Here is a 72,089-nt window from a genome sequence, read left to right as displayed (position 1 = left end):
GAGAGATTTATGGCATTAAGCAAAAAGAAACTGAAGATTTGTATGATTATTGGGAAAGATTTAATAGATTGTGCACAAGTTGTCCTCAACATGACATTTCAGAAAAATCACTCATAGAATCCTTCTATGAAGGTTTACTACCATCCAAAAGGAAACTCATTGATGTAGCATGTAGAGGTTCAATTGAAGATAGCACACCTCAAGCAATTAGAGAGTTGATTTCAAGACTTGCAGTAGCATCTACACAATATGGAGATGAAAAGCAACTGCAAAAAGGAGTCAATGAGGTAAGTACATCTGTTCTCACTTCTCAAATTTTTGAACTAACCTCTGCTACGAAAAGTCTTGTTATAGGTCAAGTTCAACAAGCACATGCATTTGAAGGATTCTATGGATAGCCAAGAGGCGGCCGAAAGTCCCTCCAGAGCCGAAAGTCATGCACCTTCGGCGGCACTTTCGGCGGCCGAAGGTTCCCTCCAGAGACGAAACTCATGCATGTTCGGCGGCACCTTCGGCGGCCGAAACTCTCTTTCAGAGCCGAAAGTCCTCTTTCGGGGGCAGGGTTTGGCAGCTGATACATGCTACCACAGGCAGGTTCTGTAATACCCGGCTAGCGTCCGGCGTCAGAATTCCTGTAGTCCGGTGGAATTTCTGATGTCGGAAGTCTCTAGAAGGGTAAGGGCTATGTGTTCTATGTTTTATCTGCATTTTAATGTTTTAAAGTGGTTTAAAGTGTTTAAAGATATGAGGTTTTGCAAGAAAAGCACCAAGGCAGAAAAGCCAAGGTTCGGCCGCCAAAGGTGACTTTCGGCCGCCGAACGTGCATGGCATTCGGGTTCTCATTCGGCCGCCGTAGTTGGTCTGGCCACCCAACTATAAAAGGCCCTAGGTCGGTCAAATGGATAAGATAGTCTTTCCATTTGCACGAGCTGAGGTGAGACTTGATCTTCCTTGAGTGATTTATGTGTTTTCTCAAATCTTTCATGGTTTTAATGGATTTTCATGTGGTTTTGAAGTTTTTGAGCAAAAGAGCAAGTTTGGAAACTTGGAGAGTTTGAGAGAGGATTTCTTCATATCTCCACGTAGGGATCGTTCAATCTCTTGTTTGGAAGAGGTAAGTGAAGATCCTGAACTTCCTTTCTTGATTTTTGAAGGTTTTATGGTTGTTTCATGGGTAGTATGCATGAGTAGGTTTAGATGAGGTTTATGGTGATTTTTGGTGTTCAGCATGTTAAGTGTTGTTTGCTATATTTGTTTGGAGGTGTGAGGAGAGGTTTAGACCTCTTTATGCATGTTATATGGTATATGCTAGTTGGGAGTAGTTGCTATGCATGATGGATAGGTTTTGGGTAAAGTTTGCATGAAGCAGAGCAGGGTTCTGCCCAACGGGCAAAACCAGGTTCGTCCGCCGAAGGAAGGTTCGGCCGCCGAACCCCTTGTGGAGGCAGTTTCGGCTGCTAAAGCTTGCCCCCGAACATTTGGACTTTCGTCTCTGAAGGCAAGGTTCGACCGCCGAATGTGCCGCAGAAGGTTGAGTTTCGTCTCTGGACGAGACTTTCGGCTGCCGAAGGTGCCGCCGAACATGCATGAGTTTCGTCTCTGGAGGGGAGTTTCGGCCACCGAACCTGCCGCCGAAAGTGCCCTGTCCAGCTTTCTTTTGTATGTTTTATGTGATTGTTCTATGATGTTTTAGAGGGTTTTTGGGGAGTTTCTTAGAGATGTTCTTAAGTTAGTTTGGTCCCTCATTTCAGTCCACCTGTGTAGGAACGGACCAGAGGAACCAAGGAGTTCAGCAGTGAGCACTGTTTCAGAACCTGCAGAGTCAGTACAAAGTCAGCTAGAGGTGAGTGGAACTGAACTAAAGCTTTTCATAGAAGCACTCAAACATTTTTAGCATGTTTCATGCATCATTTATGCCATGTTTATAGTATTGCATTAGTGAGCACGAAGATGTTGCATTAATCAGTGCATGTACAGATCGGGCGTAGCTTGGATTCATTAGCCCCCTAAATGAAGACCTGAGGAGCCCTGAAAGGGCCGGGCACACGGTACCATAGGGTGCTGAATGAAGACCTGAGGAGCTCCTTCGCGGGCCGGGCAATGTGGGGGAATTTTGAATTAGTCCGTCTGAGATTATGTGATTTACTTGTGTTGTGATGCATTCCATGAGATCATATTTTATAACATGTTTGATCTGTACTACTCACTGGGCTAGTATAGCTCACCCTCTCCCTTCACCCCCAGTTTTGCAGGTTCAGAGTCCAGAAGTGTTAGCAGGGTACAGAGAAAGAGAAGAGCTATGTAATAGTTTAGTGGACATGTATTTATTCACGAGATAGGGTTTCATGTACAGTGTATAGCATGGTGCTTGTTCCTAAGAGTGGTAATCCTTGTATACATGATCGTTTTATGGCAATGTTTTCTGTTCTGTTATATGTATGCAAAACCAGGCTTAACAAAATATGAGTTTAGCCCACCTAGAGCAAAGATGAGAGCTCTAGTAGGGGTTCACAGTATAGAGATGATGTATGCACAGGTTAAGCCTTGGAACAGAGGAAAGTTTTAAATTTTTACAGAAAATGTATGATCATGTATGGGATGTCACAGGTACACAGAGTTCACAGCAGGCTTACTACGGGTCCCGGCGGCCTTAAGCCGATCCGGATCTTAGTGCCGGTAGCAGTTCGGTTTCCGGACTGTTACAGATTGGTATCAGAGCCCTAGGTTCATATGGTCGGACCTATATAGAGAGAGAGTCGGGCTTATAGAGGTCATAGATGGTCAAGCATCATAGGAAAGCATGTCCATTAGGATAGGATGTCAGTCCTGTCTATCTGATGTGTGAAATGCCATGATGTATGCATGTGCTGTAGATGTTGCTAATGTGCTATGTTATGTGTGTTGTGTTCCAGAGCGTAAAGATGCGAGGAACTCGTCGATCCGCGAGATTGACTGGAGTCCCACCAGGAAGTGAGGGTACAGCTGCTCGTCCTCCTGCATTGCCAAGGGAAAGATCTCACAGGTCAAGCAGGGAAGGAACGTCACGAGACCCTAGAAGGTCTTCTGACGAGAGCAGAAGAGGAGTAGATAGAGGGGGAAGATCAGAGGAAGAGAGAGAGGCTATGGAGGTTGGTCAGAGCAGAGACGAAAGTATAGGTATAGGAAGGTCTGAAGAAGGTATGGGAGAGTCCCAAGGAGGCGCACAGGCCTCGGGGTTTAGCTATCCACCCTTTCCACAGGGCTCGGGGTATCCGATGGGAGGTACGTCGGATTTCTTCAGTTTTGCCCCATATCCACCTTATATGCCCTATATGCCTTATCCTTCTTTTTATCCACCATATCACATGTATCCAACCCCACCTTCTCATACAAGTTCAGCTCAACCTGAACCCAGAGAAACAGTACCTCCACCACCACCAGAACCTGTAGCCCCTGTTGTTGAAGCACAGCAGCCTAATTCATCAGGGGGACATAAGGTGAAGATGACTGAGTACTTAAAGTTGGATGCTCCTAAATTCAATACAGGAGATGATCCCTTTAAGTACCTGAGTGCAGTCAGAATGATAACCAGTGAGTTAGGAGCTGATGAGAGCAGGGCCATTGAAATGGCAGGGTTCACATTAAAGTGCAAGAAAGCCAGAGAATGGTTCAAGAACTATGTGGACCCTAGAATAGACAGCATGACTTGGGAAGAGTTCGCCAATGAGTTCGCAGGGTGGGCCTTTCCTGACAGTTCCAGAGAGATGAAGGTTGTTGAGTTCGAACAGCTGAGACAGACAGAGAAGATGAGCGTCGATGAGTATACAGATAAGTTCCTGGAATTGTTACCATACGTCGGTCAGGCGTATGATACGGATCAGAAGAAGGCAAGGAGATATGCCACAAGGCTTCACCCCAGGTATTTCTCCTTGATTCTTCCAGCAGAGAAAGAGAGTTTCCACTCCATTGTGGATGCAGCTAGAAAAATGGAGGCGAGTGCCATCATACAGGGAACAGAAAAGCAGCAGGTGGCACAGTCTTCGGGTTCTAAGACCCCCAGTGCAGCAGTTTCTGGCAGCAGAAAAGGAGAGAAGTTTAAGGCCAAGAGAGGCAAGTTCTGGAGTAGGATTAAGTCAGGACTGGGAATGGGAAGCGGCTCCAGCTCTGGCACAGGCAGTTCAGTATGTCAGAAATGTGGGAAACCACACAGAGGAGTTTGTCTAATGGGATCTACAGCCTGCTATAGATGTGGGCAAGAGGGACATATTGCACGAGCGTGTCCCCAGGCGACCTTTATGGCACCATCCCAGCAGATGACCTCAGGCAGTGTAGCACAGCCAGCAGCTTCAGCCGTACCACAGAGCAGTGGCAGAGGTAGAGGAAGAGGGTCAGCCTCTTCATCAGGGATGGGTTCCCGAGGTGCAGGTCCGTCAGCCCCAGCACGGATTTTCACCATGACGCAACAGGAGGCAGATACATCGAACACAGTGGTGTCAGGCAATCTCCTCATTGGGTGTTTAGTATTCAAAATCCCACAACAACCCATTTATGGTTAATTTATTTTGATCAACAAACCATTAAAACTGTCACCAAGTTTCCAAATTGGTTTTTTATATGGTGGCAATCTAGAGGTATTACTGAAGATATTTTATCCCAGGAATTACTTCATATATATCAATATTTCAAAACTAATTATAGACCACCCCAGAATGAAAAGTATATACCACATTTGATGTATTTTTGTATAAACTTCTTTTTACTTTGGGTATATCAATGGTATTTTGATCTTCAGTATGTGACAGAATTAAATATCCCTGTTATAGTAAAGAAGCACAAGATAAAATGGTGGGGATCTTTCAGAAACCCGACCACGGAAGAAACAGTAAAACAATGGATCATTAAAAAGGCCCAATTTCCTGAAACCTCATATGCTGATAAATTGACAATGCAAGGAGAGCCCACATTTGGAGCCCAAAAGGCTCAATGCCAGACCATGTTAGCCGCAGCTAAAACACCTGAAGAATATAAGTTGATTTGTCAGAAAATGTTCAATCAGCTTAGTTCGGGAGCATCAGTAAAACTGGAAGACAAACAATCTTCCAGCAGGAAATCATCAGTAAAATCCTCCAGTAAATCAAAAATAAAAAAGAAAGTTGGCAGAAGAAAGACTAAAAAGCAGTCAAGCTCAGAGGCGGAGTCGACAGCGTCATCCTCCGGTAAAAACTCGACATCTTCACACTATGACAGTAATGAAGACGATTGCTATGGAGTTCTACCGCCAGTAAAAATCCGAAGTAAAACAGGCAAAGGAAAAGGTAAAAAGACAGCAAAAGTAAAAAAGGAAAAGGAAGAAAAATTAAAACGGAAGAGTAAGAAAAAGAAGGACACCTCATCGTCCTCGTCAGACTCAGAGTAAAGAATGGCATCAGAATTTCGGTGGAAAAGAGTAAAAGACAAAGAAGTGGCAGACAGACTATTTATCAACAGTAAAAAGTATTAGACAAAGTGGCAGACAAGGCACTATTCATGAACAGTAAAATCCGCGTGAACCAACAGTAAGGTTCTCGTGAATCAACAGTAAAAGCTCAGAATTTTCTATATAAGGGAGCCTCTCCCCTTGTGAAGGCACACACTTGTAACCCCATTCTCTCTATATTCTCTCTTCACTTCTTCTCTGTAAACTTCCTCTAAAAACATTCTCAGAAGTTTTGTAAAGTTTGAAGTGTTATTTAAATATAGTAAGTTTTATTTCTGTATTAATTATTTCTGCTACTTGTATAAGCCCGTGTTAACGGCACCTTTCTTTTCTCCCCCCACAATCTGACTTAACTCTGGGGATCCCAGGTTAAGGTTGCAGGAGCCCAAGCCTTTAAAATTTTTTAAAATTTGTTATTTAGGTATGCTCTGTGGTTGCGGCTCAGGCTGATCTTCCACATCAGAAATTTGTTTGATAAATTTAGTTACTTTCGTGGTATAAAGGCTGGAAAACCAGACCTCTTCAATCCGACAATTGTTGTGCCGTAGAAGAAACCTGGGTTACAACGCCACGTACTGTCGAAAGCTTAAAATAATAATCATCATTTGGTAAACTGTAACGACCCGAAAATCGGACCGCTACCGGCGCTAGGATCCGGGTCGACTTAAGGCCGCCGGGACCCGTAGCAAGCCTGACATATAACCTGAAAACCTGTATAATCCCATACATGATCACAACATGCATAAAAATTTTAAAACTTTTCTTTCATTCATTTCTCATACACCAACTCAACCTGAATATACATGTACATAGACATGATCATAATCATGATCCCTCTGTGGGATCTCATCAATGCCCCAACGGGCGATACAACATAAGATGAGTTGGCTTAAACATAAACATTATAAAACATTTCTATAAATCATGTATCAAAGGGATTACAATACTCATAGGGTCAAGCACATCTATAACCTCAATAAACCTCATTACATAACATACTGTAATCTCTTACATTACATCATCATACATTTGTCATGTCCACAAACTAACTATTACATACACTCTTCATATCTCTGGCTAACCTTCTGATCTACCCTGTACCTGCACATCTGGGGTTAGGGGAGAGGGGTGAGCTACAAAGCCCAGTGAGCAGAATAGTATAAAACCATATATTAAAATTTCATGCTTTCATGGAATGCAACACATCACAACAAATCACATCTCGGATGGTATTGTCACCTATAGTCCTCTACATAGGTCCAACTGTGCCGGGACGTAGAATGGGTCAACCGGTCTTTCTCTTATCATAACATATCATATGGACCAACTGTGCCAGGGACGTAGAATGGGTACAACCTGGACTTTCTCTTACATCGTGCCAGGGACGTAGAATGGGTACAACCTGGACTTCCATACCATAACATGCCATAACATCAATCATATCATATGAGGACTAAAGGATCATCCAATAACCAATCCACATCAACATTAACATCATAAATGCAATGCAACATATTCGTGAATACTAATGCAAGCAACCTATTATATCTCATGGTATTCATGATGCATGGGTCATGCTCAAAATTCATATTTCATTTATTTTACAACTTAAGGTTTATTCCACTCACCTCTGGCTAGCTCTGACAAACTCGGTAGCCGCTGGCTCACTGCTGGGGTCCTCGGTTCCTCGGGTCCGAACCTACACAGGTGGACTCCAATGAGGGACCAAACATACATAAACATAGCTCTAATATACTCCCCAAAAACCCCCTAAAACATCATGAATCAATCACATAACAACATGCAAGAAATGGCTGGACAGGGCACTTTCGGCGGCAGGTTCGGCGGCCGAAAGTCCCTCCAGAGCCGAAAGTCAGGCAGGTTCGGCGGCACCTTCGGCGGCCGAAACTCCCAGACAGAGACGAAACTCATGCATGTTCGGCGGCACCTTCGGCGGCCGAAAGTCCCAGACAGAGACGAAAGTCTCCCTTCGGGGGCAACTTCGGCAGCCGAAAGGCCTGCCTCACCAGCCATGTTCGGCGGCCGAAAGTGCCTTCGGCTGCCGAACCTGGTTTCTGCCGAAGGGCAGAAACTTGGCTCCCAAATGCATTTTCGCCTCCAAACTCACCAATCATGCATATACCTCAGTTAAAACATGCATACAAGTTCCTAGGGGCCTCAAAACATCAAATACCCCAACTACAACACTTCAAACACACAAAAACAACATACATTGTCCAAGATATCAAGATTAACCCATAACTCCACATATAACCTAACATGCATCTCTACCCATAAAATAACTTAATGCTTGTTTAAAACACATAATAAGGGTGGATCCGAGCTTACCTCTTGAAGAAACGAGAGGAAAGGCGATCCTAGTTTGGAGATGGAGAGATTGAGCTCTTTGAACCTCCAAGTACCCAAAACTTGCTCTTTACTCACAGATCTTCAAAACAGAAGTTAAAACCCGTGAAAACCATGGAAGATCTAAGGAAAACACTCAAGATCGAGGGAGAGGTGGCGGAGACTCACCTTGGCCAACAACGGGGGAGAAAAAGCTCGCCCGTGCGGACCTAAGGGACCCTTTTATAGGTGGCTGGCCAGGCCACGTTCGGGGGCCGAATGTGCCTCCGCATGCATGCCATGTTCGGCGGCCGAACTTGACTTTCGGCGGCCGAACCTGAACTTCCCTCGCTCATGCTTTCGGGGGCCTAACGTGCCTCCAAAACGCATGCATGTTCGGCGGCCGAACTTGACTTTCGGCGGCCGAACCTGGGTTTTCCTCCAAAGACTTTTCATGCAAAAACGCATTTAAAAACATACTTTAAAACATTAAACATGAAAACATTTTTATAAAACATGATTCTACCCTTCTAGAGGTCTCCGACATCCGAGATTCCACCGGACGGTAGGAATTCCGATACCGGAGTCTAGCCGGGTATTACATTCTCCCCCCCTTAAGAACATTCGTCCCCGAATGTACCTCAACTAGCACATATAGCATGGCAAAACAACACAACATATATAAGCACATAAACACATAGGGATCTAACCTTAGAAGAGATGAGGGTACTGCTGGAGCATAGACTCCCGTGTCTCCCAAGTGCATTCTTCCAAGTTGTGGTGATTCCATAGGACTTTCACCATCGGGATTTCCTTGTTTCTTAACTTTCTGATCTGGGTGTCTATGATCCGTACTGGCTGTTCAACATAGGTGAGATCCTCTTGGACCTCCACATCAGGCTCACTAAGAACCTTACTCGGATCTGACACAAACTTCCTCAACATTGAAACATGGAAAACCGGATGGATTCTCTCCATCGAAGCAGGTAAATCCAGCTTGTACGACACATTCCCAATCCTTTGCAAGATTTCAAAGGGTCCGATGTATCGTGGGGCTAGTTTACCTTTCTTCCCGAAGCGAACCACTCCCTTCATTGGAGACACCTTAAGCAATACCAGATCCCCCTCCTGAAACTCTAACTGTCTCCTGCGGACGTCTGCATAGCTCTTCTGTCTGCTTGCAGCAGTCTTGATTCTCTCTCTGATTATGGGTACCACCCTGCTGGTGATCTCTACTAGCTCAGGCCCTGCCAAGGCCTTTTCTCCAACTTCCTCCCAGCAAACAGGTGATCTGCACTTCCTCCCGTATAAAGCTTCATATGGAGCCATCCCGATGCTAGCATGATGGCTGTTATTGTAGGCAAACTCCACCAAAGGTAGATGCTGCCTCCAAGAACCGCCAAAGTCCAGCACACACATTCTGAGCATATCTTCTATGGTCTGGATGGTCCTTTCTGACTGTCCATCAGTCTGGGGGTGGAAGGCAGTACTGAAATCCAACCTAGTACCCATGGCATTCTGCAGACTCCGCCAAAACCTGGAGGTGAACTGGGGCCCTCTATCTGACACTATCGAAACAGGAACCCCATGCAACCTGACGATCTCATCCACATATACCTGCGCCAACTTGTCCACAGAGTAGCCACTCCTGACAGGGATGAAGTGAGCAGATTTGGTGAGTCTGTCCACAATCACCCATATGGAGTCCAATCGGTTGGACGTCGCCGGTAACCCCACTACGAAGTCCATAGCTATATTCTCCCATTTCCACTCTGGAATAGGTAGCGGGTTAAGCATTCCAGCCGGCTTCTGATGTTCCAGCTTCACCCTCTGACATACTTCGCAGGCGGACACAAACTGTGCCACTTCTTTCTTCATCGCTGGCCACCAATAAACTTTCTTTAGATCTTGATACATCTTGGTGGCTCCGGGGTGAATGCTGTATCTTGCATTATGAGCCTCTCTCATAATGTCTCCCTTTAGCCCAATGTCATCTGGTACACATAGTCTGCTCCCATAGCGGAGGATCCCCTTACTGTCGAATCTGAACTCACTATCATTGCCTGACTGAACAGTCCTGGCAATCTTCACTAACTCCGGGTCCTCATGCTGTTTCTGAGCCACCTGCTCTAGAAACACGGGTGCCACTCTCATCTGGGCCACCAAGGCACCTGTACCAGACAACTCCATCTGTAGACCTCCCTCAATGAGCTTGTAGAACTCCTTCACCACTGGCCTCCTCTCTGCCGATATGTGGGATAAACTACCGAGTGATTTCCGGCTTAAGGCGTCTGCCACAACATTCGCCTTACCCGGATGGTACTGAATCTTGCAATCATAGTCACTCAGCAGCTCCACCCATCTCCTCTGTCTCAAATTCAAATCCCTCTGACTCAAGATGTACTGCAGGCTCTTATGATCTGTAAAGATCTCACATTTCACCCCATAGAGGTAATGCCTCCACATCTTGAGTGCAAAGATTACTGCTGCCATCTCAAGGTCGTGTGTGGGGTAATTCAACTCATGCTTCTTCAGCTGCCTAGAAGCATAAGCAATCACCTTCTCATTCTGCATCAGTACACAACCCAGTCCCACACGGGACGCATCACAAAAGACTGTAAAGTCCTCTCCACTAGATGGCAGAGCTAACACTGGTGCTGAAGTCAACTTCTTCTTAAGCTCTTCGAAACTCTCCTCGCACTGGTCGGTCCACAGAAACTTCTGACTCTTCCTGGTTAGTCTGGTTAGAGGAGCTGCTATCTTTGAGAAGTCCTGAACAAATCTCCTGTAGTAACCTGCCAAACCCAAGAAACTTCTAATCTCTGTCACTGAAGTGGGTCTAGGCCAGTTAGCCACAGTTTCTGTCTTCTTGGGATCTACCTCAATACCATTCTCTGACACTACATGCCCCAAGAACGAAATGCTCCTCAGCCAGAACTCACATTTAGAGAACTTAGCATACAAGCCATGTTCCCTCAAAGTCTGTAAGACCAACCGCAGATGATGGGCATGCTCCTCTGCATTCCTGGAATACACTAAGATATCATCTATGAAGACAATAACAAAGTGATCCAGGTATTGACTGAATACTCTGTTCATGAGATCCATGAATGCTGCAGGGGCGTTGGTTAACCCGAACGGCATTACAAGGAACTCAAAATGCCCATATCTGGTCCTGAAGGCTGTCTTCGGCACATCCTCATCCCTTATCCTTAGCTGATGGTACCCCGATCTTAGATCTATTTTGGAGAAACAACCTGCTCCGGCTAGCTGGTCGAATAGATCATCGATCCTTGGCAATGGGTACCTATTCTTGGTAGTGACTTTGTTCAACTGCCTGTAGTCGATACAAAGTCTAAGGGATCCATCCTTCTTCCTCACAAACAAGACCGGAGCACCCCAAGGTGAGGTACTCTGTCGGATGAAACCCTTTTCTACCAGCTCCTGCAATTGCTCTTTTAACTCCTTTAACTCTGCTGGGGCCATCCTGTAGGGAGGGATAGAGATCGGTCTAGCTCCAGGTACCAACTCTATCTCGAACTCTATCTCCCTAGCAGGTGGTAAACCTGGAAGTTCATCAGGAAAGACATCCTGAAACTCTCTGACAACTGGCACCGAGGCTGGCTCCCTGACCTGACTGTCTAGCTCTCTCACATGAGCTAAGTACCCCTGACATCCCTTCCTAAGCAACCTACGAGCCTGAAGAGCTGATATCAGACCTCTAGGTGTGCCCCTCTTGTCTCCTCTGAAGACGACCTCTGACCCGTTCTGATCTCTGAACCTGACTACCTTGTCCCTGCAGTCCAAGGTAGCACTATGGGTAGATAGCCAATCCATCCCTAGAATGACGTCAAAGTCTGTCAAATCTAGAACCACAAGGTCGGCGGAGAGGCATCTTCCCTCAACAAAAACTGGACTGTACTGGCAGACTGACACTGCCACTGACGGGTCACACTTGGGTCCACTGACCCATAGGGGACACTCTAACCCAGAGACTATCAGACCCAACCTCTCAACGGCTCTCGGAGCAATAAATGAATGAGATGCACCCGGGTCCATTAATGCATACACATCAGAACACCCAATGACGAGATTACCTGACACCACGGTGTTGGATGTGTTAGCCTCCTGCTGTGCCATGGTGAAGATCCTGGCTGGAGCTGATGGACCTTCACCTCGGGAACCAGAAGAAGAGGCTGCCCCTCTCCCTCTACCTCTGCCACTGCCCTGAGTTGTGGCTGGAACTGCTGGCTGTGCCACACTACCAGAAGCTGTCTGCTGGGGCTGGCCCATAAAAGGTGCTCTAGGACAATCCCGAGCCATGTGTCCCTCCTGTCCACATCTGAAACATGTGTTAGTCCCAGCTCGACACACTCCCCTGTGCGGTCTTCCACATCTCTGACATTCTGTACCATCTGAGCCTGAGCTCGAGCCACCGCCGAATCCCAAACCGGATTTCAACTTGTTCCAAAACTTATTCTTCTTCGACTTTCTGGTGGTGTTATCCCACCTCTTCTTGCCTGAACTCTGAGAAGAGAACCCTGGTCCTCCTCTGCCTGGGGTCTTAACCCCTGAAGACTGGGTCACTGACTGCTTCACTGACCCCTCAACTATAGCACTTGCCTCCATTCTTCGAGCCATATCCACCACAGTGTGGAAACTTTCTCTCTCAGCTGACTGAACCAATGAGGAGTACCTGGAATGCAGCTTCATAACATATTTCTTGGCTTTCTTCGTATCTGAATCTAGAGCTTGCCCTGAAAAAGGCAATAGCTCCAAGAATTTATCCGTGAACTCCTCTACACTCATGTGCTCTGACTGCCTCAGTTGCTCAAATTCAATCATTTTCAGTTCTCTAGAACTGTCCGGAAAAGCCCATCCAGCGAACTCATTCGCAAATTCTTCCCACGTCATACCGTCTAGTCTCGGGTCCACATAACACTTGAACCATTCCCGTGCCTTCTTGCACTTTAAAGTGAACCCTGCCATCTGAATGGCTCTACTGTCACTTGCCCCTAGCTCATCAGTTATCGTCTTCACCACTCTCAGATACTCAAAGGGGTCATCCCCTGACTTGTATTTGGGAGCATCTAACTTGAGGTAGTCTGTCATCTTTACCTTGCTCCCATCAACTGAGCTAGGTCTAGGAGGTTGAGTAACTGGGGCTGCTGGTTCTGTAGGTGGTGGAGGTGGAGGTGCAGCATTCCCCGAGGTGGGGTTTGCTGGGTTTGGATAGAAGGGTGAGGGTGGATAAGCTGGGTACTGTGTGTAGGGTGGATAGAAAGGTGGATAAGGCATGTAGGTAGGGTAGGGGTGAAAGCTGGAGTAATCCGATGTACCTCCCGTCGGATACCCTGAACCCTGTGGGAAGGGTGGATAATGGGGTGGAAAACCATACCCCGAGGCCTGAACGCCTCCCTGAGACTCCCCTGTCCCTTCTTCCTGCATGCTCACATCCAGGTTCCCATCCCTCCTCTGATCCTCTTCCATAACCTCCCTCACATCTGAAGAACTTCCTCCTCTATCAGTCCCCCTTCTGCTAGCATCAAAAGACCTTCTAGGGTCCCTTGACACTCTTTCTCTGTTGGCTCTACAAGACATTGCCCTAGGCAATGTAGGAGGACGGGCGCTCGTGCCCTCATCCTCAGGGGGCACTCCAGTCAACCGTGCAGATCGACGAGTTCCTCTCATCCTGTTTTCTGAAAAACAGTACACATCATACAAACATTAACATCATATGGTTCATGTGGGCACACATGAACCCTCATCACATACATCACATAGTAAATCATATCATTAATGCACATGCATAAAGTCATGGCATTTCACATCATCATGCAAGACAGGACTCAACATCCTATCCTAGTGGACATGACTTTCCTATTGTGCTTGACCTTCTATAATATCTATGAGCCCGACACTCTAGGTCCGACCATATGAACCTAGGGCTCTGATACCATTCTGTAACGACCCGAAAATCGGACCGCTACCGGCGCTAGGATCCGGGTCGACTTAAGGCCGCCGGGACCCGTAGCAAGCCTGACATATAACCTGAAAACCTGTATAATCCCATACATGATCACAACATGCATAAAAATTTTAAAACTTTTCTTTCATTCATTTCTCATACACCAACTCAACCTGAATATACATGTACATAGACATGATCATAATCATGATCCCTCTGTGGGATCTCATCAATGCCCCAACGGGCGATACAACATAAGATGAGTTGGCTTAAACATAAACATTATAAAACATTTCTATAAATCATGTATCAAAGGGATTACAATACTCATAGGGTCAAGCACATCTATAACCTCAATAAACCTCATTACATAACATACTGTAATCTCTTACATTACATCATCATACATTTGTCATGTCCACAAACTAACTATTACATACACTCTTCATATCTCTGGCTAACCTTCTGATCTACCCTGTACCTGCACATCTGGGGTTAGGGGAGAGGGGTGAGCTACAAAGCCCAGTGAGCAGAATAGTATAAAACCATATATTAAAATTTCATGCTTTCATGGAATGCAACACATCACAACAAATCACATCTCGGATGGTATTGTCACCTATAGTCCTCTACATAGGTCCAACTGTGCCGGGACGTAGAATGGGTCAACCGGTCTTTCTCTTATCATAACATATCATATGGACCAACTGTGCCAGGGACGTAGAATGGGTACAACCTGGACTTTCTCTTACATCGTGCCAGGGACGTAGAATGGGTACAACCTGGACTTCCATACCATAACATGCCATAACATCAATCATATCATATGAGGACTAAAGGATCATCCAATAACCAATCCACATCAACATTAACATCATAAATGCAATGCAACATATTCGTGAATACTAATGCAAGCAACCTATTATATCTCATGGTATTCATGATGCATGGGTCATGCTCAAAATTCATATTTCATTTATTTTACAACTTAAGGTTTATTCCACTCACCTCTGGCTAGCTCTGACAAACTCGGTAGCCGCTGGCTCACTGCTGGGGTCCTCGGTTCCTCGGGTCCGAACCTACACAGGTGGACTCCAATGAGGGACCAAACATACATAAACATAGCTCTAATATACTCCCCAAAAACCCCCTAAAACATCATGAATCAATCACATAACAACATGCAAGAAATGGCTGGACAGGGCACTTTCGGCGGCAGGTTCGGCGGCCGAAAGTCCCTCCAGAGCCGAAAGTCAGGCAGGTTCGGCGGCACCTTCGGCGGCCGAAACTCCCAGACAGAGACGAAACTCATGCATGTTCGGCGGCACCTTCGGCGGCCGAAAGTCCCAGACAGAGACGAAAGTCTCCCTTCGGGGGCAACTTCGGCAGCCGAAAGGCCTGCCTCACCAGCCATGTTCGGCGGCCGAAAGTGCCTTCGGCTGCCGAACCTGGTTTCTGCCGAAGGGCAGAAACTTGGCTCCCAAATGCATTTTCGCCTCCAAACTCACCAATCATGCATATACCTCAGTTAAAACATGCATACAAGTTCCTAGGGGCCTCAAAACATCAAATACCCCAACTACAACACTTCAAACACACAAAAACAACATACATTGTCCAAGATATCAAGATTAACCCATAACTCCACATATAACCTAACATGCATCTCTACCCATAAAATAACTTAATGCTTGTTTAAAACACATAATAAGGGTGGATCCGAGCTTACCTCTTGAAGAAACGAGAGGAAAGGCGATCCTAGTTTGGAGATGGAGAGATTGAGCTCTTTGAACCTCCAAGTACCCAAAACTTGCTCTTTACTCACAGATCTTCAAAACAGAAGTTAAAACCCGTGAAAACCATGGAAGATCTAAGGAAAACACTCAAGATCGAGGGAGAGGTGGCGGAGACTCACCTTGGCCAACAACGGGGGAGAAAAAGCTCGCCCGTGCGGACCTAAGGGACCCTTTTATAGGTGGCTGGCCAGGCCACGTTCGGGGGCCGAATGTGCCTCCGCATGCATGCCATGTTCGGCGGCCGAACTTGACTTTCGGCGGCCGAACCTGAACTTCCCTCGCTCATGCTTTCGGGGGCCTAACGTGCCTCCAAAACGCATGCATGTTCGGCGGCCGAACTTGACTTTCGGCGGCCGAACCTGGGTTTTCCTCCAAAGACTTTTCATGCAAAAACGCATTTAAAAACATACTTTAAAACATTAAACATGAAAACATTTTTATAAAACATGATTCTACCCTTCTAGAGGTCTCCGACATCCGAGATTCCACCGGACGGTAGGAATTCCGATACCGGAGTCTAGCCGGGTATTACATAAACGGTCCATACATTTGGTAAACGGTCCATACATTTGGTAAACGGTTTATACATTTTGTTGGTATATATATATATATATATATATATATTCCTTTACACCATTTTGAATTTGTAAAATTCAGAGCGGACTATTATTTATTTTATATTAAAAAAATTGATTGAATCAAATTTAATTTAGAGATTTAATTTAATTTTTTATTTATTTCAGTTCAATTGATTTAATTCGATTTAATTTTTAATTTTAAAATTTTGATCTTTTGAATTCAATTTAATTTTAATAAAAAAATAAAAAAAATAAAATCGAATCGATTAGTAATAATAGTATATTATTTTTAATAATATAGAGATTATATTATTAATGTCAAAATATTTTAATTAAATTTTAAAATATTAAAAATAGGGTGTAAAAAATAAAAAATTTATTACAAATTTAAATCAATTAAACTGAATCATATCAGTTCGATTAAATTTGATTTTTAATTAAAATCGATTCAATTCGATTTTCATAAATACCAAATTTTTTTATTTTTTATTTATTTGATTTGATTCGATTTTAAACTGAATCGACTGAATGGTCGATCCTAATAAAACCTATATTTATATACATATACTTTAATATTTTTATTTATTAGATATTTCAATTTTAATTATAATTTAATAAATACTTAAATTTTTAAAATTATTATTTAAAAAAGTCTATTTTTAATTACAACTTTAAAATTACATATTTAAAAAATTATTTTTAAATACAATTTTAAAACTATAACTTTAATTTTAAATTAAAAAAATTACTTCTAAATGTAATTTTAAAATTATGGATTTGATAAAATTATATTTAAAAATATTTTTTAAAAATTCAAAATTTATTAAATAACGATAAAAATTGAAGAATTTAACAAAAATAAACACTAAAATATAACTATACAAATATACATTTAACCATTTGAAATTAATCTAATCTATTAAATAATAGAATTAAAATTATAATCTATTAAATATTTAAATTTATAAAAAAATCATAATAATTAAACAAAAATTAATTATACTTTATTTGTAGTTTTCGAAATAACCAACCAAATCGAATTAATTTAAAAATTCATTTTGATTTATAATATTTCTTTTCAATTTTAATTTTAAAAAATTCTATATTTTAATTTAATTTAATTTTAATAAAAAAATCGAATCAAACTGATTAGTTATTAATAATATATCATTTTAATAATTTAGAGATATTATACCATAACTAAAATTAAAATATTTTAATTAAATCATAAAATAATTAAAATAAAATATAAAAAATAAAAAAAATATTAAAATATTTAGTCGATCAATTCAAACTAAATCAAATAGATCAAACCAATTTGATTCAGATTATTTTTTTTTTAATTTAATTCGATTCAATTTTTATATTTTCAATTTATTTGATCCATGAATTAAATACCCTAAATACTATTGATAACTTGTTTAAACGAGTAATGTCAATTATTATTGAATGTACTACAAGTTACATTCGACAAGTTTATATTGATTTGCCCTATACTTTTTATAAAATAATAAAATTACACTCAAATAATTTTATCGATTTATAAAAATTTATAATACTTAAAGAATTTCAATCTCAATTTTCGATCAGTTATTGTACGAGTTCTGATAACTGTTGGGTTTTATTATCTCAACACGAGGTCAGGTCCGCGAGAGCAGTATCAATCCGAGGCCCACGAAACTTCTCTGATGGACCGGATTGGTTTCTCCAGCTCTAACTCAATCTCACCAAGTGGATTGGATCACTAATAAACTCCAATCTGCTCCCTACGAGTTCGGCTCTGAAAAGTGACACAGCAGGCTCAGTCACCTCGCAGTCTTATCCGTACGCATGTCGGAAAAATTAAATGATCGTCTGACACTGGACAGACGTCTGACGTTTTCGTACATATGAACCTTTATAACAGATACAGATGTAATTTATCAAATATTTATTTAAAAAATATCAATAATTTGTTAACATAATTAATTTGTTAAATTAATTATGTTAAGAAAATAAATATTTTTTCATATTCTTAATAATGTTCTGTTTGTTACACAGAAAAATATTTATAAGAAAATATTTTTAAATTTTTTTTATGTATGATGTAGTCAAGAAAACTGATTAATATTTTTTTTTAACTTTCACTTTTTATTTGAAATAAAAAATTTCACAACAGGTTAATTTAATTTAATATTTTTATTTTTTTTGAAATGAAATAATTCATTTTTTAACTTACAAAATTTTTATTTAAAAAAAAATAAATCAAGCATAATTTTTACAAAAAGTCATTTATATTTTTTTAAAATTTTTATAAAATTAATCATGCCAAATTAAAAGTTAACTAAAATGACTTTCATATTTTTAAAAGAAAAAATATCATTTTTATTAAAAAATATAAAATCATTTTCTAAACTTTAGAAATTTTATTAATATAAGTGCATATAAATATATTAATATCGTTTATTTTTTAATATTATAATCAAATAATAGAAATAAATTATTTTTTAAAAAATATTTTCTCATAGCAATATTATTTTATAAATATAAATTATATTTTCGCAAATAAATAAAAATTAAGATAAAAATAATTATTATTTTATAAAATTTTAGAGCATAATTAAATAAAAGTTAAAATATAATTAATAATAATTTATTATTTTAAGAAATTTAAATTATATTCGATAAACTCATAAGATGATAACTTTGTTAATAATATAGATGTGAGCCCTGTCATGAAGGAAAAAATTGTAGGTTTCATACTAATATGAGTGGAAAATCACACATTTTAATTTTTTTTCTCCTTCTATTGAAATAAAAAATTTTTATAAAAATTTAATTTAATTTAATTTTTTATTTATAATAGAATAATTTTTTAAGTTATAAATTTTGCATTGTAAAAGAAAGAAAACTGTCTATCTCTAATTGCAACTAGGGGTAAATTGAATTTATATAAAATTAAGGGTTAAAAATATAAATTAAGGGATTAAAAAGAAATGTAGAGTCACAATGAAATTTATAGAGGTATAATTATCTCAAGTCTACTGAATATGAGATTTCTAACTCCATTATTAATTTTTTTTTTGGGTAAAATTAAAAAATTTTTTATAATTTTAGAGCAAAATCTCTACTCTTTACAATATTTTCTTTTCACCAAAGCAATCATTTTGTTCAAAAATACCCACTATAATAAATTTACTCAATAACCTTTACTCAATCTCAAATTATACAATAATTATAATTCAAAATTATTTTTTAAAAAATTAATGTTATGACTTAAAATTCAAAGAGAAAAAGAGTGTGAAAAGTTTAATTTTAATAAATATGTATTTAATGATAATTGTGAATTTTTTCAAATAAAAAATATATTATATAAGCAGTTGATAATACATTAAATATAAATAAATCCATTTGTAATGAAATAGTTGTTATTTTGTATTTAGAAAAATTTAAGTTCGGCATCCTAATATTAAAATTCGACCACCAAATTTTTAAAAGTGAAAATATTATTTATCGAAAATAAACTTTTAGCGGCCTAAAATTTTAATATTAACGGCCAAAAATTGAAAGTTTTACTTTTTTATTTTCAGCGGCCTAACATTAATTTTAGGAGATATACAAATATTTAATTAAATTTTTAAAAAATTATAAAAGTCCGATTTTCAATCTGTTTGAATTCTTATAACCTATATTTTTAAGATATATTTTAGAAATTTCAAAAACACTCTATTTAAAAAATTCTATTTTAATTCCTCAAAAAGTTATGGAGTACAAATTTAAATTACAAATTTTCAATTTTTATTCTATTTGAACTTTTGTAATTTATAATTTAAAATGTCTCATTTGATAGAAAAGTATCTTAAAAAATACTCTATATGTTATATTTTATTTTGATTTTAAAAATAATTTTTTAAAAATTGACCATATTTATAAGTTATATAATTTGAAATATAAACTTGCGCCGACATAATTAATTAATTAAAATTCACGATGCATAAACTAAAATTTATATTTTGATCTCTTTCTTATAGTATAATTTCAATATTGGCAATTCCATTTATTTATATTAAAGACTTACAAATTCATAAAAAAAATTTGTAAAGATAATTAGTAGTACACTAATTATTTATTAGTTATTAAAATAAAAATTAAAACACTTAAGTCCAACAGAAACTATATATTATTTTATAATCATTCATTTGAATTCAGAAAACATGAATCATATCAAACAGAAAATTAAAAGATATGACTTCCTTATTTTTAAAAGAAAATATTATTTTTATTTAAAAGAAAGATAGAATCATTTTTTTATTAATAATATGTAAAAAAATATTTTACAAATATAAATTATTTTTTGTAAATAAATAAAAGTTAAGATAAATATAATTTTATAATTTTATAAAATTTTAATATACAATCAATAAAATTTAAAATAATTATTATTTTATAAAAATTTAAAATAAAAATCGAATGCGAGCCATGAATGAAGAAAAGTGAGTTTTATGCTAATATGAGTGAAAATCACATATTCTAAATTTTAAAATTAAGAATTTTATAAGAATTAAATTAAATTTATTTATATTTTAATAATTATCTTATTTGATAGAAAATAATTTAATTCTTTTTAATTTAAAAAATTTGTATTTAAAAAATTAAAATTTTACATTATTTAAAAAAAATTAATTTGAAATTTTGTAGAAAATGAATTATGCTAAATGACTGTTAAAAATTTTCGGATTAATTTTAATTTTAGGGTTTCAACAACCCCATGGGAGAATCCCTGGGCTCTTACTGATAGAATAGAATGATTGGGCCTATTTTGTTCTGTGTTTAATTACTGTCGGTTCTTTTCCTTGGGTGGGCTCCATTATACTTTAAGCCCTCGCTGGCTCATCTGGAGTTTATTGTCAGAACAGGTCGCATTAATTATATTCATTTATTTAATATAAAAAATTTATTATTTAATTTCTAATTATTATTATTATTAATAAATTAATCTTTTAATTTTAATAATTTTTTTAAAATATTTTTATTTTTTCAATTCATTAAATTTTATTTATTTTTATCGTTAAAAATATATTAAGCAACTAAATTACTCTTTCTTTTTTATTTTTTTTTTCATTTATCATGAAAGCCTCAATGCAATAATAACCTTTAGCTTTTAATCACTCCAATTCCATCAAATACTATCCTAATTTACTCTCTTCTCCCCCTTAAAAAATCCCCCATTCGATACCTCATAGTCCTCATCCATTGCCTTAATAAACTTGTCCATATTTTCCACCAAGGTTTCACTCACAATCACCAAAACCTAAGCACTTAATCGAACAATAACATTTTTCGATTTTGTCACTTTCATTAGACTCGAAAAATCGAGTTGAATCGAAAATAAATGTTCAGATTTATTGAAATGTACGGTTCGAGATAAGAGGCCACATGACTTATTATAACAGAAGTTAAGAAGGTCGATTAAAGGGAGGTTAGAGAGGATGATGAAATAATTGTTGCTGTATGTATAAACTTCGATAAGCATTTGAATCAGGAGCTGAGTGTATTTATAATCGACGATGGTAATATGAGTCTGGCATTAATAGACGGAGAGAGACGAAAACTATTTTAAAATGGAGGATCTAGGATCGGGATAAATTAAGATTTGAAGAAAGAGGGTGAGAATGGTAGACATAGATTTGAACAGTGAGAGAGTCGTTGAGTTGGTTATTCATTAATGATGGTAATATTTATAGATTAAATAATAAATTTCTCTTTAGTATAATATTATATAATAAGAAAACTGTGCATTATTTAATTATAACTAAATAACTAAATTAAAGTGTTGAGATTCAGTTATTTCAATAGAGGTATATGTATTCAATGCAATTATCGATTAATAATTTTTTAAAAAATTTTGATTTTTTATTATCATTAAATTTACCTTTGATTTGATAAAATAACTAACAGAAATAATTGAATTTTTATTAAATAATATTTAATTTTTTTTAAATTTAAATTCGGTTAATATTTTAAAAATTAGTAATATTTTAGTTTCATTTGATTAACTTCTGTTAACCGAATGCCATTCTTAATAATATACTTACGTATTAAAATGAAGTTGGTTACACGGGATGGATTTGAAAAATTATTTCATTATGCTAATATAGCACATAAAGTCAATAGTTTTAAAACAAGTCATTGCAAAACTATTCACTAATCCTTTACCAACATTAAATAAAAATTAAATTTATTAATTTTTTATTTTTTTATTAATTATATAGTATCTTCATTCATTTAAAATAAAATTTTAAATTATCTTTTAAAGTAACATTAATTTTAATTTTTTAATATACTCTTATTAAGTTTTAGGTCATTTAATAATAATATGTCAAAAAAAAAAAAACATTAACCATCTAAATGGTATTTTAAACAAATTATTATAATTTTTCTAAAAAAATTAAGACTATTGATAATCGCTGGATTTCTCCATTCCATTACGAGGCCGGACCGATAGTAGAAACCCACAACTAGAAGGCTTCTAAGCCCCCGAATAAGCAAGACCCAACCCGTTCATCCTCCTGATCGGACTCCTATTTAAGTCACTCAATCAGACCGACCCGACCCATTTCAGCCTTAAAGCCAGCCCTTTTCTAGGTTCCGGTCCTTTTCCCTCAAACCCGGTCACAAGAAGAAAAGACTACGGGTCCAGTCATTTCGCAGCTCTGTCCACCCATGCGCCGAAGGGAATTAAATGCTTGCCTGACACAGGGAGGGTTCTGGGGTTATCCATACGTACGGACTTGCACTAAAAAGTATGTAGTCCTATAGCGGAAAGACTATCTTGCGTGAGGGGGAAGAAAGAGGATAAAAGGAAGGAAACACCCTCCTTTAAGGCTAAGTTCTTTCTAAGTTCACAAAACCCTAATAAAATCCTAATTTTTTGGATCTCAGATTATCGGCTATTAATTAATTTTATTATTAAATATATAAATTTTAAATGATAAATATTATGAGACAGAAATAATAATAAATAAATATTAAAAAAATAATAATAAATATCAAAATTTCTATACACTATATATATATAAGTTGATTTGATCATCAAATCAATAAATGATTAAAATTTTATATTAATATATAAATTTATTATATTTTAAATATTTTATTTTTAATTTTAAATTATATTGAATGGCCGTATATGTAGAATTTTCCATAATAAATCATCTTAAAATTGGTGGGTTGGTGCATTGCCTCGTTGGTACTTCATAGCCTTGAACGGTTTGCTAATTTTAAGCGTCAAGGGGAGCAGCAGCAACGTCAGCGCCACCTTCACCCTTGAAATGAGAGATATGAACAAACTTCTCACCAACCACCGGGTAGGACCCACGCATGCATGACGGCTGCGGCGGGTCCAGGGTGCGCTCCACCATGCGCTCTACAAATCTTATCTACTGGTTACTATAATTGGGCTGGCACATATTTGGTGTAAGCTTAAATGTTTACTTTACTCCATTTTTTGAAAAAACGAAAAAAAAAAAAAAAAAAAGACTTTGCTCCATTTTATGTCACCATCTCGCCAACTCTCCAACCTTTTTATTTAAAAAAAATTATAAGAAATTTAAGATAATGTTTGATGCATGAAAATGAATTTAATAATTATTAAATTAAATATTTTAATAAATTAAATATTTTAATAAATTTTGTGTGAAAATTATTAAATTATATAATAAATATATAAATTTTTGTAAAATAAAATTAGATTTTAAAAGATTTTGTGGCTATTAAAAATTTAATGGTAGTTAGAAAATTTTATTTATAAAACTTTTTTATTATTATAAATTTAATATTAAATTCAAATGTTATTATATTATTTCAAAATTTTTATAATAGTTTATAACGAATATTTTTTTCACTATAAATAATTTATATTTTTACAAAGAAAATTACTTATATTTTTCTATTAAGAAAATTATTTATATTTTTCTACTTTATTTCTTTTTTCCCTATATTTCCTATTGGATTATAAATTAAAAATAAATTTTTATTATTTTAATTCTTAAAATTAAAATTTTAAAAAAATCTGTTTAATTCTAATAAATTGCAGAATAAATCCTTGATATCGTATCCAACACTACTCATATTTATTATTCTATTCTATTTTTTCTAACAATTTTAAGAATTTAACCTTCAATGGTGGAGAGAGAATTTTATTGAAAGAAAATAATTAAAATTCTACTTCAGAATCTCGATTATTAAAAATTTTTATGGTTAAAAATTAGTGGTTGACAATGAAATCGTGAGTTTATTATTATCAATATTATTATTATTATTTCGTTTTTTACCTTCCATCACTCTACGAAAACGAATAGATATAAATCAAATATTAAATTTATGGATTCAATTTAAAAATAAATTAAAAAAATATGCAAAATCAAGTTTTTTCTCATTTTGGTCTTAGAGCACTGAGTTTTATTTTTCAAAAAATATGCTAAAAAAATATGCTAAATCAAGTTTTTTCTCATTTTGGTTTTAGAGCACTGAGTTACAAGATACTGTAATTAATAATATTTTTATATATTTTTCAACTAATTAGTATAAATTAAAATGACTATTTCTCAAGGTTATTTACCAACCTTTTTGGCCCTTTAAAATTGATTATTTTTTATTTTTGATTTATTATTTTTTTATTATTTATTATACATACTTAAACTACATTTTCACGAAACGAAAGAATAGATTTTGTTGTTTAATTTTTTTTTTTTAACTTACTAGACTCTATAATTGCTTTTATAAATAATATTTATTTTAATTATAGGCTTAAATTTATTTATTATTTTTACTTTTATTCGGTAAGAATATTATAAAAAGAATAGAAGTATAAATTTATATATATATATATATATAAAATAAAAAAATAAATGAAAAATCACTTGAATTATGAAAAAGATAATAAATTTATCTAAATTATTTAAAAGTGTGGGAGCTTATTTTTAAAACTATGTTTTTTTATTAAAATAAAAAAATTTATATTGAATAAGGACATATGAGTGTCCTTATCACTATTTTTTTTATTTTTTATTTTTAGTCTTATGGTTATTCCTATTAGTTCTAAAATACCAAACCATATTTTTGGTTAATTGATATATCTCTTTAACTAGGAATTCATGAACTAAATAAATAAATTTTGCAGTCTTATCTTTTTATGACTTGTTAAACATTATAATTGGCTTTTCTGATGCTATTATTTTGAAAAATAGACTATTTGTATTTATTTATTTTTATTTTTATTCATAATAGCATTAAGAGTACTATAATAGAAGAAAAATAAAATACATATTTTTAATTGATAGCCTCCTATGAATTATAAAAAAAAATTATAAGTTTGAGCTAAAATATTTAAAAGTATGTGATATTTTGCTAAAATTATGTCTTCTCATCCTTAAAAAAAAATTAAATTTAATTGCTTTTATTTCATTATATAAAACTTTATTCACCAATTAGATTTTTATTTTTTAGAGATTTGATAAAAAAAAAATTATATGGTACAATTTGAGAAAAAAATAAAATAAAATTTATAAAATTTTTGAATTTTTATATGTTTTGAAACGAGCACATAAACAGACATAAATAGTAACGTGAGAAATTTGATCAAGTTTTGATTAGGTTCATTATTTTTTCTATTGGAATTAATAAGTATATGTTTATAAAGTTTATAAATAATGAATGGATAGTTACTTGTAACACGTAGTCATATACTTATATTTAATACAAATATAGCATATATAAATTTGATATAAAATATATAAAGGGAGCAAATGTGAGTTGGGTTTTAAAATTGGAATGATAGTATAATTATATCGTAAGAGTATTAATATTGAGTTTTTTTCTACAAAAGTTTAGACATTTCAATGTCAAACTAGTGAATACCCATATAATGCTAATTCTCAAAAAAGAATAGAGATGATATTATTGCTAAATTTAGATATACATATATTGTTAGAAGATTGTTGCATTTAATGAATTTTTCAGACTTGATATAACTTATGCTATATAAATCGAGCAAATTTACATATAATCTAATCATGATCATTGAGCTACTTTAGTTAAATTTAAGAATTAATTTTATAGTAGATATCTCACTGTATTTAAAGAATATAGTGATATTAATTGAAATTTAAATTCAAATGAGATAAAATCTACCCGTGATTATGTATTTAATTGGTGGTGCAATTACTTAGAAATTAATTATTATTATCAAAAGTACCATGGAGTTAGAGTTTATTGCTCTTAAATTAGATGACAACGAGACTTGAGACTTAAATGGCTAAGAAAATTTTTAGTAAATATTATGTTGAGAATAAAATCAATATCATTTGTATTTTGTAATTGCCAAACGACAATAGCTATTGTAAAGAATAAAATTTTCAATATTAAAAGTAGACATATTTGTTTGTTAAGAAATATAATTATATCCATTAATTATATAAAAGCCAATGTGAATTTGTAAAATATCAAGGGGAATGGGATTTGAGCCAATCTGAAATTAACAGTGATAAGAACCCAATTTTTGTGATTGGATATCCCTAAAAAAGATTTATATGGATAATAACAAATCACTTGTTAGTTCTGCTAGTACTATTCAACATTGTCCCTTGTGAGAACTGCTAGACTGTCTTAATAAGAGAATGAGATAAAAACTCCTAATGATATTCATATTCCTTATGGTTAGGTGTATAAATTGCAGTATATATCATCTGTATAATTGTGTAGTGAAGAGAACTCATGAACTATGAAGCATGTGCATGGCCTACTAGTACAAAACAATGTTGACAACAAAATCTACATTGTGTTATAAGATTGATGGAATATTAATACACAAAAAAGAGTTTTTGGTTCATAGAAACAAAAGTTTTACTAATTACTCCATATCTTAAGTCTTATTAATATATGTTTGGCTCGTAGTCCAAAAGATACCAAATTTAAAATATATATACTGAATTTTTAAATCCAACAATGAAAAATCTTTTGAAATATGTAGAAAATTATTGTAAAATAAATTTATATTTCAAAAAATTTTAAGGTCGTTGAAAATTTATTTGTGAGATTTTTTTGCTATTATAGGTTTAATATTTAAATATAATATTAAATATGACCGTTATAATTTTATTATATTATCTTAAAATTTTTATAATAGTTTATACGGACTATTTTTTTCACTATAAATAGTCTGTATCTTTATAGAGAAAGTCACTCATATTTTTCTACTTTATTTCTTCCGGTCTCTATACTTTCTGTTTAGTTATAAATTAAAGATAATTTTTTGTTATTCTAATCCTGAAAATTAAAATTTCAGAAAAACATATTTAATTTTGAGAAATTGCAAAATAAATCCTGAAGGACAGTATCCAATACAACTCAGATTTTATTATTTTATTCTATTTTCTCAAACACAAATATCTTCGTATAAATTTAAATTTTCCATAAACTAACTCATAAATTTATGATAGATATGCATGTCCAATTTTTTTTTTCATAGAATGATTCATTTCATAAAAAAATTATTCAAATGAATTTTAACAAAATTATATATGCTTTATTTTATTTTTTTTGAAGTCAATATGCTTTATTTTATTTAAAAATAACGTTTTATAATAAGAAATAATTTCTTCTATCTTAAATAAAAAAATTTAATAGAAAATAAATGAATTAAATTAAATTTTTGTAAACTGTTTAATTTCAAATAAGTGGTTTAAAAAATCAGCCATATTCATTAAAATCATCGAGTTTGAGGCTTAAGCATTATTAATGGTATTAATTAAATATAAATTAAAAAAGTAAAAAATATATTTACATCATTTAATTTTATAAAAAAAGTCTGATATCTTGAATTTTAGATATGTACTACGACATAAATAAATTATTTAAAAATAAAACTAATATGATCTAATAAACAGTTTAAATATTTTAAAATATTTTTAAAGCTATAAATAAGTTTTAATTTCAAAGGTTATATATTGAATATTATTATTATTACATTATTAATTAGTTTAAGCAATAGTTATTAATTAGTTTAAGCAATAGTATTTGTTTTTTCTTAATTCAACATAAAAACTATAAAGCCCAAAAAATAAAGTATATACAGGTCTAAACTTTTTACAAAATAGAACTTAGTTCAAACGGATCTCTATATTTAGAAAAAGAGATCCATAAGTAAAAAGACCTAAAGATCCGCTAAAGTCACCCTAATCCGAACCATATTCGATTAAAACACCTAAGCACACACCAGATTTGAAAGAATCGGCTACTGTAATTAGTGGCTACATCGGCAGTAAAAAAATCTCCCTATACAAACGGTTAAAAGTCGACTTTAAAAAAAATTCATTAAATATTAAGGAGTAAAACAAACGACTACAAATTTAGAGATTCTATATTAGAATATAGGAGTTAGAAAAATCTCTCTATACAAATAGTTAAAAGTCAGCTTTAAAAAAAAAACTCATAAACAAATCAGTCCAAAATAGAGAGAAATTATAAGCACAATGCCACGAGAGAAGACCTATCTAATAACGGTGACACTAGAGGCGGTTCAACTCTTCAATAGTCTCTTCTCACCTTTTTAAACCTCGAAAAGCCATGTGAATTACTATCAGTAGTCTCAATGCTCTTTTTCACCATTGTTGTATGAGGGCTAATGATGGAACAAATTATGAAGGCTTCTAAATAATCTGAATAGATTCCAATAAAAACAACCACACAACACTATAAAATAAAAATAGAAAGAGAATAAAAAATGAAGTCAAAGATTTCTAAAGAACGAACCAAAACCTTATATTTATAATCCTACTTGATGGCAGGGAAGAGAACTCACGTCGGCCTGAAGGTAAAAAAAAAGAACTTTCAAAAAAAAAATCTCTCTATATGGATTTAGACTTTATAGATATAGGTTAATATATTTATACTTCACATAACCTTTTTTTTATTAAAATTAAAATTATTTTAATTATGTTTGAATATGGTCTAAGACGTCTTTTCAATTTATATTACTGTAATTTTTTTATAAAATTCAATGATATAAAATATATTTTGATAAAAAAAAATACTAAATTACGTGGATTGTCATCAATACCATTAAATGGTATTTTTAGATACAACGTGCCAGCATTCCCTTATCCACTTCAGAGTTAATATGTATAGCCCTCATTTCCAAATCAGACCACATGTACCCATTAATGACTCATCCCTATATGCTCAAATGCAACATTTAAATCATACCAATCTCATCACAATCTTATCCAAATTTGGTTATATACTATGGAGCCTTTTTTTTCTATTGATCTTTTCTCTCTATACCCGTCTTTACTCAAAATTTTAGTTTCACAATTCAGTTTTTATCTAAATTTCGAAATAAATGGGTCTCTAGATGCAATAGTTCGTTAGTGCTCATTTCAGATTCTTGACTTATCACATGAGTCCGAATTTCATATTTTCGTATGTTTTAATTTTAAGTGAAAGGTTTTTTATTGTTCGCAGAAATTTTTTTTTATTTTTAATTATTTTTAGACGAAAGGCTGTTTGCTTATAAAAGGGACATAAGTTTCTTCTCCCTTATCAATGTTAATTGTTTGATAAAAAATAACCTTTTATTATCCACTCACATAATCTTTAAATATTAATATTTTGAATTGGCTAAAACATTAAACACTGATATAAAAATTATTGCCAAACAAAGTCTTAAAAATAAAATAGTTTTAACAGGATTTACCCATAGAAAATTTATTAGTGTCGATGAGATTTTTAAAGTTTATAAAATGATTTTTTTTTTAAAATTTTTTATTTGAGCAAAAAATATATTTTATTTATCAAATGTTGTAAATGACTCAAATTTAAAAAATAAAAAATATTTTTCTAAAAAGCGGAGATTTAAAAAATAAAAGTGTTCACATTTTATTAAAAAATTATAAGACTTTGAAAAAAAATATAAATAAACTATTAAGAAAAGCCTAATCACATAAGTAATTCAATTTTTTTTATATTTTTTCAATTTATTATAAATATTTAAATCATAATATAGTTTTTAAAATTTTATAAACTTGTAAAAATTTGATCTAAAATTTTATTTATGTAATTTTAAAAATATATAATTACACTTTATTTTCCGGTGGATCCAATCTTATTATTATCATAAATTATTTAGATACTTCATTTTGATATACATGATAATTCTTTATTTGAAATTAAGAATTTTTAAAAATTTTCAATCAGCTGATTTTTTTTAATAATTCTCTTAAATAATTGTAAAATTCTATTTTTTTTAGTTTAAAAAATATTTATTTTAAAAGAATTTTAATTACTATATAATTTTACAATAATTCATTTAATTTTTTTTAGAAAGTGAATCATGAGAGATTAGTGAAATTGGAAAATAAAATACAACCTTCACATTCCTTTGTTTGGAAAATAAAGAATGAAAAAAATAAAGTTTATTTATTTTCTATCTAACTTAGTGGAAAAATAAAATTAAACTTGATGACCGCTGGATTTCTCCACCCCAGAATAGGGGCTTGACCCCAGCCTAAGGCCCATGACACAGAGGCCCACGTACTTGATACCCCCCAACAAGCCTGGCTCATCCCATCTTCCGGGCCAGGCTCGACCAAGCTTCCTCAATCAGTCCAGCCTGATCCCTGACCAGCAGACCCCTCTCAGGCCCAGCGTCCAGCCCAACTCTCAGCCCAGCCCGGGGTCCAGCACAGTACTCACCAGACAGCCTGGCAGATCCGCTCGAACGTACGTATGAGGAGAATCAGAGGCCGTTACGCATGTAACAGGCAGCTGATACCCTAGTACACCCGAATCTGTATGACAGAGACGCGTGGCCCAATCCTGGAGAGACCTTTACACGTCACCAACAAGCAAGACAATGTATAAAAGAGGAGTCCCCTCCTCAGAAAGTTTAAGCCTGATTCAGTAATACAAAACCCTTGTAAAACTCTATTCTATTGGATCTCAGATCATCAATTGGCGCCGTCTGTGGGAAACGAAGGAGATCTTTTCATCACCGGAGTTTTCACTTTCAAAACCCACTGAGATCCACAATGGCAAACCACCAAGAAAGTAACCTTAATATTCCAAATGACTTAAGCTCCGCCCAAGAGGGGCAGCAGTTCTCTTTTTCTAGCCCTACGACGTTAAATAACCAAACACCCATCTCTCTTAATCCCTCGCCAGGCTTGGCAGGGAATACTCCCACCATGACCCTGTCTAACCAAGACATTCAAACCATGGCTCTCCAGCTACAAACCACTGCTCACTGGTTGGGGCAGATAATGCAACAAAGGGGACTTGGCACCCCAGTAAACGCACTCCCAGTAGTGGAGGAACCCAGAACCGATGAACCCCGACCCACCTCTATCCGCCTCCAAACTAACAACCACGATGCCGGAGAAGAGGAAGAACCGGAGGCCCGAATCCATGGGAGAAGGGCAAGAGAGATGATAGAAAATGAAGAGGTGGATGACTATTCTGCTGAAACAACCAGGGAAACGAGAACTGAAACAGAGGAGGAAGAATGTAGTTTGGGCAAAAGATCCAACCCAGAAGACGAGAAAATGAACCAAAAACTGAAAAGGTTGAAGGAGCAGCTTCTAGCCGAGCTAGGTAAGAAAGATCAGAGTCAAACCTCCTTGCCTACTTCTTCTCCCTTCTCAAAGGTAATGCAGCAGGAGACCGTTCCCAAAAAGTTTATGATGCCGCCGATGGCGGCCTATAATGGGGCTGGAAACCCGAGAGAACATGTCATGAACTATAAGACCTTCATGGAGTTGCAAACTCTGTCAGATGCTCTGATGTGCAAGGTGTTCCCAACAACGCTCTCGGGGCCAGCGAGGGCATGGTTCAACAGCCTGGAGGCCGGAAGCATTAAAAGTTTTGGAGACCTTGCCCTCCGCTTCATTAGCCGGTTCGTAGCCGGGGTGCCAGCAGATAGGAAGACAAGCTATCTGGAAACAGTTAGGCAAAAGGCTGGTGAATCTCTCAGAGAGTACGTCGCCCGTTTCAATACGGAAGCCCTGCAAATTCCCGAGCTCGACGAAGGAAGGGCGGTAGAGGCCATGCAAAAGGGAACAACCTCTGCCGAGTTCTTTGGTTCTTTAAGCAGGAAACCTCCGACCTCACTGGCCGAGTTGATGAAGAGGGCGGAAAAATACATAAGGCAGGATGACGCCTTAGTAACGAGTAGATTTGCCAAAGGGGTGGCAGGAAAAGAGAAAGCCCCGGAGGAAGGAAGGCTGGAGAAACACGAGAAGAAGCGTGGGAAGAGGCCTGAGCCATATAAGCAGGCCTGGGAAAGAAGGGATCAAAGGCCCCCCCCTCCTCCCAGGGCTCATGAACCACGAGTGCTCCCCCCTTGGGTTCCTGAGAAGCCTACTCCCCTCAATGCTTCCAGAGCCGAAGTGCTCATGGCAGTCCAGGATAAGGAGTTCCTCCAGTGGCCTAAACCCATGAGGTCGGAAGCAGATCAGAGGAATCCTGACAAGTATTGCCAGTACCACCGGACACACGGCCACGATACAAATAACTATTTTCAGTTAATCACGGAGATTGAAAGATTGATAAAAAGGGGGCATCTCAAAAATTTTGTGAAGAAACCGGAGGGGCAGAGGCCTCCGCCCAGTCCGGCAGCCCAGATGCCCAGGAGAACCGGAGCTGGACCAGTGAATGATGGGTCTAGTGGGACTATTAATATGATTGTTGGAGGAACTGGAGGACGGATGAGCCGTCGAGGAAAGAAGAGAAACCGGGAAGGAGAGATCAGCAATGGCGAGATCATGCAGATCGTTGAACACTCACCCATGGCCATCGTTTTCTCTTCAGAAGATGCACAGGGCATTCAGATGCCCCATGATGATGCGCTTGTTATTGAAGCAGTCATTCATAATTTTCGGGTGAAGAAGGTTCTGGTGGATGATGGGAGTAAGGTCAATCTATTGCCGTATCGGGTTTTTCAGCAGATGGGAATCCCAGAGGAACAGTTGGTTCGGGACCAGTCACCCATCAAAGGGATCGGAGGAGCACCGGTATTTGTGGAAGGAAAGGTGAAGCTGGCCCTTACCTTGGGAGAAGCACCCAGAGCTCGCACCCATCATGAGGTGTTTTTGGTGGTTAAACTCCCACTGAGTTACAATGCGATTTTAGGGAGGCCGGCGTTGTTTAGCTTTGAAGCTGTCACCAGCATCAGGTATTTGGCACTCAAGTTTCCAACGGAAGAAGGAGTGGGAATGGTTCGGGGTAGCCAGGAAGAAGCAAGGGCGGTATACTTGGCCACAGTAACAGAACCAAGCTCAACTGGAGAAGCGCTCGACTCAGAAGTTCTGGAGGTCAGAGATGAAACAAAAGAAGCCCGGACAGAGCCAGTTGAAGAATTGGAAACTTTCCCCTTATCAGAAGCAGATGCAAGTAAGATTTTCAGTCTCAACGCCAACCTCACCAAAGAACAAAAAGGTAAAGTCATGACTCTGATCCGAGGTCACGCGTCGACCTTCGCATGGAAGCCCTCAGACATGCCAGGAATTGACCCCAAAGTGATGACACACCGATTGAATGTCCTCCCCGAGGCCAGACCAGTGAAGCAAAAGAAGAGAGTAGTAGGAAGAGAAAAACAGCAGGCCACCCGGGAGGAAGTGCAGAAGTTAGAAGAAGCAGGCTTTATTAGGGAAGTGATGTACCCACAATGGTTGGCAAATCCTGTGTTAGTCAAAAAAGCCAATGGCAAATACAGGATGTGCATAGATTTCACCGACCTAAATAAAGCCTGCCCCAAAGATTGTTACCCCCTCCCCGATATTAATAAAATGGTCGATTCAACGGCCGGCTTTGATTATATGTCTTCTTTGGATGCTATGTCTGGTTATCACCAAATCCCAATGGAGAAGTCGGATGAGGAGAAAACCTCATTTATAACTGAAGACGGGACTTACTGCTACAAAGCTATGCCTTTCGGATTAAGAAACGCCGGGGCAACTTACCAACGATTAATGAATAAAATCTTTAAGAACCAAATTGGCAGGAATGTAGAAGTGTATGTGGATGACATGGTGGTTAAAAGTTCAACTTTTCAACAACACATAGCAGATCTAAGGGAGATATTTGGGGTATTAGATCAATACAGAATGAAGTTAAACCCAGCAAAATGTGCCTTTTTCATCAGGGGAGGAAAGTTCTTGGGATACATGGTGAGTGGAAGGGGCATTGAGCCTAACCCGGAGAAAGTAGAAGCCATATTGAATATGTCAGAGCCGACCTGCATAAGGGACGTCCAGAGATTAACCGGGAGAGTGGTGGCGCTTAACCGATTTATGTCAAGGTCGGCAGAAAAGTGTTTGCCATTCTTCAAAAAATTGAGGAAGGTCCCGAATTTTGAATGGACAGAAGACTGCCAAAAAGCCTTCGCAGAGCTTAAGGAATACCTCAGCTCGCCTCACGTGCTCAGCAGCCCCGTAAAAGGGGAAGAACTCCTGATATATTTGGCAGCCTCAGAGCAAGCAGTCAGCGCAGTACTAGTAAGAGTGGAAGAAGGGGAGCAGAAACCTGTTTTCTACATCAACAAGGTACTTAGAGACACTGAGATCAGGTACTCGAACATTGAAAAATTGGCTTATGCCTTGTTGTTAGCAGTCAGGAAATTCAAAGTTTATCTGGAGGGCCACCAAGGAGTTGTGATGACGAACCAACCCTTAAAGAAGGTCCTACGTAGGCCGGAAACTTCAGGACGGATGTTAGCATGGTCCGTGGAAATCAGCCCCTACTGTCTGGAATACCGACCTCGAACAGCAATAAAATCTCAAGCGCTGGCTGACTTCATAGCAGAATGCTCATTCAACGAGGAGAAGGAAGAATCATCCTCGGAGATGCCTAGAGAGGAAGGAGAGCGAGAGCTCTCCCAAGAATTTAGTTGGAAGCTATATGTAGACGGAGCATCAGGATCTGAGGGCAGCGGCGCAGGGATAATGCTTAAGGGGCCGGAGGGTTTCAAAGTATGTTATGCTTTACGGTTAGAATTCAAGGCTTCTAACAATATGGCCGAGTACGAGGCCTTGGTGAATGGGATGCTGGTAGCCTCGGAAGTAGGGGTAACCGACCTCGAAGTAAATAGTGACTCTCAACTGGTGATCAACCAGGTAACGGGGGTATATCAAGCCAGAGACCCCATCATGCAGAACTATCTTGATAAAGTAAAAGCCATAGAAGCCGAGTTCGCAGAACGGGGAGTTATTATCAGATTTCGAAGAATACCCCGGGATGAAAATGAGGAGGCAGATCTGCTTAGTCGATTGACCAAAGAAGAATTAGAGCAGCTCCCTGACGAAGTATACATACAGCATATCCGCACACCTGCTTTCAAGAAGACAAACACAGTACTACAGGTGGACCGGAGCCCAACTTGGATGAGCCCCTATCTGAAATATTTGGAGAAGGGCGAACTCCCTGAAGATAAAGACGAAGCCAGAAAGATAGCAGCTCGAGCTGCCAATTACCAAGTAATAAGGGGAACTTTATACAGAAAGGGGAAGTCCAGCCCATGGCTCCGGTGTATAAGTCCGGAAGAAGCTGCAAGGGTAATGGAGGAAATACATAGAGGCCTATGTGGGGCCCACGAGGGAGCAGAGACATTAGCTAACAAAATATTCAGGCAAGGATACTACTGGCCCACTGTTAAGAAAGAAGCAGAAGAGTTTGTCCGAAGGTGCGACGTATGTCAGAGATTTGCTAATGCCATCAGGACCCCTGCCACTCCTCAGGCAAGCATATCCAGTCCATGGCCTTTCTCGCAATGGGGAATTGACATCCTGGGCCCTTTCCCCAAGACTACGGGGCAAAGAAAATTTGTAGTGGTAGCTGTGGAATACTTCTCGAAATGGCCAGAGGCAGAAGCAATAGCAACAATCACAGCCAGAAAGATGATAGATTTCGTATGGGGGCATATCATCTGCAGATTTGGCATACCCAGAGTACTTATCTCAGACAACGGCAGACAATTTGACTGCAACACTTTCAAAACCTTCACGACGAACGTGGGTATATGGCATAAGTTCTCCTCCGTGGCCCATCCTCAGACCAATGGTCAAACGGAAGTCACTAACAGAGCAATCCTCCAAGGATTAAAAAAGCGGCTGGATGGTGCAAAGGAAAATTGGGCAGAAGAACTCAATAGTATCCTATGGGCACTCTGAACTACTCCCAGAGCACCCACTAAGGAAACACCGTTCGCACTCGCTTACGGTACAGAGGCCGTAGTTCCGGTTGAATTACAGATCCCCACTCATCGAGTTCAATTTCTCAGTGAAGACACTAATGGGGAAAAGTTAAGAAGCAACCTGGATGCTCTTGAAGAAGTTAGGGAAGAAGCGCAAGTCCGAACTGCTGCTTATCAACAACGAGCGGCAAGATATTATAATCAAAAGGTCAGAGAAAGAAGCTTAAAGGTGGGAGACCTGACTTTAAGAAACTTGGAAGCTACAGGAAAAAGAGCAGCCGCAGGCAAGCTAGCACCGACCTGGGAAGGTCCATTCAAGGTGACAAAAGTGGTCAAGCCCGGGGTATACCGAATTGAAGATATGCAAGGAAACCCCGAGCCCCACGCCTGGAACATCCAGCACTTAAAAAGGTACTTCCCTTGAAATATATGTAAAGAAAAATATTGTACTCTGAAAGGCACAAATAAATAAAATAACGCCATTCTTTACGTAATGATGTTATCTCCATTAAGAATGTTACTTCTCTTTGAAAAAGAAAGAACAAAACTAAAAGACCGGGATCCCCAAGATCTCCCGGATGCAAGACCAGGATCCCCAAGATCTCCTGGCACTAAGAAGGCCTCCTTGAGACATAGAGACCTCCTGGAGGTAGAAGACCAGGATCCCCAAGATCTCCTGGCAAAAGAAGACCTCCTTGAGACATAGAGACCTCCTGGAGGTAGAAGACCGGGATCCCCAAGATCTCCCGGATGCAAGACCAGGATCCCCAAGATCTCCTGGCAAAAGAAGACCTCCTTGAGACATAGAGACCTCCTGGAGGTAGAAGACCGGGATCCCCAAGATCTCCCGGATGCAAGACCAGGATCCCCAAGATCTCCTGGCACTAAGAAGGCCTCCTTGAGACATAGAGACCTCCTGGAGGTAGAAGACCAGGATCCCCAAGATCTCCTGGCAAAAGAAGACCTCCTTGAGACATAGAGACCTCCTAGAGGTAGAAGACCGGGATCCCCAAGATCTCCCGGATGCAAGACCAGGATCCCCAAGATCTCCTGGCAAAAGAAGACCTCCTTGAGACATAGAGACCTCCTGGAGGTAGAAGACCGGGATCCCCAAGATCTCCCGGATGCAAGACCAGGATCCCCAAGATCTCCTGGCAAAAGAAAACCTCCTTGAGACACAGAGACCTCCTGGAGGAAGAAGACCGGGATCCCCAAGGTCGTCCCGGAATTACAAGACCAGGATCCCCAAGATCTCCTGGCAAAAGAAAACCTCCCTCAGACATAGAGACCTCAGTAAAAAAGAAGACCGAGATCCCCTAGAACTCCCGGGAAAACAAAATAAAAACAGCCGGTGAGGATCTTAAAAAACCTCCCGGAGCATGAAGACCAGGATTCCCAAGATCTCCTGGCAAGAGAAGACCTCATCGAGGTCCTAGTAAAAGAAGACCTCACCGAGGTCCTACCAAAAGAAGACCTCAATAAGGTCTTAACAAAAGAAGACCCCAATAAGGTCTTAATAAAAGAAGACCTCAATGAGGTCTTGACAAAGGAAGACCTCAATAAGGTCTTGACAAAAGAAGACCTCACCGAGGTCCTAGTAAAAGAAGACCTCACCGAGGTCCTACCAAAAGAAGACCTCAATAAGGTCTTAACAAAAGAAGACCTCAATAAGGTCACCCCGGCACAGCCAGGATCTCGTAAGACCTCCGGCAGATAAGAATAATTGGTAAAGGACTTCAGGGCCCCCCAACCAAAAAAAAAAAAAAAAAAAAAAAAAAAAAAAAAAAAAGAGCTCGACCCGATAAGCCCAAGACCGAGCTCCTAGCTCGGATAGATTCATTTCTTCAAAAGATCAAGATACGAAAGCCAAAAACAAAGGCCGAGCTCCCTCCATAGAAGAACTCATAAATCCTTAGGAGGATATTCAGGCTATAATCAAAAGCCTAAATCAGTTTATTTAAAATAAATATACAAAGTCACAACGAAGAAAGAAGGACTAGAAGTCAAAAACTAGCATGACAGTTGCCATCAAATGGGTACGAGATTTGATCTCTCAGACGACAGTTAAGAGCTGAACTCGCAACTTAAGATTAATTTAGAGCTTCTGAATAAACATATGAAGTCTACATCACACATACGAAGAGTAAAGATAAATGTCAAAGAATATGAAAAACAAAAAGGAAAACTAATATTCCATTAATAACTATTACAATTTATTTCTCCGGTGAGGAAGGAGGATGAATAGTCCTTAAAGGACTTACATCAATAAACCCACCCTCACTATTTCTATTTACAGCCACCCCTGAAGGAAGCTCGGTGTCCTTCGGACCAGCGCTCTCAATAGTAGGGGCAATTTCTGACCCAGGGTGAAGGCCTTCTTTCACAGAATCAGGATCGTCCTCCTCCGACCCTAGCTCGGATCCCTTTGAAGAAGACTCAGCTGGCCGATCTCGGTCCCTCCGGCAATCTCCTCGGGGCAAAGGGAAATCATCCTCCCCGTATAGCACTGACTCGCCATCTGAGTCCACTTCGCGCCTACGAAGCTTGGCCAAAGGAATATCAGGAGCCTGTCTAGCTTCTCTTAAACCGCGATTGTAGCCAGTTACATACATGCGGTAGGCCCTATCAAAGATAGCCTGTTTCATTTCACTAGAAGCTTTATACTCATCAAGATGTTCTTCACAAGCCTCGGCTACAAATTCCTCAAACTCAGAAGAATCTTTGTAGTCCTGAAGATGAGCTTCACAGGCCTGATCAATTTTACCCTTTAGCTCATCAGACTCCTGATACTCCGCTATGTACTGATCGCGCTTCCGCTGAGCCTTCTCTTCGGCATACTTTACCACCTCAAGCAGGGCTAAACATTTACATTCCAAAACTCTGACTTCATTTTTCAGCTGTTGTTGGCGAAGGTCGAACTCTTCAGCCGAGGAAGTCAAGTCTCTGATACGGTCAGAGCTTGTGCTCAACTCCTGCTCAAGGACCTGTACCCGAGCTAAGGCCATCTCTCTCTGAGCCTTTACTTCCTCCAGATGAGTCTGAAGTCCTTCGAAATCAGCCTTTAAGGCATCAAATTGGCGCTGGACTTCAGCTTTCTGGCTAACGGCCTCATCCCTCTCCTTGAGAGCCTCTGTCATAGAGGACAGCTGCTCTAGCACTCCTCTACAGCGAACCTCCAAGGTAACTGCCCTCTCATCAGCCTCCTGGAGAACATTGCGAGTCCGAGACAACTCATCTTCTAAGGACGAGGTATGCTTGGCCGTCTCGGCTGTTTTCTCTTCAGCCTTTTTGAGGGCCTCCAACGCAGAATGCAATTCCACCTGGAGGGACTGGATCTGCTCCCGAGCAGCTACCAAATTGCCCCTCGCATCACTGGTGGCAGATATATTCTCCTCCAGACGTGCCTCTTCAATTCGGCGATCTACGGACTCCCGGAGGGAGCGATCACGGATATCCACCTCCATAAAGAGGCCCGTCACCTAACATGAAAACGCAACCATCAAGAAAAAGAAACAAAGCAAACTGAAAGGAGGAGGAAAAATGACTTACCATTAGAAGCATCTCCCTAATGGACGATCCGAGCTCCTCACGAGAGCGAGACTGGAAGGATGCTTGCTCCTTGGTAAAGCTGGATAAAAGGCCGGTCAAAGCAAGAAGGCGTGGATCCGAGGCCTCTGTGGCTCCACCAAACATTTGCTCCCTAAGAAGATCGGCAACAGCACTGGCCGGAGACTCGGATGTAATACCCGACGTCTTTAGAGAATTGCCAGGAGAAGGCAATGACGGGTCAGCAGCAACACCTTTCCCTTTCCCAATGGGAGGAAGAGCTGGAGAAGATCCTGTTGCAACCCGGGACTTCTTCCGGACAGGAGAAGAGGCAGATTTTCCAGAAGAGGCTGGGCGCTTGCCTCCGATCTTTGCTGGAATGCCCTCAGAACCCTCAGGTTCAGTCCTCACAGGGACAGGGGCACTTTCACCAGAAACCTCTGGACTTTGATCCCCTAGGAGGATGATCTCCATCCCCGTCCCAGAGGTCTCCTTGTCTTCAGCAGGGGACTTAAACTTTCCCCTTGACACCTCCTCAGTAGAATGGGCAGCACCCTGTCCCACTTGTTCAGTAGACTTTGAGCTCAACCCACCACGGCTAGATGGCTGAGCTGATTTAGTGCTGTGAGAGCTCGGCTTGGAAGCTCGAGAAGAAGTTTTACCAGACGGCCGGCTGACCTTCTCGGAGGAAGCGACCTGAGCTAGCTCTATAGCAATCTCAGTTACAGAACGCCCATCCCCAAAGGCGTCAAAAATTGCGTGCATGTTCTCCCGAGACAGGTCAAGGTTCTTGGGGAATTTGATGCCGTCCATTTTAACCTCAGAAGCTGCAAAAAATAAGAAATTATACCGAATCAGCATATTATCTGATATTCTTAACAACGAAGAAACAGAATAGCCGGACAAAGCACTATACCCGTGTCCTGGATATCCCTAAGGTTGGCCGCAAACATACACTTCTCGACATCATACTTCCTCTCAATGGAAGTCAGTCGAAGCAGCCCAACCTGCTCAATAAGACTCAATTCGGGCAGATCATTACAGCCCGGAAAGATCTCCCCCCAACTTAGGTCCACATCCCACGATCGGCAGGACCCTAGTTTCAGCTCCGCCACAAGGAAATTCTCTATCCACCCCTTTATAGAATCCTTGTAGCCCGTAAGAAGAGATAGCCCATGGCGGGGGGAAAAGTAATAGAAGTTTTGCTTCGCCCTAACCAGGCGAAAAAAAGTAACAAACAGATAGGCCGTAGGTGTGAAACCCCAACACAGACAGATAGACTCGAAACAGGACATAAATAAAATGGAATTTGGGGATAACATTCGAGGAGTTACCCCAAAGTATTCAAAGACCTCAATAAAGAAAGGGGAAAAAGGAAATGGTAGACCAAATTCTCTCTGCTTTAGGAAAAACACTATGCTACGACCCTCTTGGGGATCCACTAAACCAGGAGGGGGAGGGTAGGGAAGAACTATCCTCTCATTTGGACGAGGTGCTCGAATAAAATACAACGGAGTATCTAGAAGCCTCCGGGAGATGTGATCAGTTATATTGGAAGAAGTAATACGTGACTCAAGGTTAACAACATCAGGAAGCTTTGAACTTGCCATTGAAGAACAAGGGAGCGTACCTGAGAACACAATAAGGTGAAAAACGCAAAAGGAGTCGCAGGAAGCCAGAGAGCAGAAGAGAGCTAATTTCTTCGGAAGACAGAAGGAATTCGAAATGAAAGGCAATGATGAGACGGAACGTTGATCTGAACAGTTTTGTCTTGGAGCGGCGCGATCATTAATTGCTCTCGAAGTTTACCCCCTCAACGGTTAAGTAATAACCGGAGAGAAGGTAAAGGGGCAAAAGGATGATCGCTAGGCTTGTCTACATCTATCAAGGGCCAGGTCCACAATGATAGCCCATCACTTAAAGGCCCAGGCAAGCCCAACTTGTTCAGACCTGATCTCCAGCCAAGACAACGTAACCCACAAGATTCATCACTTCACCACATCCATGGCAAGTATCAAGGAAATGGAAAGAAAAACTCAAAGATGCAAGCAGATGAAAGCATGATAAAGGTTAGACCTACTCATCACATAGAATATATAAGATTTGACTTGTTAAAACAAGGGTACCTCGGATCTATACTGAGCTGAGAGCTTAGAGTTCGACTTATCAGAAGCCGAGCTCATAGGTCGGAATAGTCCAGCTCGGACAACATGACCTGAGAGCCCGGCCAGCTAACTCAAAGCTCAATTCATCTAAGTAGAGACCGAGCTCATAGATCGGTCAGACAGGTCGGCTAGTCCAGCTCGGACAACGCACCTGAGAGCCCGGATGAAGGAGACTCAAAGCTCAATTCATCTAAGTAGAGACCGAGCTCATAGATCGGTCAGACAACCCAGTTTGGAAATATGAAAGCCCAGTTGGCTAAATGGGTCCGAAGTCCGGCTCACGAGTACAGTTAGTTCAGCTCAGAAAAAACAAATTTCAGTTAAAGCTACGAAGAAAAGCAGTTTCAGTACTCCATCCATGGTAGAGAAAGAACAACTCAAGTATGAACGAAAACGAGAACTTCATTAAAAGAAAAGCACATTACAGCATGTTACAAAGGCCTACACTACGGGACGAAAGACTATCCTTAAAAGATTTACATAGCCACATGCATCATCATCAACAATTACATCGTTATCACCTATCCTACTACTTCGGCCTTCGGTCCGGAGAAACTCTCGCAGCTCGATATGTGAGTTTGGCAGAAAGAGCTGCAGAAAGCCAAGAAGTTAATCCTCATAAGCGTTTCCCATGGACCCTCTGTAGGACGGCATTCGGTTGCCCAAGTGTGATACGCGTGACAAACTCACATGTCATATGCTGTGTGTATATCACGCATAAAAAACACGGGCTTCAGATTACGACCTCAGGAGGATCGCCGGGCTAACGTGTGAAGGTACCAGCAGAAGCTTGGCTGAGTGTAGCAGATCTCAGTCTCGCGTAATACTGGTACTTCACATCAAAGAGACTAATAATACTGGTGCTTCACATCAAAGAAAACAACGAACCGAACACTTGAGCCCTTTCCATTTATATCCAAAGAAGGCAGCAACGGGGGAGGTCGGCCAGAAGATCTGGGCAAGATAATTTCAGCAACTTGCCGAATGGTCCCACCCATCAACCGCCCTACCAGACGGATCCCCAAAGCGACATTCAAACTCCTTAGAGGTAACATCCACTCCCCTGAAATTCTGAATTGACTCATCTTCATCTCAGGTACTACGAAAGAGTCCCAAGACAGAGATAAGTCAGCACAATTTTCCGTCGAAATGGTAAAAGTAAGATTAAAACAAATTCCTGGAGCAACACGGCAATGTAATATCAAGCTCGCCTTCGCCCGCTTGAAGAAGGCACCAAATGGATCCTTCACAGATAAAACAAGAAAATCTCTCTGTTCCAACAAAGTGCCTGGGAATGGTAAAGAGGTGAGGTTAACATATATATCCAAAAGTTTATGTTTTGCAGGACAAGGTAGAGCCGAATTCTCAATTAATGCTGTCAGAATCCTTCAAAGATATTCATGAGAAAGGAAAGAAAAGACATGTCCAGATAACAAGGACAGGAAAGCAAAAATAACCGAGAACGCGGAGAATAAAGAAAAGCCCGAAAGAGGAAAGAGCAGATAGGATTCAGAAACTGCGCAAAGATAAAACAATGAAAGAGTATTATAAAGACACCTGGACACGAACAGGCGCGGCCATGATGGTTCTTGATATTCACCCCCTCGGCAGTTGGAGCAATAACTCCCGAGAAGGTGAAGGGGCAATTGATGACCGCTGGATTTCTCCACCCCAGAACAGGGGCTTGACCCCAGCCTAAGGCCCATGACACAGAGGCCCACGTACTTGATACCCCCCAACAAGCCTGGCTCATCCCATCTTCCGGGCCAGGCTCGACCAAGCTTCCTCAATCAGTCCAGCCTGATCCCTGACCAGCAGACCCCTCTCAGGCCCAGCGTCCAGCCCAACTCTCAGCCCAGCCCGGGGTCCAGCACAGTACTCACCAGACAGCCTGGCAGATCCGCTCGAACGTACGTATGAGGAGAATCAGAGGCCGTTACGCATGTAACAGGCAGCTGATACCCTAGTACACCCGAATCTGTATGACAGAGACGCGTGGCCCAATCCTGGAGAGACCTTTACACGTCACCAACAAGCAAGACAATGTATAAAAGAGGAGTCCCCTCCTCAGAAAGTTTAAGCCTGATTCAGTAATACAAAACCCTTGTAAAACTCTATTCTATTGGATCTCAGATCATCAAAACTTATTTCTCTCTTTTTCTAAATATAAAAGAGAAAAATAATTTATTTTTCTCTATTTTTCTTTCTCCCCTTAAAATATCCAAACCTTACGTAAATATCATTATTATTTGATCCTCAGAGACTACGAAACAATGAAAATTTTGATTAATGTGATAAAATTAGATTTTAATAAAAAAAAGTAATTTATTATTTTGATTACGGAAATTAGATAAAATTTTAATAATTCTCTTGAAATTTTGATTAGTTGGGCGATAATTAAACGTTTAGGTTAGGTTTTTTTTAGGGTAATTTATGATTTAGTCCCTGGGTATTGCCATTATTAATAAGTCAGATCCTGTATTTTCAGAAACCTATTAAAACGTCCTTATGTTTTATTTCCGTCAACGAAATAGTCATTCCGTCCTATTTTCCGTTAAAATTAGATAAAGGAGGAGAGAGAAAATTTTTAAAATCCAATTTTACCCTCAAATAAAACCATTTATTTAGTCCTTGTATATTGTAATTATTAACAAGTTAGTCCTTACATTTTCAAAAATCTATTAAAATATTTTTATCTTTTTTCATATCTATTAAAACGTCCTTATTATTTTTTTCCATCAATAAAATAGTCCCTATCTTTTCTCACATCTATTAAAACATCCTTATCGTTTATTTAAGTCAACGAAATAGTCCCTCCTCATCGTTTCTTTCTGTCAACGAAATCGTCTCTCCCTATATTTTTAGAAATATATTAAAACGTCCTTATTGTTTCTTTTTGTCAACGAAATAGTCTCTATCTTTTCTCAGATCTATTAAAACATCCTTATTGTTTCTTTTTATCAACAAAATAGTCCCTATCTTTTCTTTCCTCTTCCTCCTCCTCCTCCTCCTCCGAAAAAGAAGAAGAAGAAGAAGAAGAAGAAGAAGAAGAAGAGAAAGAAGAAAAAGAAGAAGAAGGAGAAGAAGAAGAAGAAGAAGAAGAAGGAGAGAAAGAAGAAAAAGAAGAAAAAGAAGAAGAAGAAGGAGAAGAATGAGAAGAAGAAGAAGAAGATAAAGAAGAAAAAGAAGAAAAAGAAGCAAAAGAAGAAAAAGGAGAAGAAGCAGAAGAAGAAGGAGAAAAAACAGAAGCTGAAGAAGAAGAAGCAGAAGCTGAAGAAGAAAAAGGAGAAGAAGCAGAAGAAGAAGAAGCAAAAGGAAGAAGAATTAATGAAGAAGAAAAGGAAGGAGGAGGAGGAGAAAAATAATTGGGGGTAATTTAGTCTTTTACTATATTTTTAACGGCAAAAATAGACAGAAGGACTATTTCGTTGACGGAGAGAAAACATAAGGACGTTTTAATAGGTTTCTGAAAATACAGGGACCGACTTGTTAATAATGACAATATCCAGGGACTAAATTGTAAATTACCCTTTTTTTTATTATTAATTCTTAGGATATATAAAATTAAATATAAATTATTTAGTAATTTTTAAAATTGAATAAGTAATAATTAAATAAAATTATATAAAATAAAATTATTATTTAATTTATATAATATAAGACAATTTATTAATTAACGTATGGATTCTAACAAATATATTAAAATATTTATAAAATTTTGATAAATCTAGTTATTATATTAATTTTAACTATTAAAAATTTAAAAAATAAAATTGAATGCATTTCTAGAGAGGAAATAAAACGTGGCAGTTGATGATTGGTCAGAATGAGTAGGCGGGGTGGGTGAATGACAGAACTTATACGCACATAAACTCGTCTTCTATTGTTTATAAGTTGGCTAGCAACCCCTTCTCGCCAATTCCATTTTCAAGTTTTCCATCATTTCAATACCTCCATCCAAATTTTCCATTCCGCACCAAACACCTCCTTCAATTTCACAGGTAATATCCTTTGATCTATTTTCTCTTGCACGTTCAACCCTTTTTTCTGCTCTTCTTCTTTTATCTTCAATTCAATGCAGTGTACAGGGTTTCTAATTTTATAAGGAAGGAAGGAAAGTAAAAGGAAAGGAAAGGTTTCGTTTCCGTTTACTAATTTGTTTCAACTCAAACAAACTGCAGTCAAACTGCGCGTGTGAGCTAGTAGGACCCACCACAGTCTACAGATCGTCGTAACTTAGCCGCTAAATTGGCAGTTGCCATTCACCAACCGAACCGGGCCTATGATTATCAACGTGAAGGAGTCAACGCTGGTGCAGCCGGCGGAGGAAACACCACGGCTCGGATTGTGGAACGCGAATGTCGACCTTGTGGTGCCGAGATTCCACACACCGAGCGTCTATTTCTACACACCGACTGGTGCTCCCAACTTCTTCGATCCAAATGTGGTCAAGGAGGCTCTCAGTAAGGCCCTCGTGCCGTTTTATCCAATGGCTGGACGGTTGCGGAGAGACGACGATGGTCGTATTGAGATTGATTGCAATGCTGAGGGTGTGTTATTTGTCGTGGCGGAGACGAGCACGGTGATCGATGACTTTGGCGATTTCGCTCCAACTTTGGAGCTCAAGAAGCTTATTCCAACCGTAGATTACTCCGGCGGGATATCTACTTATCCGCTCTTAGTTTTGCAGGTATGTGACGGATCAAATTAATCAATATAATAGTCGGATGTATAGATGTTAATAATTGATTATTTTGACATGAAACTCATCGTAATCACTGAAAATAATTGGAAATTTAATAGTTGTAGTTATTTGTTTGGATTTCTGTATGAGACGATTGGGAATGGGATCTCTCCGTGAAAGAAGGCTATATTCTTTGGGTGTTGGCTTCTGTTATTCTGTTCATTTGTCTGGCTCAATAAATATGACATTATCATGATATCACAAGTATGATTTTAATATTTTTTTTAAAGCTAGTATTATTGATTTTAAAAAATTTTGAAAATGAAAAGTTAACTTTAAAAAAGAAAAAAAAAGGTTCGCTATCATGTCCAATCTTCAACCATACTACTTAAAAAAGTCTCATAATTTATTTATTTTTTAATAAAGCCATATCTATTTTTTGACAAATTAAATGTAACCAGTCAAAAAAAAAAAGAAAAAAAGAAATGGGGTGGGGTCATAAAAATTTATTGGTGTAACAATAGTTGTGCAGCTGCTTTCTTACTCAACCACAAATAAGATTTGCTTGGTTGCTGTGTAATCTCTTTCCTAAAGAGGTCACTTCAACAGTTGTTGTCTTGTTGAGCAGTTATTATCTTATTACTCAGAAGATGGTTGTCTTGTTCAGTCGTTCTATATATTTAACTCTGAATGAAACATTTCATTTGGTACCACTTGATGCTGATTAAACATTTCACTGGTATTTGAGAAAAAAAAAACATTTCACTGGTCAATTTTTTGAGTGAGTTGAGAAAAATAATTATGCTTAGGGAGTCTAAACTGATTTTCATTCTTTTTCATTATTGAAACTATATATTCTTAACATGGTTTGAAAATTTTGTACGAGGAGCATGTGTCAAGTGAGACTGCGTTGAACTATTGACTGCTGTAGTTTCATAATTTGTTTGTGAATCTGTTTGCTTGATTTAACAGACATTCATTTACTGAAAGATGATGGAATATGTATAAGTATCTGTTGTTTGAGCATAATAAATTAGCAGGTTCAGTAGATAAATGATCTCTTCAGGGCCACCGGTTATCAGTTGATTTTCATTAACTAGGAGGAAGTTTCAACTTCGAGATGCTTTAGTCAGCATGTTTCTTTCCTAATAACCATTTATGGGGTTAGGCTGGCACTTTAAGTAAAATACTTAAAGAAAAATTAATTATTGAAACTGATCACTTTGAGTAAAATTTGAATGATTATCTTGTATATATGGGCACTAAATATGCTTTTTGATTTGATGTGAATAGTTGACATACTTCAAATGTGGCGGAGTATCCCTTGGTGTTGGTATGCAACACCATGTGGCTGATGGATTTTCTGGTCTTCACTTCGTGAATACATGGTCAGATTGTGCTCGCGGTCTTGACATTACTGTTCCCCCATTCATTAACCGCATCCTCCTCCGTGCCAGAGACCCACCTCAGCCTGCATTCCACCACATTGAGTACCAGCCTCCTCCAGCCATGAAGATTCCTGCAGAAAACTTGAAACCAGATGGCACAACAGTCTCCATTTTCAAGTTGACAAGGGATCAGCTGAACACACTCAAATCCAAGGCAAAGGAAGATGGAAACACTGTAAGTTACAGCTCCTACGAGATGTTGGCAGGTCATGTATGGAGATCTGCTTGCAGGGCTCGTGGACTTGCAGATGATCAAGAATCCAAGTTATACATAGCAACTGATGGACGGTCCAGATTGCGCCCGCCGCTTCCACCTGGTTACTTTGGTAATGTGATCTTTACAGCAACACCAATTGCTGCAGCAGGTGACCTGCAATCAAAGCCAACCTGGTATGCTGCAGGCAGGATTCATGATGCATTGGTTCGCATGGACAATGATTATTTAAGGTCAGCCCTTGATTACCTTGAGCTTCAGCCTGATTTATCAGCTCTTGTTCGTGGAGCCCATACGTTTAAGTGCCCAAATCTTGGGATCACCAGCTGGGTTAGGCTGCCCATCCATGATGCAGATTTTGGGTGGGGCAGACCCATATTTATGGGCCCTGGTGGGATTCCTTACGAGGGTCTTTCCTTCATCTTGCCAAGTCCAACAAATGATGGGAGCTTATCAGTAGCCATTGCATTGCAATCAGAACACATGAAACTCTTTGAGAAGTTCATCTACGAAATCTAAGAAATTGAACCGCTGGTAGAAATTCAAAATCCAAGGCAATTTCACATGGTATCAGAATTTTTTTTTACTTCTTTGTTTCATTTCCTTGGTGCTTTCTGATCTTCAGGCCTTCCCACACATGGTTACTGTAAGGACTTTACAGATAAAATGTCCCATTGAGGGGCTCGTGTTGTACACTTGTCGACTGTAGCACATATGTGGACTTTTGGGAAGAAAAAAGGACATTGTATGCCAAATTTAATAAGAGTAATATTGTTGATCTGATAAATATGATAGAGAATGCTGTTAATAGTAATGATTGGCCTCACAATTTAGGTTACAACAGGAAACATTAAAATCTCAAAGTAATAATAATAATAATAATTAAAAAACCCACAACTATGTTGGAGTGGCTACTGGCAAGCAATGACCAGAAAACTGATTGACATTGAAAAATATCAAAATGCCCAAGTCCAAGTAGTAGTTCAATCAATATAACTTAAAGAGGAAAAAACTTGACAACCAAAGCCAAGCTCACAGAAAACATGGTGGCTGACACAACGAAGGAAGCCTTTGCTGTTAATACTGCATCATTTTTTTCACCAGGGCGTGGGCGGTGAACGATATTGGCGCCCCCATAAACTCCCTTCCCTTTCTTTCCCATCAATATTGAGTGAAAAAGTTCATGGTTTCCCTTGTATTCCTTTCTTTCATCTTCTCCATTCAGTCTCCCAGTGTCATTCAGACCACCTGCAGGGTAGAAATTTTGAGTGCAACATTAAATCTTGGCCTATTTTAAAAGAGAAAGACTTGTATAAAGACAAAAGAAGTCCCCACTTGATAGTCCCTACCATGAAATTGTCCACATTTACCAGGTTCTGAGATGGCGAAATCTTCTTGTTTCGATGAGGGCTTCTTTTCCAAAGCCATAGCATGACAACACAAGAAGATGATTAACCATAAAGGAAATATAAACTTCATTTCCTCAAGGGTTTTCTTTTTTCTATAATAGAAAATCAAGAGTTTTTTGGCTGGGGAGAGGGAGATATAGTAGGATAGTGGTGGCCTGTTCTGATAGGGCACAGGGTAAGGGGATGTTATAGATTTCACTGGAGATTTCAGGAACTTCTATCGGAAAAAAAAAAGGGTAAAACCTGTGAGAGAATATATAAGAGTGGCCCATATTATTCTTCATACCCTGTGGATGCTGAGCAAGTGGCAGCTTTAGAGAGGAGCAAAAATCTTTTGAAGGTATCAGTTCAGCTTCCAATTTCAATTGCTTGCTTTCCCAGATTATTATTCATATGCTGTCTGTGTGACAAGAATAAGAAGTCTGTAGAAGCCAATCTGCAGCAGCAGTTAGTTCAATAGTTCAATTCAAAAGTTCTGTTCTTCCTCTGGTTTCTCTTCTCTTGTTCTAGGTTGGTCTAATTTTTCAGAAGTAGCCTTGAATTTAGAGATTACTCTTCTCAAGTCTCAACTAAATACAATTGGTTGAAGATTTTGATTTAGCTGCTGATTTAATTAAATATTAATATATATATTTTATATCATTAATTAACTAAGTATTAATAAAATATAAAATTTTCCTTTTATTTATAAAAAAAAATATGATTCACTATTTATAAAGTAATAAATTACAAATTAAATATTATTATTAATATATTTTTAACAAGTTAAATATAACTAAATTGAAAATGAATTTTTTTATTTATTAATTGAAAAATATATTATTATTGAGTACTAATTTCCTATTCTAAATCACTCTTAGAGATAAGATCTTTGTTCATATGTTGGGTATGAAAGGAATGCAAAATTTGAGCAGCTGCTTTATAAAGAACAGAATAAAGCAATTCCTTCTAATGGGTGCTAGAATAAAGCTTCAATTGTAATTTCAAAATGCTTGGACAAAATTAAAATCAACTCAGTGCTTGCTGAACACATATGAGGAGTTGTCTCATGTCTGTCTGCCTTTGCCTGGGTTCTTGTATACCCAATTAGAGAATTTAAAAAAAAAAAAAAAAAAAAAACAAATACTTTCAAGAAAAACTCCTTTTATTTCATAAAACAAGTGTGTTCTGTCATAAACATTCCTAAACTGCAAGCATCATGATTATTATTATTGTTACAGAATTACAAGCATTATCAGGAATTGCTAAAGAACAAGCTGAAACAGAGCTACATTATTTTTTTAAACCCTTAATCTACCTCTTCAATCTTTGGCCCTGCTCCAGAACCACCAGAGCTAGCAGAACCATACCCACTACCGGGCTGAGCACTGCCGTCCATCGGCCCATCTTCACCACTACCTCCTTGATACATCTTTGAAATAACTGGATTACACAAGGCTTCCAATTCTTTCAACTTGTCTTCAAATTCATCAACATCAGCCAATTGGTTCCTATCAAGCCATTCAATTGTCTCATCAATGGCCTTCTCAATCTTCTGCTTGTCTCCTGGATTCAGCTTACCTCCAATTTTCTCATCCTTCACTGTATTTCTCATATTATAAGCGTAGTTCTCTAAGGCATTCTTGGCTTCTACCTTCTTCTTCACTTGCTCATCCTCTGCTTTGTACTTCTCTGCTTCTTGCACCATTCTCTCAATCTCTTCCTTGCTTAATCTTCCCTTATCATTGGTGATTGTTATCTTGTTCTTCACTCCGGCAGTTTTGTCCTCCGCCGTCACATTCAAGATCCCATTTGCATCAATGTCGAAACATACATTGATCTGGGGAACCCCTCTCGGAGCTGGGGGGATGCCCTTGAGCTCAAATGTGCCGAGAAGATTGTTGTCTTTGGTTCTTGCTCGTTCTCCTTCGTACACTTGGATGAGCACACTGGTCTGGTTATCAGAATACGTTGAGAAAACTTGCTCTTTCTTGGCCGGAATTGTTGTGTTCCTCGGAATCAAAACCGTCATGACGCCGCCGGCGGTTTCAATTCCAAGGCTGAGAGGAGTGACATCCAGCAGAAGCAAATCTTGAACTTTCTGATCACCTTCACCGCTTAATATTGCAGCTTGGACTGCAGCTCCATACGCAACAGCTTCATCAGGGTTTATGCTCTTGCAGAGTTCCTTTCCATTGAAGAAATCTAGCAAAAGTTGTTGAACTTTTGGAATCCTTGTCGACCCACCAACGAGAACAATATCATTAACTTGAGCTTTATCCATTTTTGCATCTCGCAGACATTTTTCCACAGGTTCCATGCACTTTCTAAACAAATCCATGTTCAGTTCTTCAAATCTTGCTCTGGTGATCGTTGCATAGAAATCAATACCTTCGTAAAGAGAATCAATCTCAATAGTTGTCTGTGAGGTTGAAGACAGAGTTCTCTTTGCTCTCTCACAGGCGGTTCTCAATCTTCTCAAAGCTCTGGCATTGGTGCTAATATCCTTCTTGTGCTTTCTCTTGAACTCTTCAACAAAATGGTTAACAAGCCTGTTATCGAAGTCCTCTCCTCCGAGGTGGGTATCGCCGGCAGTAGCCTTCACTTCGAAAATACCCTCTTCGATCGTTAAAATAGAAACATCGAATGTTCCTCCACCGAGATCGAAGATCAGAACATTTTTCTCCCCAGTCCTCGACCCCTTCTTGTCCAAGCCATAAGCAATGGCTGCAGCTGTGGGTTCATTGATAATTCTCAAGACATTAAGCCCAGCAATGGCACCGGCATCCTTAGTTGCCTGCCTCTGCGAGTCATTGAAATAAGCAGGAACAGTGATCACAGCATTCTTCACAGTGTGACCCAGAAAAGCTTCAGCAATCTCCTTCATCTTGGTCAGCACCATGGAAGAAATCTCTTCAGGCGCAAATTGTTTCTGTTCACCTTTATATTGCACGACGATCATAGGCTTGTCACCTGGGCCAGAGACGACCTTGAAAGGCCAGTGCTTCATATCACTTTGAACAGAAGGATCAGAGAAGCGCCGACCAATGAGACGTTTGGCATCAAAAACAGTGTTTTGAGGATTCATGGCGACTTGGTTCTTGGCTGCATCGCCGATGAGACGCTCTGTGTCAGTGAAGGCAACATAAGATGGAGTGGTTCTGTTGCCCTGATCATTGGCTATTATCTCAACACGATCATTCTGCCAAACGCCCACGCAGCTGTAAGTGGTACCAAGATCAATGCCAATAGCTTTGCCTTCAGATTTTGCGGCCATTGAAGGTAGAAACTTTCAAAAGAATAGCTCAAGAATTGATAAGATTGGCTCTGAGAAAGGCTAATTTGTGTGTGTGAAAATGGATTCTTTGCTGCGATTTGAGTGTGGGATTAAAATGGAGATTGTGGGGTTGATATATAAGAGATGTGAATCAGGTGAAGAACGTGCTAGAGGCCGGCGAGAGCTTGGTAGAAGAGACTAGGAAAAGAAAAATGGAGAATTCTGAAGAAAAATGGAGGGAAGACCAGAGAGTTCCATGCTGATTATGGATCATATCACAATTGCTGAGCTCATTGAACCCACCCAACAAAATTTTTGCTGTAGTAAATAATAATGATGTCATAAAGGGAAGGAGGTTTATTTAATATGAAATTTAATTTATATAAAAATAAATTTATTAAGTAAAATATTTCTATTGAAATGTTAGAAAATTAGAGATTAAGTATTTATTTAATAATTAATGATATTTGGTATTTATCTAAGATTAATTAATTAAAATATAAATGTTGACATTTAGTAATTATTAAATTTATCTTCATATGTTTTTTTTAAATTATATTAGATTTTTCTTCGCATGTCTTACAAAATTATCTTTATATAAAAATGATTTAATTATATTAATATTTTATTTAATTTTAAACTAATTGAGAATATCTTTTAATATTTAAATTATATTTGATTAAGTAAGTTTTTTTATATATAAATTTAAACTTCATTATATTAATCGATAAGATTTTTATTATTTTTATTTTAAATTTAAATTATCAATTAAAAAAATTATTTTAATTAAATGAATTTTTTATTTTAACTTCAAATTTTAAATTTCATAATGAATATAATTCTATTATGATTTTTAATTTAATTATAATTATAAATTTACGTTTAAAAATATTACAATTAGAGTTATATATAAATTTAAATTTGTATATAATTAAATTTTGCTAATTACTATTTTATAAGAATTTAATCACATTCAAATAAATAATAATAATTTATTATTAAATTTATTATTTAACAGTAATTTTAAATTTAATATATTAAAAAATTAAAATTTAAAACATTAATAATAAATTCACAATTTATCTCTATAAAAATAATTTTTAAATTTCAACTAGCTCAATATCTCATTAACGAGTATTAGAAAATCCATTAAACCAAACACGATCATAAAGTTGACCTTCACAATAATATATTATATTTTATTTTAATTAATAAAAAATAACATATTTTAACTGTCAAAAGAGTTATAATTTTACATTATTTTATATTAATTCTTATATTTTATTAATTATCTTCTTCTATTCTTTATAATATTAATAATTATTTAAAAATTATTTTATAAAAAATATAATAAATATAAATATATAAAAATTACGAGTATATATAACGAATATTAAGAATAATATAATAAATTAGTTATTTTAATAATAAATTACGAATATAATTTAATCATTTTAATTTAAAAAATTTATAACAATCTAATTTTTATAATTTTAATATTTATAATAATTTAATTCTTTTAATTTAAATTCACTTCATCATTTACATTTTTTAACAGTAATTGTAAAACAAACTATAAAAATTATTATGTTAACAAAATATGAATTTAAAAATTAAATTATTTAGTTTTAAAAAATAGAAGTAAAATTATAGATTTTACTAAAATTAAAAATTATATTATAAATTATTTAAAAAAAAATTCTTTCCATTACATAATTTTTGTTCATATATATTAAAAAATAAAATTTTTTAATTCCATTTCTAATTATAACATCTTAAATACATTAAATTAAATTTTATTAAATATCAAAAAAATATTTTAAAAATTTTAAAAAGTAAAATAAAATAATATAAAATTATAATACTCAATTTATATATTTTTATAATCTAAACACGGAAAAAATTATAAAAATTATGAAATAGAAAAAGTAAATCGATATTCTCTCCCTTCTATAATTTTCATTTATTATATTTTTCATATATATTATAAAATATAATTTTTTAATTATATTATTTTAAATATATTAAATTTTATGAAATATTAAAAGATATTTTATAAATAAAATAAAATTATAATAATTAATTTATATATTATTATAGTTTAAAAAAATAATAATAATTTTAAAATAATTAATAGAAATAAATAAAAATTATAGAAATAAGGGAGTACGTCGTAATATAGTGGGCCGGATTTATACTGGCCCAAGTATTATGGGCGGGCAGTGAGGCGGTGCCCAGACAACAAGCTTTTAGCTGTTAACGGTCACGTGTTCGTGAAAATCCTAATTGAAGAAACCACCTCACCACTTCTCCAGAACTCTCTAGTTAATACCTTTTCGCTTACAGGGCTATTAAGTGGCCAAACCCGATCATTCTCTTTCACTCGAGAAAATTCTCCATGGTCACCTCTCTCCCTATATATATCTTTCGCCTTCAACGAACCTCAAACTCGGGACAACACAAAAGCCTATTCATAAGCCAACGCTACAATATCTCTTTGCATCATTCATCCAAGCTTTCTTGATTCTTTAGTTAGCTTTCTTTCTTGTTTACATCCAAGTTCTTTTTGTTTCTTGATTCCTTGTTACAGTTAATCCTTTTCTTCAATGGCGCCAAAGACTGAAGGCAAAGCCATTGGCATCGATCTTGGCACCACCTACAGCTGCGTGGGCGTGTGGCAGAACGATCGTGTTGAGATTATAGCCAATGACCAGGGCAACAGAACTACTCCTTCTTATGTTGCCTTCACCGACACCGAGCGTCTCATAGGCGATGCAGCCAAGAACCAAGTCGCTATGAACCCTCAGAATACTGTATTTGATGCCAAACGTCTTATTGGTAGGCGCTTCTCTGATCCTTCTGTTCAGAGCGACATGAAGCACTGGCCTTTCAAGGTCATTCCTGGCCCTGGCGACAAGCCTATGATCGTGGTGCAATACAAAGGTGAAGAGAAACAATTTGCGCCCGAGGAGATTTCTTCTATGGTTCTAACCAAGATGAAAGAGATTGCTGAGGCTTATCTGGGTCAGACGGTGAAGAATGCCGTAATCACAGTGCCTGCTTATTTCAATGACTCACAAAGGCAGGCCACTAAGGACGCTGGTGCTATTGCAGGGCTAAACGTGATGAGAATTATCAATGAACCTACTGCTGCAGCCATTGCTTACGGTTTGGATAAGAAAGGGTCGGGAGCAGGTGAGAAGAATGTGCTAATTTTCGATCTTGGTGGAGGAACATTTGATGTTTCTCTTCTAACGATCGAGGAGGGTATATTCGAAGTGAAAGCTACTGCTGGAGACACCCATCTTGGAGGAGAGGACTTCGACAATAGGCTTGTCAGCCATTTTGCTGCAGAGTTCAAGAGGAAGCACAAGAAGGATATTAGTACTAATGCCAGAGCCCTGAGAAGATTGAGAACCGCCTGTGAGAGGGCAAAGAGGACGCTGTCTTCAACCTCACAGACAACTATAGAGATTGATTCTCTCTATGAAGGCATTGATTTCTATGCAACGATCACTAGAGCAAGATTTGAAGAACTGAACATGGATTTGTTCAGAAAGTGCATGGAACCTGTGGAGAAATGTCTTCGGGACTCCAAGATTGACAAGAGTCATGTTCATGAGGTTGTCCTCGTTGGTGGGTCAACAAGAATTCCCAAAGTTCAGCAACTTTTGCAAGATTTCTTTAATGGAAAGGAACTCTGCAAGAGCATAAACCCAGATGAGGCCGTGGCATATGGAGCTGCTGTCCAAGCCGCAATTCTTACCGGTGAAGGGGATGAGAAGGTTCAAGATTTGCTTCTCTTGGATGTCACTCCTCTCAGCCTCGGTATTGAGACTGCCGGTGGTGTAATGACAGTCTTGATTCCGAGGAACACGACGATTCCTACCAAGAAAGAGCAGATCTTTTCTACATACTCCGATAACCAGCCAGGAGTGCTTATTCAGGTGTATGAAGGTGAAAGAGCTAGGACCAAAGACAACAATCTTCTTGGCAAATTCGAGCTCACCGGAATCCCACCGGCACCCAGGGGCGTTCCTCAAATTAATGTGTGTTTCGACATTGACGCCAATGGTATTTTGAATGTCTCTGCAGAAGATAAGACTGCCGGAGTGAAGAACAAGATCACAATCACTAACGACAAAGGAAGATTGAGCAAGGAAGATATTGAAAGGATGGTGCAAGATGCAGAGAAGTACAAAGCAGAGGATGAAGAGGTGAAGAAGAAGGTGGATGCCAAGAACTCCTTGGAGAACTACGCATACAACATGAGAAATACAGTGAAGGATGACAAGTTCGCCGGGAAATTAGCCTCGGCGGACAAGGAGAAGATTGAGAAAGCAATTGATGAGACTATTGAGTGGTTGGACAGGAACCAATTAGCAGAGGTGGAGGAGTTTGAGGACAAGTTGAAGGAACTTGAGGCCTTGTGCAATCCAATTATTGCAAAGATGTACCAGGGCGGTGCAGGCGGTGATGTGCCAATGGGTGGCGCCGAAATGCCGAACGGAGACTATGGGAAGACCCGCTCCGGTGGTTCAGGTGCCGGACCCAAGATTGAAGAAGTTGATTGAGCGTGGGCTCTGTTGTCTTGGTTCATTATTGAGTTCGTTCTCGATTATGCAGTAATTCAAGGATTTGAGAAAATGGTGTTGTAAACTCTTGGTTGTATCAATTCTCACCTACTATAAAAATAAACAAAAAGTTTAATAAGTGTTTTTTTTTTTTTCTAAAAAAAAATATTTTTCAGAGTTTTGTTTATTGTTTTTTTTTTTTTTTAGTTTTTTAAATAATATAATAACCCTACAGATTAGACCCTATGAAACGGAATCTAAATCGTTCTTACACGAAAACGAAATCTTTTGGTTCAATTTTAGAATTTAAGTAGTTATATATTTATATGTATTATATTTTTTTATAATAATTTTTATTAATTTTAAATATAATAAATTTTATTTTTCATAAAAAATAAATTATTATAAAATTTATAATAATGAAATAAATATAAAATATATAAAAATAAGATTTATAATAAAATATATATTTATTTTGAAATTAGTTAATATTAATTTTTTAATTGACTAAATCTATTTTTAAATTATATAACTAAATTAGTAATAAAATATAATAATTTTATTTTTATTAAAATTATAAATTATCAATAATATTTAATATTATCAAAATTAAATTTATTTTAAAAATTTTACCTCAATAAATCTATTTTACTATTTACATATGTTTTAAAATTAAAATAATTATTTATTAACTTTAAATTAATTTAAATAATAAAATTATTATTCACTTCAAATTTTTAATATAATAATTAATAATATAAATAACAACTAATTATATTAATATTTTATAATTAATAATATATGCATATAATTAATTTTTAGATAATATTAAAGTGTTAACATTTAAAATTAAGTTATTCTTAAAATTATAATTTATTATTGAAATAATTTTTTAATTTTAAAGTATATTTTATTATTTTTTAAAATTCATTAATATTTAAATGTGTTAGTTTTGATAATTTTATATGAAAATTTTGATATATATATCATAATTTACATATTTATTTAATTAATTTAAATAAATTGAGATAATAAAATTATTATTCACTTTAAAATTTAAATATAATTATAAATAATTAAAACAATAATTTATTATATGATAATTTTATATAATTAAAATTATTAATTTTTTATAATTACATAAAAAATTTGTTAGATCATATTAAAATTGTTGATTCTTATAATTATTATAATCAGTTTAATTATTATCTTATATTTTTAATTTTATAAATTTAGATATAATAATTTGATATTATTTTAATATTTTTAATTAAAAAATCATTTGTCATTATCCAAGTTACATTATCATTTATTATCTTATGATTTCTAATATTAAAATTTGAATTTTTTTTGCTATTCATATATATTCTAAAATTTACATAATTATTAACTAATTTTAAATTAATTTTAATAATAACAATCATTTTTTACTTTAGAAATAAAATATAATTGTTATAATTAAAAGATCAACATATTATCTAATAATTTTATATTATCAAAACTATTATTTTTATGTTTTTTATAATTAATTAATATTTAATTTCAATTTTTACATAATTATAATAATTAAAAGAATCACTTATTATCAAATAATTTAATATTAATAAAAATTTTTATTTTATATTATTTTTCATAATTATTTAATATTTAAATGTAAATCTAATGATACGATATATGATAATTATTTTAATATTTTTAATTAATATTTAAATTTATTATTTTAATAATTTTATTTAAAAAATAATTTAAATATTATCAAAAATATTAATTTTTAATAATTATCCTACATAATTATCAAATAAAATTAATTAAATTCATAAATAAGAAATTTAAACATGCATTTAAAAAAAATTTAAATGATAAATATCTAAAACCACCTTAGAAAATTATTTAAATAATAAAAATGATTATCCATTTTAATTTTTTTTTTCTCTTGAAGGCCCGCCTTAATAAGCATAGCATTCAATTCTGAGCTCTTGCTGCTTGCTGCCCCAAACAAAATCTCCGAAATGGAGGATGAAGTGAATTTGGATTCATGGTTATGGAACTTATACTTAATGATAAGGTTATTTTCTTCTTTTTCTTCTTCTTCTCTTCTGTCATCCGCTTCCAGTTGTGAGTTTTTATAGATCGCCGTTGGGAAAATCGCACCAATAAATTCAGTTATCTGCTTGAAATGCGGACGTGTATATGCCTGAACATCAACCTGAGATGTTAAACCTTGTTGTTTTTGAACGCTTACTTTTGTGCTTCTGCTGATATTGTAGCAATGCTCGTGAAAACCTATTGGCAATTTGTGGTCAAAATTAAGTGAATTTTCCAGCCAGATTTCTTGATCTGAGCTTAGAAATTACAATCATTTAAGCTTTTGTAGTATGAGTTGCTTGTTTCCTAATGACTTGGGTTTAGACCACGGAGATGCTATTGCGTGATAATCAGATACTTGTCCTAGTTAGGATAGAGTGAGCTCCAACCTAGCTTGTTAGGTTGCAGATTAGTGAGATGGACAGAATATGGAAAATTCTATCCATCTGTGATATGTCTAACGGTTTCTATTATGTATCGCATTTGTTGTTCTGATTTGTTGATAATATTTATGGATATCTGGCAGGTCAATGGCTTGAGGGGAGTGTTAGAATGGTGATACTTTGTGATTTTGTGCTCTAATTGAGTGGTGGTATGTTGTAATTTTGCATGATTACAATCATCCCTTAATAGTGAAATGTATTAGGTTGCAGATTAGTGAAATGGACAGAAATTACAATCATCCCTTAGATAGTGCATGTATCACAAATTGGGGATAAAATGAGAGTCGATTAAGATGGTTTGATCAGGTTGGATAGGAGTATATGATTCCAAGTCTAGTTTCCTATAGGATCTACATAGGAGCAAAACCGACTATATAGCTTCAATTCGGTTCTTTGATATTTTGGTTTTAGTTTTAGTACTTCAATACCAATTTGATTTTTGATTCTAGTGATAAAATACCTAATACATATTTTATTTATATAAATCTTTAATTATAAGTGTGCTAGTGTAGTAAAAGCTACACTTATAATTAAGAATTATAAGGTGATTTAATTACTGCGTATCTAAAATTATTAAGCTAAATGGTCGAGGAATGAAAATAATATTATGTTGTTTATAGACTTCAATAATATATATATGGAAAAATGAATGTGTAAAATTATTTTTCAGTTCAGTTTTGGTTTAGCATGATTCTGATTCAGTTACTGGTAAAGATCTAGAGCTAAAGTACTGGTAAATTAAGTGAAGGTTGTATGGTTCTAATCATTTGAGATGATTTTCATTTGGGTTTAGTCCCCAAGAATCATGCATATTCCTGATGTCCAATATGGAGCATCAAATGTCTAGAAAAGAGTTGTGCATAAGTTAGTAATGGAAAAAGTGAGAAGGGCTAGAGAGAGACCTAAAATATGCAGAGAGAAATAGAACTAGAAGTTGTCTTTGAATATTGATGTTAATGTGGTTTCAAACAGTGTGGAAGTGAAAGGTTAAAAAGATGCATATAATTGACCCTAATTATTTAAGAATAAGGTCTTGCTTTTATTATTGTCATTTGCTCGTACGAGTAGCCACAAATATTAACCTCAGAATTTTAAGCTTGTGATTTTCAGCTTTGGCATTGCTTTTGATTGAGATAGAGTACATAATGTTATTTTGGCATCTCCTTTCTGAGGCCTCCTCTCTCCCCGCCCTCACTCAAATTGAAATGCAAAAGAAAATAAACAAATATTTTTAAGTTGTTTTCATACATTTCCTCTGTGTATTTAACTTCATAGGTTTCATGGGCAATTCCCTTCTTCTTCTTCTTCTTCTTCTTCTTCTTCTTCTTCTTCTTCTATGCTTCTGCTTGTATCAGTAGCTCAAATTTTAATTGTAACATCATTTAACATTTGCGATTTTCAGCTTTTGCGCTACTTTAGATTGAAATAGAAAACTGATAGAGCCTTTAAGGAACTAACTTTCAGAAATAGGTATAACAGAGAAAATTGTGGTATTTCTGATAGCTGAAATACTCTAACTTCCCCCTTCTTGACAGATCACTCAAAGAATTCCCTCTCTCTGAAATTCCCTGCCCAGCATATGCTGAAGAAAACCAAAATACCGCACACCCATTCTCTCTCCTCTCCTATGATATATACTCATTACACTAATGATTGCTCCTTTTCTCTCCCTGCCATATGTCCTGTCCTTTCCCTTTATTTCCGCTGTTGTAACGACCTCCTATACTACTGGAATATCTCTGCGGTGCTTACGATCCCTTTTAATTTTCTTCTAGAATAGACCTTCATTTGTCCCAGCCCATCTGTGGCTACAGGATGACCCAATTGCAGACAATCTCTATCAAAAACACTATGTCACATTATTACTGTGTCTATTTCCTAAGGTGCTCCTTCTCCCCACCCTCATTCAAACAAAAAAGGCAGGAAAAGAGAGGAGATAAGAAGATTAGTTGATTTCATATGTTTCTTTTCAATCTTTGTTTGACTTCACAAGTTTTATGGGTAATTACCTATGGGAATGAGTAGTGGAGACTGGAGAAGCATATTTAACAGAATAATGCCATATGCATATTAAAATCATACATAAAAGAAAATCATATATAAATGACTTGGCCAATGAGCAAGGTCAGAGTTAAATTTCTTGAAAAATCAGAGAACTAGTTGCTTTTACAAGTCATGAGCTACCACTGGGGAAGATGTCAGTCATCTCCTACTGTGGATGATGAATTTCCCAAGAGGATGCAAATGTGGCAGTTGTATCCCCACTGAGATACCTCTTTAGCCTATCCAAGTCATCAGCGGCATCAAGCATTGTAGGTCTTGTGGAGGGGGACTCTTGAGTGCAAAGAATACCCAACTCTACCAATTCTCTTATTGCAACTTCCCACATATTTTTTATTTCAGGGGATTGATCTCTTGAAGCTCTTAGCAAGGAAGAGTCTATCACTTGTTCAGCTCTACAATGGTAATGATTCTTCACCCATTTGTGCAGGTTTAGCCCACCAACAAAAATTTCATCTGTTGGTCTTTTTCTAGTGACAATCTCAAGAACTACAATGCCAAAGCTGTAAACATCTCCTTTTGTGGATGTGTTTGAACCAAGCCCATATTCTGCATTATCAAATTAGAGTTTAGGATATGCTTGGCACCAATTGGTTGCAACACAAAACTTTTATTGTTAAATAATGAATTAGAAAGTCAAATAATTGCAGTAATGATTAATGAGTCTAGTGGGATCCTTTTTATAGTAATAGTGCAATGCTTGAAATTAAGGAATAATTTTTTTCCCCAATATGGAAGCCATTTTCTTTTATTAAAAGGATTATGGTGTCTCCATTAAGAATGAACTTATGTACTGCTTATTATTGCCTTTTTTAACTTTTTTATTTGTTATTTACTTTTACGGATGGAGAAGCAGCAGAACAATTTGTACCTGGTGCGATGTATCCAATAGATCCGCATGAGTTTGCAGTAGAGTTCCCCATATTCTCGGTAGCCCCAGCATTTCCACCACCAACTGTCAAAATCAACCTTGCCATACCAAAATCAGAAACCAGAGCAGTCATGTCATCATTGAGAAGAACATTGCTTGGTTTCAGATCACAATGTATGACTTTAACAGGGGAATGGTGATGCAGATAAGCCATCCCTTCAGCTATGTCACTGCAAATGTTCACCCTTTGGATGAGAGTCAAATCGGAGAAGCCTGAACCCAGACCTGTCCCTGAATGTGGGTAGAGACGGCTATCCAAACTTCCATTCGCCATATATGGAAGAATGAGAGCTTTAAAATCAGGAAGACTACAAGCTGTTATAATCCTGATCAAATTTCTATGCCGAATCCTCTTCAACACTTGGCATTCTCTGTTAAAACTTTTGGTGGAATTTTCAGATTGTAACTGCAACACCTTCACAGCTATCGGAGTCCCATCTGGAAGAATTCCTTTATAGACACGTCCATAACTACCTTTACCAACTACTTTTTGTTCATCAAATCCTTCAGTGGCCTCTGCCAGTTCTCTATATGTAATTCTTGGAAAATTATGGATCAATTTTGGCACTGTTGATTTACCTGTTCTTGCAGTTCTCAGTGAATTTCTAGAGGAAACCATTACCTTGATGTGGCGGATCCCAATAAAGCAACATATCGTTGAAAAGAAAGCAGATACAAAAATGATCAGGATGAATATAATCAAGAAAATACTTGTGCCAAACCAGCGTCTTTTTTGGGAGCAATCAGGCATTCCAGAAATTGTACCACAAAGATGCTGATTGCCTAAGAATGATCTTTCTGTGACTAAATTGAAGATACCACCATGTGGAATAAGTCCCTCGAAGTTGTTAAAAGAAAGATTCAGATAGGTGAGGGTGTCAATCTTGTTAAGGCTTTCTGGGATCTTTCCAGAGAGGTGATTTCCAGAAACATCAAAGGATTCAAGGTTCTTTAGATCACCAAGTGAATCTGGTAGATTCCCTTGAAGGGAATTATGTGCGAAATTCATCATCCTCAGTGCAATGCAGCTTGATATCTGAAAGAAGATATTTCCAGTGAGATTGTTTGATGAAACATCCATCTCTTGAACATTTTCCAGTTTGCTCAGTTCAATTGGCAAAGGCCCTTCAAGTTGATTGTGTGAAAGATTTAGAAATATCCGTAACTCACGTATTTGTGATATTTCTGGAGGGATGCTCCCTATCAATCTGTTATAGGACAAGTCTAGTTTGTACAGATCAATGCAATGCCCCAATGTTGGAGGTATGTTTCCTGAAAGGAGATTGTGGTTGAGAAACATATAATTCACCCTAACCAAATCTCCTAGACTTGCTGGTATTTCACCAGAGAATTGATTATTTGATAGATCAAGCAGACCAAGATGGGACAACTGACCTAATGCTGCTGGAATTTCACCAGTGAACAAGTTGTGTGATAAGAAAAGTTGCTCTAGGTTGAACAAATGACTGATCTTTGCTGAAATTGTTCCATTTAGAGAATTGGATGTCAAATTCAACACTGTAAGACCAGTAAGATTTGCTATATCTGAAGGGATTGAACCATAGATCTGGTTTTCTTGCAGCATAAGAGAAGAAAGTTTGGAACTAAGTTGGCCAATGGAACTTGGCAAGGTTCCTGTGAGACCCATACCAGCCAATTCAAGCTCCTCTAAGTCGGTGCAATTTCCAAGTGCAGTGAAGAATGGTTCAAGATTGGTGTTATTGTTGTGACTAACCATATGATTATATGATAGATGCAGCAAGCTAAGTGAAGGTAGATTTCCCACAATATTTGCAGGCAATTCACCTGAAAGATAATTATTCTCCACGTCTATATTGTACAGTGAAAATGAAATGTTGGTTAAAGATTCAGGAAGTTCTCCTGTAAATTGATTGTTGTAGAAATTGATGGTCCATAGGTCTGGGCAATTCCCAATTTCTTTAGGAATATTTCCTGTGAAAAAGTTGTAAGACAGGTCTACATTTCGTAATGAAGTGCAGTTGGAGAAGAAAGAGGGTGGAAGTTCACCTTTCATGTTGTTGCCCATGAGAGTTATCAAAGTGAGTTTCGAAAGCAAGGCAAAAGACTCTGGCAACGAACCAGTTAGATTGTTCGAGTCTAGCTGAAGATGGCGCAGATGTTGAAGAGAAGACAATTCAGGAGGAATAAGGCCAAAAAAGTTGTTTTCGACTAGGTTGAGAGCTCGAAGTCCAGTGAGGTTTGAAATGATTGGTGAAAGTGGTCCTGTGAGTTCATAGTTGGACAGATTCAGTTGTGCTATGTGGTGACGGTGCTTGTCACATCTGACACCTGTGAAGTTGCAGACATCAACAGCCTCAACCCAGTTAGCAAGTCTGAAATTTGGATCTAAAATTACTGTTCGCCTGAATGCAAGAAGAGCAGCCTTGTCTGTGAGCAAAGAGTGGTGGTGATAACCTGAAACTGTAAAGGGAGATGTTAGAACCAAATGCTGGAGCAGCAGCAGAACTGCCCAAATGAATGCCATTTCTATTATTCTGTAAGTGCTCACTAATATTACTTTTGTAAAGCCTTCTTCCACTGTTTTCATCTTGCTTCATAATAATAATAATGTCAAGTGAAGTGCTGAAAACTTTAGAGTGAGGGAGAGAGTTAGAATGAAAGAAGGTATGGTTAAGGTGATAGATCTTTTTGATATAAAAATTCAATGCAGGCTATGATTTGTGGGGATACCAAAGATCTGTTTCATCGTTTTCATCATGAGGTTGCAATGATGATGAGTGGATTTTCAACTAGCTTAAATGGATACCAAATGATAGGACAAAAAAATAGTTCATAGAATATTTTCATCTTTCAATTGGGCATTTGCAATTTCTAACTTCGGTGCTGGAATGTTTGCCACATGCAGCTGCACATGCATGTGATATGCATACACACACAGATAGATAGGGAGAGAGATGGAAGGAGGGAGAAAGGGCAGTTGACATTTGATTCGTAATGTTCTATTGATGCAAGAAGTGGCTCAAGTGCCATTAGTTGAAGATGTCTTTTAGGGACAGCAATTTGACATTCTGGAGCACTGTTAGTGCAACATGTGTCCTGAAGGCTTTGGTTGAAATTTTAGTGCTCTCTGATTACATATTGCTACCAGGACCACTATCTTTGGCTTGCCCATCTGAAACAAAGATGCTAATCTTGAGTCATATCAACTCATGGAGGCCCCAATGACATCTTCATTTTTTTGTGGCAGTAGCGATTGGCAAACTTTCCTGGACTACGCTAGTTGTGTACCAGAATGTTCCTCTCTCTCCCTCTCTCTCTCTAATTTATGAGAAGGCTTCCCTTTGGCAATTACTCTTAAGTGAGCTGCTTCCGAGTGCAATCTAGCATGTCAATAGTATCACTTATCCATTGATTGTTTGGTCAGGCTATACCAAGCGGCTCTCATCGTTATTCCTCTGCAGTTTTTTTTTTCTTTTTTCTTTTTTTTTTTGTTTTTTTAAATTGTTATTGCATTAATGCTATTCCTCTTCGGTTGCTGTTGTAGTTGTCATCAGGATAAACAGAGTCCTAGATTTGAGGATTAATTGGACTTGCCTTTTCAGTTTATTTAATTCAAAAATCTAAACTCAAGGCTTTGATGAGATGATGAAATTGGGAGTATATTGAGGAGAGAAATATTAGGCTTCCCCTATAGGAATAGGGGGCGGGGGGAAATGATGGCAAAGTGGCCATCAAAATTTGGTGGACATGCACGTCCAGCCTTTTGACTTAAATTTCTTATCTTTCAGATTAACCATCATTTTGTCTTGCTTTTATTATTATTCTTTTTCCTTTCAAAAAGAAAGGAATTTATAACTTTAATTCTTAACATTCGTTAATATTAATATTTTAGTCTTTGATTATATATATATATTTTGCTATATCCTTTAAGGTTTTCAACTGATCATAGTTTATTTTTAGGTAATCTACTTACAAATCCTTAAATGATGTAAGCACAATCAACAATATAAAAAATGATGGGTTAGCATTGCCTCAAGAACCAATTACAAGGTTGAGATCCAAGAGATTGAAGGAAGCACTTCAAGAATTCATAAAGGAATATATTGAAACTTTGCAAGTTCATTTTGAAATTGAAAAACAATTTGACCATTCCAAGTCAATTAGGCCGAATGTGTTCTTATTGACAATTCAAATTTTGTATTTATAGTGGGTAGTTATTTAGTAGTTGGTAGTTAACCAGTAGTGGATAGTGGCATAAATTATAGATCCATGCATAGTAGTGGGAAGTGGCAGAGGTCATGGGTCTTTATTTATGTTATATAAAGCATCTCTTTTTCCATATTATACACAGATTATCAATTATTCAATACAATTGCTTTACGCGATTCTTCTTTGAAAGCTTAAGAGAGATATTGGTTCTTGACATTGCATCACGAATAAGGTTTGATACTAACTTGTATGGTTCTTATTCTTGCTGCTCTTAAAATCAATCAGTTATAAGTGTTCTTAATTGCATGTTAATTAAGGGTGTTTTAGATTGGGGAATTATTTTTTGAACAAAATTCTTTTTACTAGGGTATGTGTCGTTTCAGTCTCTAATTGGCTGAGGTTCCGCATCAATTGGTATCAGAGCTAGACTTAGTAATAATTTCTTAACTATCCTTTGTATCTTTTCTTCATTTTTTCATGATTGATCCGTTTGGGATACCTATTAAAGTCTAATACATTGTTTAGTTGCTGTTCAAATCTAACTTTACCCTAAATTTTTGTTTAGGCGGAATTACTACCTTCAGTGGTTTGGTTTGTGCTTTCTGCCCTAATTCGTATGCTCCTATTCTAACACTTTTAGAATAGTATTTTTAGTGTTTTATTTTAGTCCATATAAAAAAAATGCCAAAAAGAAGAAAAAAAAAAGAAAGAATTTCTGCAACTTTGGGTCAATTGTTGAAACTTCGTTATGATATTGATACCTACTGATATAAATAATATTTCATATACCTTGAACATATTTCTGGGCTTGAGATTTGAAATACATGTTTGGGGTAGGTTTAGGGCCAATTTGGGTAGTATTTTCACAAAACAGTTGTATTTAATACTTGCTGTTTTAAGTGTCTATTTTGTTTGCTTGCTTTGAATTATTTTTGTTGAGTTAATATTAACATCAGTTAACCTAGGATCGCATACTTAGGGAAAACTTCGTGTTAAGCATATCCATCTTGTCAATTTTTGATTCTTAGTTTATCAATTTGGTGTCTTTCTATCTGTTGGTTCCTTATACTTAGTTTGATAAATTGCACATTGTTGAACATCTAATTACACTTAGTACACGAAATTTCACTTTTGTGTGCTAAATCAATCCATTTGTTTATTTTGATCAGTTTGCATCTAGTATTGTTTCTTATATTTTCTTGTTAGGTCTTTCCTTGCTTTCCTTATTATTTGAATCATACAAGCTTGGCTTATTGAGTCTTTATTCTAAAGTGTACTTTTGAGATACTAAGTGAGTGCTTGAAAGTTAAACACGTGAGTTGAGAGAATTGTGAATTTTTCTATAATGTCTGGGCATAATGCTGGTGATACTTCTGACCCTACGTTTGATCTTAAAGATATGTATAAAGCTTTCATGGATAGCTTTCATGGATAGCTTTCAGAAGTTAAATTTGAGAATGAATAACCTTGAGGACAACCTTAGATCTTCAAAGGGCAAGTCCAATAAGGGGATGATGGTACACACGATCCATCCTATGAAGAGGAAAATGTGGCACAATCAGCCCCTTTCTGAGCCAGAAGGTTCAATGATTGTGTATCCTATGTAGGTAATAATATGAACTCCATCAAGATGAAGATTCCAACCTTCAATGGTAAGGCTGATGTTGATGCCTATTTAGAGTGGGAGCATAAAGTGGAGATGGTTTTTAACTGTCAAAACTATTCCGATGATAAGAAGGTAAAACTTGTTGCCCTTGAGTTTTCAGACTATGCACTAATATGGTGGGATGAGCTTATAAAATCTAGGAAAAGGAATAGAGAGTTACCCATTGCTAGTTGGAAAGAAATGAAGCGAATCATGAGGAAGAAATATGTGCCTACTTATTACCATAGAGATCTCCATCATCAGTTGCAAAGATTAACCCAGGGATCAAACTCTGTTGATGAGTATCATAATGAGATGGAGTTGCTCCTGATCAAAGCAAACATAGTGGAGGAAGAAGACCAGACTATAGCTCGTTTCTTTGGTGGTCTAAACAAGGAGATTGCTGATGTGGTTGATTTGCAACCATATGTTGATTTGGAAGACTTGGTGAACATTGCTATCAAGGTGGAAAGGCAAATAGGCCGAAATAGATGGGGGAGTAACAGGGCTGCTCAAAACTCCAACAGCCAATAAGGTTCCGAATGGAACACCAAGACTGATCCTAAAAGATTTGATAAGTCTTCAACTCAAAAAGGCATGTTACCTTCCAAAGAAATATCCAACTCTCATGGTAAAAATGAATCAACCCCTAAATCTAATAGGATTAGAGATATTCAATACTTTAAATATAAAGGGCGTGGGCATTATGCCAATGAGTGTGTTAATAAACGTGTCATGATAGTGAGGAGAGATGAGATAGTCTCTGAAACTGATTCTGATTCTGATGAAATACCACCTTTAGAAGATTGTTCTGATGTAGAGATAGAAGAGTATCCTGTTCAGAGAGAGTCCTTAGTGATATTGCGTACTTTAAATGTTTCTATTAAAGAAGAGGGACTTGAACAGCGTGAAAACATCTTTCACACTCGTTGTTTGATAGGTGATAAAGTCTGTTGCATGATAATAGATTTGGGTAGTCAAGTTAATTGTGCTAGTACTATTTTAGTTGATAAATTAGGACTAGAAACTATTAAACACCTTAATCCTTATAGATTTCAGTGGTTGAATGGTAGTGGCAAGGCAAAGGTAACCAAGCAATGTAAAGTGTCATTTTCTATTGGTAAGTATGTAGATGAGGTTACTTGTGATATTGTACCCATGCATGTTGGACATATTTTGTTGGGCAGACCATGACAATTTGATAGGCATATCATTCATTATGGATATAGTAATAGGTTTTCTTTTACGTTCCTTGGTGTAAACTATATACTTGTACCATTATCTCCTAAAGACGTATATGCAGATCAAGTGAAATTACAACAATCTGCTAAATTGGGTAAGGGAGGTGAGACAAGTAAAAAGGAAAAAGAGGCCAGTAGTAAAAAGAATGTTTCAAATGGCCTAAAAGAGAGTGACTGCATAGGAAAGGATAAAAATGAGAGATGTGCATGAGAGAAAACATTAGTGAGTGTGGAGGTAAAAGGAGAGCTAAGTGAGAAGAGTGAAGAATTCAGCAAGTCTTCCTTTTATTGTAAAGAGAGAGAGTTGAAGAAAGCATACTTAGGGAAGAGAGTTTTGATTATGTTGCGTTTTAGTTCCAATTTTATGATTGAGACTAACTCTACTGATAAATTGCCTAGTTCTTTTTCTAAGTTATTGTAGAATTTTGCGAATGTATTTCCTGAGGAGGTGCCATCTGGGTTGCCACTCATTAGGGGAATAAAACATGAGATCGTTTTTGTTTCTGGAGCTCAGATTCCAAACCGTCCAACTTACCGAAGTAATCCTGAGGAGATGAAGGAATTGCAAAAGCAAGTTGATGAGTTGCTAGCTAAGGGACATATCAGGGAGAGCCTCAGTCCATGCGTAGTACCTGTTTTGTTGGTTTCAAAGAAAGATGGAATAATGCGCATGTGTGTTGATTGTCGTGCAATCAACAAAATCACTGTAAAGTATCGTCATTCTATTCCTAAATTAGATGATATGTTTGAAGAATTATGTGGTGTTGTTTTCTTTACCAAAATTGATTTGAAAAGCGGTTATCATCAAATTAGGATGAAGTTAGGTGATGAGTGGAAAACTGCCTTTAATATTTATGGTTAGTGATGCCTTTTGGCTTAACTAATGCACCTAACACATTTATGAGATTGATGAACAATATTTTACATGATTACCTAGGTAAGTTTGTGGTTGTGTATTTTGATGATATATTAATTTATAGCCGAAACTTGGATGATCATATTAGGCATGTTAAACTTGTTCTACAAAAGTTGCGTGAACATGAATTGTATGCTAATATTAAGAAATGCACATTTTGTACTGATATTGTCATATTCCTAGAATTTATTATTAGTTCGCATGGAGTTCAGGTAGATACTGAAAATGTTAAGACTATCCAAGAATGGCCTACACCTAAGAATGCTAATGAGGTGAGATCCTTTCATGGATTAGCAAGCTTCTATAGGAGGTTTGTTAGAGATTTCAACACTATTGCTGCACCTCTAAATGAGATCATTAAAAAGGCTATAGGATTTAAATGGGGTAAAGAACATGAACTTTCATTTAACACATTAAAAGAAAAACTTACTACTGCTCCTGTTTTAAGGTTACCTGATTTTTCTAAAACCTTTGAAATTGAATGTGATGCTTCTGAGATTGGTATTGGTGCTGTTCTTATGCAGGAAGGCTGACCCATTGCATATTTCAGTGAGAAACTAGGTGGCGCACATTTGAACTATTCAACCTATGACAAAGAGTTCTATACACTGATTAGGGCTCTTGAAGTTTGGGAACACTACTTGCTGCCTAATGAGTTCGTGATTCATACCGACCATCAGTCTCTTAAACACTTGAAAGGACAAGGTAAGTTAAACAAGCAGCATGGTAAGTGGGTTGAGTATCTCGAAATCTTTTCTTATGTGATAAAATACAAGCAAGGTAAAGAGAATGTGGTAGCTGATGCATTATCTAGACGTTATGCATTATCTAGACGTTATGCATTGACTTCCATGCTTAGTTCTAAGTTGTTAGGGTTTGTGTAATACCCGGCTAGACTCCGGTATCGGAATTCCTA

General features: G+C 36.7%; 5 protein-coding genes and 1 long non-coding RNA gene across 8 annotated transcripts; 3 read left to right on the top strand and 3 right to left on the bottom strand.

Annotated features, from left to right (window-relative positions):
- Positions 1-45,957: 45,957 nt before the first annotated feature.
- Positions 45,958-49,210, top strand: LOC110626593 (shikimate O-hydroxycinnamoyltransferase). Of its 2 annotated transcripts, none has more exons than XM_021772598.2 (3): positions 45,958-46,076; positions 46,257-46,765; positions 48,053-49,210. In XM_021772598.2, exons 2-3 carry the CDS (start codon positions 46,358-46,360, stop codon positions 48,938-48,940), a joined length of 1,296 nt encoding a protein of 431 aa, XP_021628290.1. In that variant the 5' UTR covers positions 45,958-46,076; positions 46,257-46,357; the 3' UTR covers positions 48,941-49,210. The 2 variants fall into 2 exon arrangements, with proteins under 2 accessions (XP_021628290.1, XP_021628291.1); XM_021772599.2 differs by having other exon boundaries at positions 45,986-46,076; positions 46,157-46,765.
- On the bottom strand, positions 49,203-50,039 carry LOC110626594. The gene is made up of 2 exons (XM_021772601.2): positions 49,771-50,039; positions 49,203-49,669 (listed from the first exon to the last, which is right to left on the bottom strand). The coding sequence occupies exons 1-2, from the start codon at positions 49,898-49,900 to the stop codon at positions 49,419-49,421; spliced, it is 381 nt and encodes a 126-aa protein (XP_021628293.1). The 5' UTR covers positions 49,901-50,039; the 3' UTR covers positions 49,203-49,418.
- A 917-nt stretch (positions 50,040-50,956) lies between these two features.
- LOC110626592 (heat shock 70 kDa protein 5) lies at positions 50,957-53,385 on the bottom strand. The gene has a single exon (XM_021772597.1). It carries the CDS (start codon positions 53,084-53,086, stop codon positions 51,119-51,121), a length of 1,968 nt encoding a protein of 655 aa, XP_021628289.1. The 5' UTR covers positions 53,087-53,385; the 3' UTR covers positions 50,957-51,118.
- A 2,081-nt stretch (positions 53,386-55,466) lies between these two features.
- Positions 55,467-57,799, top strand: LOC110625873 (heat shock cognate 70 kDa protein). Its single transcript, XM_021771558.2, has one exon. It carries the CDS (start codon positions 55,693-55,695, stop codon positions 57,658-57,660), a length of 1,968 nt encoding a protein of 655 aa, XP_021627250.1. The 5' UTR covers positions 55,467-55,692; the 3' UTR covers positions 57,661-57,799.
- Positions 57,800-62,237: 4,438 nt separating this feature from the next.
- LOC110625756 (putative leucine-rich repeat receptor-like serine/threonine-protein kinase At2g24130) lies at positions 62,238-66,074 on the bottom strand. Of its 2 annotated transcripts, XM_043961939.1 has the most exons (3): positions 65,720-66,074; positions 63,121-65,622; positions 62,238-62,798 (listed from the first exon to the last, which is right to left on the bottom strand). In XM_043961939.1, the coding sequence occupies exons 1-3, from the start codon at positions 65,757-65,759 to the stop codon at positions 62,398-62,400; spliced, it is 2,943 nt and encodes a 980-aa protein (XP_043817874.1). In that variant the 5' UTR covers positions 65,760-66,074; the 3' UTR covers positions 62,238-62,397. The 2 variants fall into 2 exon arrangements, with proteins under 2 accessions (XP_043817874.1, XP_021627071.2); XM_021771379.2 differs by having other exon boundaries at positions 63,121-66,074.
- On the top strand, positions 65,364-66,977 carry LOC110625757. The gene is made up of 2 exons (XR_002489607.2): positions 65,364-65,698; positions 66,068-66,977. It is a non-coding gene; the product is annotated as an uncharacterized LOC110625757 (long non-coding RNA).
- The last annotated feature ends 5,112 nt before the right edge of the window (positions 66,978-72,089 follow it).

The sequence above is a fragment of the Manihot esculenta genome, chromosome 11, assembly GCF_001659605.2.
Source record: "Manihot esculenta cultivar AM560-2 chromosome 11, M.esculenta_v8, whole genome shotgun sequence".
NCBI lineage: Eukaryota > Viridiplantae > Streptophyta > Magnoliopsida > Malpighiales > Euphorbiaceae > Manihot > Manihot esculenta.
The sequence above is the reverse complement of the archived record's forward strand: the minus strand, read 5'-3'. Positions and strand labels throughout refer to the sequence as shown.

What these genes read in the sequence shown, in the direction of transcription:
- LOC110625756 (XM_021771379.2), bottom strand. Translation starts at nt 65,749, where the DNA reads ATGAAAACAGTGGAAGAAGGCTTTACAAAAGTAATATTAGTGAGCACT. An exon ending in TATTGGATACATCGCACCAG is followed by an intron (nt 62,799 to 63,120) that starts GTACAAATTGTT and finishes TTGATAATGCAG; the next exon opens with AATATGGGCTTGGTTCAAAC.
- LOC110626593 (XM_021772598.2), top strand. Translation starts at nt 46,358, where the DNA reads ATGATTATCAACGTGAAGGAGTCAACGCTGGTGCAGCCGGCGGAGGAA. An exon ending in ATCCGCTCTTAGTTTTGCAG is followed by an intron (nt 46,766 to 48,052) that starts GTATGTGACGGA and finishes TGATGTGAATAG; the next exon opens with TTGACATACTTCAAATGTGG.
- LOC110626594 (XM_021772601.2), bottom strand. Translation starts at nt 49,900, where the DNA reads ATGAAGTTTATATTTCCTTTATGGTTAATCATCTTCTTGTGTTGTCAT. An exon ending in TAAATGTGGACAATTTCATG is followed by an intron (nt 49,670 to 49,770) that starts GTAGGGACTATC and finishes TCTACCCTGCAG; the next exon opens with GTGGTCTGAATGACACTGGG.
- LOC110626592 (XM_021772597.1), bottom strand. Translation starts at nt 53,086, where the DNA reads ATGGCCGCAAAATCTGAAGGCAAAGCTATTGGCATTGATCTTGGTACC.
- LOC110625873 (XM_021771558.2), top strand. Translation starts at nt 55,693, where the DNA reads ATGGCGCCAAAGACTGAAGGCAAAGCCATTGGCATCGATCTTGGCACC.